The 72089-nt window shown below is 40.9% G+C and overlaps 1 protein-coding gene across 1 annotated transcript; it reads right to left on the reverse strand.

The window, feature by feature from the left end:
- Nucleotides 1-6922: 6922 nt before the first annotated feature.
- KL (klotho) lies at nucleotides 6923-55360 on the reverse strand. The gene is made up of 5 exons (XM_041416082.1): nucleotides 54554-55360; nucleotides 22592-23102; nucleotides 17706-17974; nucleotides 14138-15254; nucleotides 6923-10489 (listed from the first exon to the last, which is right to left on the reverse strand). Exons 1-5 carry the CDS (start codon nucleotides 55358-55360, stop codon nucleotides 10152-10154), a joined length of 3042 nt encoding a protein of 1013 aa, XP_041272016.1. The 3' UTR covers nucleotides 6923-10151.
- Between the last annotated feature and the right edge of the window lie 16729 nt (nucleotides 55361-72089).

The following is a 72089-nucleotide window of genomic DNA, read 5'->3' on the forward strand; positions in this document are numbered from 1 at the left end:
AAAGAAGCAGAGTCTCAGAAAACAGGGTGCTGAGCAGTCAACTATGAGAGACCATCTAGGAGGGGATAAGCCTTTATGTCCCATCATTCAGAGAAAGCTCTGTATTAAAATTTGGATTGAAAGGAAGCATTTTTTTCCAAGTGTCTGCCATGGCAGAGATGGTCAGCTGTGTAAGTCCGTCCTTTCTTGCAAAAAACCACTGTATGCCATGCACTCTCATTCCATTTCTCCCTCCCAACCCACTGCAGCAATGTCAGGGCAATGAGGTTGTCTTAAACTTAGCAGCACTGATGTTTCAGCTCCTGGTATGCACAGACTTTGTAGCATTGAATTCTTGGGCTCCTGTCCTCCCTACAACACCTTGCAGGAGTCACCAGCAGGGCAATCTCTCTGCTTGATGCATTTACACTGCAGAATCAGGGCCACCCTCAGAGGATTTTGGCAGGCCTCAGAGGTGCTGCTCTCTGAAGTGGCTGGTAGGTGTTAGGTGAGAGCACAGGCTGAGCACCCTGAGATGACTGTGAGGTGAAAATATTGGAATAAATATCCAAAAGACTGCTGGAGCCTGCCAATCAGATAAGAAAGGATGAAAACACATACTGCTGCTCCAGCTCAGTTGCGATGTGAAAATGCTGGGGAGTGAACACAGACCTTGCCAGACAGAAATCAGCATGACCCACTCACAATCCCATGGGAATTCAGCATGATCATGTCACGGTCTCCTTGCCAGATAGGTGTCAGCCACAGCTGCACCTGGGCTTCAATTGGATGGGTGCTAGGCCAGGCAGACTATTTTTACAATGCAGTTACACATCAGGGTGGACAGGACCAGGAATACAAGGCATCAAGCCACAGATTTGAAACAATTGTAACAATGAGATTTTCCTAAAATGTACATTTTAAATTGTGACCCTCAGTTTGAGGGGCCACCCCTGGGCCACTCAGCAATACAGTGTAGAAAGACAAGTCCCCCAGAGCAGCAATGGATGCAGAGCAGAAACCACTGTGCAACTGCAGACTGCCCTGCTCCATTGTGCAAGACTCTGCTCAGCAAACACAAGGACGTGTGGAACGCAAGGGCAAACACAGGCCAGAGCAGTGGGTCCAGGTTAATGAGTAAATGAGCGAAAATGTCACAACACTGCAACACAGCACTATTTGCCTGTCGTACATAGGCTGATGTTGGGGAGGTCTCATGCACCTGAGATACCCTCCCTAACCCCACAGCAGGTCCCAGACACTAAAGCCTCTATGCCTCTAACAGAGGTCAGCATCTCTTGCACAAAAAGTAACCTGGACACTTAGCTGCCTCCATGCCTTCAACTCTGAAACGAGGATCTCTATCCTGATACCTTAGTTCTGACCACAGGTAGTTATTTTTCACTGCTCTTTTCCGCTGCCTGAGCACAGCAAGCCCTCTGTCCCACTCAGTCCTTGCATACCTGCCTTCTAACCCAGCCCAGGATGCACAGGAGGACACAGCCTTTAAAGCAGGGTAACCATGGCCAGGTGGTCCCAGCTTCAGCTGCAACGGGGAGTCAGTAATGGCCAGCCTGCCAGGGCTTGAGTACAGAATGTCCTGTGTCCCACAGTAGAGACAAAATACACTAGGGTGAGGAGTCTTTCTCTTCAGGAAGGCCAGAGCACTAAAATAACCATAAGGCTCTGTCCCATTTCAGTGACAAGCTGGGGCTTTTGATCCACTCCCAGGGATGAGTATCCTGCAAGACGGAGAGGCTAAAGGCAGTGAACTGCTCTCTGCCTTGAGCAGAGCCTTGAACTGCAGTGTGCAGGTCCTTAGCAGCAGTTTGCAAGGAGACAGGATGAGCTCCTGGCTGTGCTGGAGCTTCAGCAAGAGAATACCTGGTTCTGCTGCAAGAGCTGTTGCATGGAGCTCTGCTGGCAGCCAGCTACAGGATTACAGCTTGTTTCTTAACCAAAATGCTAAATTCTGCAAAAGACACAAGGAAAAGACAGCCTAAAACTACGTATTCTGCTCTATCTCCTGCTCACAGCAGCTCCAAGATAGACACATGGCCACAAACACAGAGCCAGCATTTACTGCAGGGAGGATTTGCAACAGCTTGCAATTTATGGGAGCAAATTAGCTGCAGGGCCATCTGTCCTTCCCCAGACCACTGGCCTGCTCCTTGCTGGAATGACTGCTGTTCCTTGAGAGGATGTGTATCAAATTACTCACTTTTTTTTTCTTTTTCTTTCTTTTTTTTAATTAAATAAACATGGTAACCACAGGTGGTGGAGCAGAGGACAGTAACCCTCTCAGCAGCAGCATCTGCAGGCCAGCAGTGCCCCACCACGTGTGTGGGACAGATGCTGGCTGAGGGTAGCCTGACCCCCAGAGCCCCCCAGGGCCTGCCAGCCCACGTGGCCACCCCACCGCTCCCTGCTAATACCAGCCAGGCTCGCTCTTCATGGCAGGAGGACATGGAACACCACAACTGGTCTGGTTTGACAACAAACAGTGAGTCCTTCTTTTGCCCTGAGACTCTTTCATTTTAGAGGTAGTCCAAAGCAGGAAGTTTTCATCAACACCAAAACCCCACGTCTGTGCCTCACTGCTGGCCAGCCAGGATGAGAAAGGACCCCACCATGGCCAAAGTGTAGAGTGGGTTCATGGCTGCTCTGGGGTTTTGCCCAGTGTTGTCTGGTGCCCAGCAGGACAGGACAGGAACTCAGAACTGGACCTATGAAGAGAAAGTACAGGATTTTAACTCTTTACCCTGGATTTGTCTTTCCCTGAAGAATCATGGGAATCCCTGGGCCAGGGAGGAGTGACTACACTAGGGCCTTAGCCAGGATCCCAGAACTGGGCTCAACCCCATCTGTTGCTTTGCAAAAGAGGCAAAAAAAAAATGTTTAGGAAAAACTTCCCATTGTTCAGTGGCTGTACTTGGGGATACTCAGTGAGCAATGGGGCTGCTGGTCAGGAAGGATAAACTCAGCTGCTGCAGATGCATTGATGCAGTATTGGCAGCAATGCTGACATGCAGCACACATCAACACTTCCCTCTGTGGCCGTGGGACACCCAGAACACCATCTCAGAGCCAGTTCTTGTCCCTCTTTCCTGTTTCCTACAAGGCTGGAGAGCCCAAGCCCACCTGCCCACTAGCACAGCATGGATGCTCACCTTTGCCAACCGGGAACCCATCCACCTCATCATGGAGAGAGCCACCACCTTGGGGATGCGTTTGAATTACATCCCTTTCCCAAACACTGAACCATCCCCTATGCACAAACATCACCTTGGATGGGGTTCACCACCTGGCCATGCTGATGCCCTGCTTTTTTAACCTATGATTGTCCTAATGTCCTTCTCTCCACAGCCAAGGAGCTGCCAGAACACTTGTAAAGTGTTGGGCAGCGACATTCATTGCACTGCTGAAACCACCAGGACAGCAATGGAAAAGTTTGTGGTTATTATCAATACAAATAAAAATAAAGGTTGCAAATGATGAAAATTAAAAGGGTATCACTGGGTTAAGACAAAATGTTACAATATGGCCTCCTTGGCCTCCCAATATGTTTTGCCTTGGGCAACCTTTTCCAGCAATGGCTGGTATTTATCAGAAAAAAGATACAGTTATTGCATTTGGGTTTTTCAAATAATTGAGTAATTTAATCTTTTAAGTACCGCTGAGATCACTTGCTGTAATTAAAGACAGAAGATGAATGACTGCAGTACAAGAGCATTGGAGGACTTTAAAAATGAACATGTCCTTGACTGCATCTCCTGCTCATTTATGTAACAATGATCCCACACTAATATGACTAAACAGATAAAAGGAGAAAATAATAAGAGCTTGGTTGCATTATTTTTCTTCCAGCCCAATAATAATATATCATCAGCCAGAGGAATGTGCCCATGAATACCAAGCAAGAGCAACCACGTGCTGCCAAGAGCAGGACCCCACCGCCTCCTGCTGTGAGGTGTAAGGAAAGGCAATATCCGCTCAAGGATCCAGCAGCAATGTGGCAGATAAATGAGTTACAAATGTCTATAAAATTCACAAACTTGCATCAGAATTGGACTTAAAAGCTCAGCAAGTGCTGGGAGAGGCGGCAGTACCACTGGCAGTTTCCTTTACGAGCACTTATTTTCTTAGCTTTTGGAAATAAAACCCATCTAACCCTAGTGGAGAGGGGCCGGCAGAAGGGTTGCTGCAAAGTGAAAACTATCAACAAAAAATCTGTAAGGCCTGTAAATGGCATTTTGCCTTCTAAGTAAGCAATACACCTTGACATACCTCTGTCATACCTTGGTATCTAGCTCCCTATTTCATAGCCCAAGTGTATGTAAGTGTGTGCCCAAAGGGAAAAGAAGGGGTGATGAGAGAGCCGGAGCTTGTTCTGCCCCATTCTTCACACAGCACTAAGCGCCTGGCCATGCATGTCCCAGACTGAAGCAGCAGCAGCCTTGCACCTCTCAAGGCATCCTCCAGGCTGCCCAGAGAGGCTGCAGCCTGCTGGGAAGCCCTCCTCACCTTCTTGCTCCCCTCCCTTTCCTGGCAGGACACCCTACGGCCTCCAGCTCAACTGCACTATTGCCAGACTACAAAACTTTGTCACCTCGTAAAACTTTACAGTGCAGGTAGTTTATACCATTACACCTCTTGAACTGAACACTCAGCCAATTCACAGTTTCCTCTGGCAGAAGGAAAACCAGATTTCTTGGTGCTGTGTTTGTGCAGCCCTGCTGGTTTACAGAGCTGCCGAGGGCCTTTTATAGAACACTGAAGGCAGAAGGCAGCGAGGCGCTGGCCAGCTCAGTGCCCAGAGCCAAACCACCATTTCAGTCAGGATCTCACCAGGACATGCCCTTGGCCCCACCTTTCCTCCAGGTCCCAGCACATGTCCCACTTGGGAGGTGTTGCTCCAGCTTGGAAATGCACCTCATAAGGCAAAGCCCCAAGGGAAGCTCTGGCTTGGAAGCTCCTGAGAACCAAACAGGTGGGACTGAGAAGTCACTACCAAGGTGCTCTCCTTCCCTGCAAGGACTGATGCCAAAAATAAACATCAAGGAGAAGTCCATCATACATCCCAGATTACAGGGGAGATGTTAAAACTCACCCCTTCCCATAAAAAAAACCAAAAAAACAGATGAACATAAATACAAACAAACCAACCAAAAACCCCCAAACTCCTAAAGTTTCATGTGATACTCTTAGTAAGGAAGAAACTCTTTCCACTAACAGAAAAGAACTAAAGCAGAAACTAACCCCACTCGCTGTGAACTTGCAGCATTTAGAAAACATCACTGCTGTAATTCCCACTGCTTTGCTCAGTGCTGGTGACTGACCACCCCTCCTGCACCTCAGACTCCCATGGGTCTCCTAGGACTTGGGCCAGATTTGGATGACCTCAGGAGAGCTGGGATTAGTTAATGAGGCTTCACCATATTGTGAGTAATTCTTTTGACAAGAAAAAGGCTTTTGACAGCTAAATTCCTCACATAGGAGGTATATCATTGAAGGAAGTATATCACTGAGGGAGAAATATGGGAAATACAGAAAAAAAAATTTTTAACAAAGAATATTCAAAGTCCCATTGTCCATCCCCACAGCAGGGGACTGCTCACTCAGCTCCCAGGATGAGGAACTTGCACATCTGCTTGTGCCTGTGGCTTTTCTGCCCTATTTCATTAGTATTTTCCCCGGCTTCTCTCTGCCTCACTGGTGCTTTTGCTACTCCTTCAGAAACACAGAAAGCATCACAAAATAATAGCCAGAGAAATGTCAGCACCCACAAGCATCCTGGCTGCAGGCTGCTGTTATTTCAACTTTCTGATTTCTTAAAAATCTTAATTTTTCTCAGAACTGCTTGACAGTGGTGTTTCTGTTCAACTCATGAAGCAAAGTAAAAGGCTCTGATACACTGGACCCTGACACTTTCTTCTCACCTCATTATTCCTTTTTTCCAATCTCTTATAAAGGGAGGGCTTAACAAGAAGGGTGGGCTTGACAAGCCTGCACCAGCAATAGCTTTGAGAGGGCTAAGGAACGGTGGTTTGGCAATTAATGACTGGCACATCAAAGACAGGAAGAGCTTTCTCTTTTCTTTTCCATGCCTCTTTTTCTTGGCTTTCCTTGAGCAAAAAAGGAACAGGATCGAACTTTCCTTGCCAAAGCTAAAGTCTAACACCTAGAATTGACTTCTTCACCCTGAATAAGGAAATTTTCACCTCAGCGGCTTCTGGAAGCAGAATGAACACATCGAGTTTTCTAAGCAACACATATAATGCAAGGAGAAAAGGGCAAATTGTGTGTTTAAACATGCTGAGGCTTGTATGGTCCCTCTTCCCTTCACTGGGTTTGCTCCGTTCTGCTCCCACTTCCCTTAATCTTGACATTTACTTTCCTTAGGATGTTTAACAACAATGCCACAAACAGACTGCTTAGTGCTGAACTATGCTGACAGAATCCCTGAAGCCTGGGAGTAACTCTACTGGAATGGGAGAGTTTTCCAATTTACTGCAGCGTTACTATGGAATAAGATATTGCACCAAAGCACTCTTAAACTGGTATGGTTACTTCCCAGATTTTCTAAATAGCAACAGTCACTTTAAAAAATAATAATTAAAAAACCCCACTCAAATAACAAAAACCCTCTAAACTCCTAGATCTGTTGGAAAAACATCTGTTTAGCCACAGGCCCCAGCAATCTCCCACAAAAGTTAGTTATTTCTGTGTCACTGGAAAAACAAACAACACAAACTCCTTGCAGAGTTATCACAATAGCCTCTCCTGAGATGTTCTGTACTTCACGCTGCAGGCGAAGAAACTGGACAGATTAAACAGTAAGATCATGTTACAATTTGTTACATTCAGTATCTTTATTTCACTTCAGCAATTGTTATAAAAACAATGTAACATTTATCCTGTCATTTAGCAAAGACATCCCTCCCACAGTCACTCTGCACAATCTTTTCAAGAAATAAACCAGAAGCTTTGCACACATGTCATAAAAATATTTTGAGCAGATATAATGTTTAATCTGGAGCACTGAGTAAACTGGCAACAACATTTCATTCTATAAACACAGTCAAAAATCAAGAAAGCAGTCTACCTAAAAAACTGCAAGTTGAACATGCCGAGCCTTGTTTCTCTTGAGAAAACAAACCACCCGCCACCACCAAGCTGTCTCTGCAGCCTGAGCAGGGAGCCCCCTCTGCTCCAAGTCCTTGCTGCTGCCTGCTTTTCTGCTCAGGATGCACAGATGGGGCTGGGAGCGCCAGATCACTGCTCTCAGCTCTCATGTGGGCATGGAAGGCAGCAAGTGCCCCACAGCAGGACCAAAGGAGGTGATTGCCACAGGTACCTAATCTTTGCCTATTCAAGGGCTTCTTTGTTATTACTGAAGAGTGATTTTTTTTCAAGACAATTGACAGGAAACTTGCACTGTCCCTGATTACATAAAATAAAGCAGATTCCAGAGGCAAAACCATACCATTATCTCCACCAGAACAGCCCATCGTTGTGCAATTCACTGGCCCAGGCAGCTCCACAGGCAGGACACTTGGGAGAAGGCTTTGGCAACCACTGTGTCCTGCTCAAGCCAGCTGTGCCCTGCAGTGATGTTTAAAACCTCTTCTGAAGGCAGCTATGCCAAAGGCTGTGTTAGCTCCATGGGTCATGGCTCCATGAGTGGATACGATCACACAGCAACAAATCCCACTTTACCTACAAATTAGCTATCCAGCTGGTGCCATCTGCCTGTCAGTGGTTACATATCACCCAGCCTCTCTGGGAAGAGCCTGCCGTGTCTCCTCCGTGCTGGGACTGCTGTTTCACACATTGTGCCGCGCCTGGGCCATTCCACAGCTCCCAGCAGCAGCTGGATGAACGGGAACTGCTTGTGAAGCATCAGGTCGGGCCAGTGTCCATCAGCACCGTGCCCATGGCACCTGTGCTCTACCAGATTTCCCCCCTGAGCCCCCTCAAACCCAGGGGTGCAGATACAACCCAGGTACACCTGGCTCCCCAGAAACATCAGGCCCTGAAATTTGACCAACAGCAAAATACCACACACATACCACACACACACACAGAGGCATACACAACCCACAAGCTGGGCATGACCTGAGTGCAGCTTGTGCTAAATGAATGTCACTTTTTGTTACGTGCTGCAAAGGCATCTGGCAGCTGGCATAACGCATTGCACGGTGATTCACTGCTGCACCAGGGAAAAGCCATTCCACATTTCATACACTCAGGGAGAGCTATTTCTTCATAATCCTCAGTGCACCAGGCACCAACCATAAATATATAGCCGTTTGAAATGTTCTCTTCTACAGCAAGTCCTATTAGTCTATAAATAATTTTTATACGTATTTTTAATACGTCATCACTTACCCTGAAATGTGCACCTTAATCTCAATATCAAAATATACATAATTGCAAAGAGAGACCTATTAAAGACTAGAACTGGAAGAAAAATATATTAATCATTATAAGAAGATACTATTTTTTCTATACATCATTTAAGAAAAATAGAATCTTAAATTACAAATTAAAATCATATTTCATATGTAAGTTTTAATATACAGTATAGAATCATAGAGTGTTCAGGCAGAAAAGAGCTCTGGGAGGTTATTTAGTCATCTTCTAGTAATCTAGTAGATAAACATGACATTTAATACAACACAATCAGCTTTAGTAGATAAATAATTCTTGATTAACACAGAGCACATTTCTTTTAAAATGTTCTTTCCAGTGAGTGACATTGTTCACATAACAATAAAAATACAATTACAGCTGAAGGCAATGCAGGCCTAGAGTTAGAGAGCAGACAAAAATGACCGTACTGCTTTATATTGAGGGCACTCCGAATGCAGCAATTCACAAGGCAGACAAAATGACATAGGTTTCTTTCCCATTCTCTCTCTATTTCTACTAATAAACAATGGTGCTAACTTTCTGCTATTTTATCTTGTTGAGAGAATAACAAGAGGCCCTCAGATATCCAATAATACTTTGGGATAAAATGCTGCCAGGTCAAGTTGCTCAAAGGAGAACCTCCAGCCAACCTGTGAGAGGTTTGGCCCAACAGCTCCACAGTCTCCGACCCTAGCAGCAATAAAGTGCTGCACTATTACACCAGTATGCTGGCTTTTAGTCTCTGCACTCAACACAAATAGCAGAGGTCATCCCTGCTAAGTTACCACAAGTTTCCAGCAGGCAGGCAGGTAGCCAGGCAGCAGCAGTGGCAGCTGAATTCAACTGGCTGTGAGAAGTGCAGAAACGGGGTGACCCTGGTGTGCCATGTCCCTGGGTTCAGGGCAAGAGGTACGGGGTCAGGCACACAGCTTTCTGCCAACTGAGACTGTGAAGACATCACAGTTCCTGCTCTTTGCCTTTTTTTTTCCTGAGCAAAACAAAGGGAAGCCCTTTCATCCTTCCTGTCTCTTCCCAGTAGATGGCATGACCCCTGCAATCCCTGAATATATCTCTGCTTCTCACCCCCCGAGAATGACTCAGTTCCTTTAACTGAAGTTCCCCAATGGCATCCTGAACTCAGATGTAGTCACAGTACCAGTTACTGATTTACCAAGACCTCCCAGCAGTACAAACTCATTTCCCCCTGTTCTTCCTCCTGCATCTGCTTTAGGACAGGGGTTAATCTTTCCCCTGGCACTGCTTTTGCAGTTCTCCTCCATCTTTCTTCTCAGTCATGATCCCTGCTCCAGTTAGGTTCTAGCTCTGGTTAAGAAACATCAGTGTTAAACCCTAATTTGGAAAAGTAAATTCTTGTTTCACCACAGTCTTGGAGAATTTGACATTTAGGCTCTTCCATCACACTATGTTTTCAAAACCTACTTTCACCTGTACAGTTCAGCAAGGGAAATCCAAGAGGGGGAAAGCATCTGCTTAACAAAAGGTCCCAGGGAATGTTGTGAGACAATTCCAACCACAGGAATCAAGGACTGGTTATAAACCAAAGATACTATAACAGAGAAAATTATTTCTGGAAGCCATATGCAAGCAATAGCTTCTCAATGTCAATATCCTGCAGTATCGAACAGTGTAAATGCCTTCCTAATGCTGAAGCAATCACAGCATTGTGCATTTTTATTTCAGATTTCCCAAGGGGTTGCAAGAAAAACAACATGAGTGATGCATTCAAAGGAGAAGCTCTATTTATACCGTCTTTCTACCCTCTTGGAGTAGTAAGTAATGAAGAATATAGTAACAATAAACGCAACAAATACGAAAGAGATAAAGGCTAATAATGATTTTCTTGTTCGGAAGAAGTGGCAATCGGGACATGAGGCAACCTCTTCTGGACACAGTAACTCGGGAGTTTCAGGACCAGGAAAACCATTATTGCCAATTATTTCTCTGTAATGTTTCAGAGAAGGCTTTGGTTCATATTGATTTGCAACGTAGCTGTACAGACCATACTTAGGAGCAGTCTTGTCATTAAAAGAATAGACAAAATATCCTTGAAGGTTGACATCATCCAAGGTATAAGCTGCAAAAGAAGACAAAGTGTTGAAGAAATGAATCAATGTCACTTTGCATTCAAGAGCAGTACCATATGTCCATACGTAAAGGAGGGGCAAGGGAATGTCAAATCCATATCTGCACTTCTCTCCAAAATTAGGTAAGGTATATGTACATCTGTGAAGTGTTTCTCATAAGAAATAAGAATCTGTCAGCCACTGCCAGACAGCGTGATCTGTGAGTATCCTGCAATTTATTTCCTTATGTTTGGCAAACACAGCTGTGAGTGCCTGACAGTGTTTAACGATCAGCATAGATCTTACCATGAAAAGATGGCTTTCTTTGTTACCTATGAAAGAATACAGGTTTTGGGTTTCCTGCCCCTAGTTTTCTGCAGCCTGTTTCTCTGATTGCTCCTTCTCCCTTGCAGGGCACATCCTGATGGGCACGTCAAGAAACACAGGATGCCTCACTTCTCACTAGCAAAGGCACAGTGATACCAAGAAAAATCACACAGCCATGCTGAGGTTGTGTTCTGGGATATCATCGGTGCAACGGGAAAGTTTATGCAAATCACAGCTCACTCCTGTTATTAACCCAAGTTTCTGATCCAAGATGACCTATTCTGAGAATGTGTCCACAATCCATACTGCTAACTCAGCTACTGGAAGAGGCCCAGCAGCTGCAGTGTTAACCTTGAGCCATCCATCCCACTTGACAAAAAAAATCAATCCAAGGTAGTAAACACAAACTGTAATAGCTTATCTCTCAAAACCACTGTTTTAGCAAATTAAAGCAGATGAACACAGGATGGAATTTTTATATGCTTCTGGAAACAATTCTTTCTGAAGCCACATGCAAGACTTTAGCACTTCTAACCTACTTTTCATGTGTAAAATGAAATAATATTCACCTGGCCTTTTACAGAACTGCTGCCCAGGATAATTAGTTGTGTTTGCAGAACTGCAGGTGGATTTAATGGTGTTACATAAATGGTTACTGCTGTTCTTTGTTTTCAAATAGCAAAGATGTACTTAAAGAGAGTACAAAGCACTTCAAAATACAGCCTCAGTCCAAAAGGTCCTGTACTGTATCCTGGAATCATTTATCTGCACAAACCTGCTGGCTCCCCTGGAACAATGCAGGTGAGCAATACTACAAACACAAAAATTTCCACATGCAGTTCCTGAAATCAGCTGGAGGAAGAAGGCAGAATAGGGACTTTAAGGCCAGGGCATACACATCCCAATCCCCCTCTACACTGTGACAATGAGGTAAGGATACAAGATTTCTATTTCATCTTAGTTACTGCACAAGGTCTTGCAAAAAGACTTGGAGAAACCTGAATCAGTCATGATGCCAAGGTTATGCAACAACAAGATGGATAAAAGTGCAATACTAGAGAAGGAGAAGAAAAAAATGGAAAAGCTGATGGATCAAACACTATGGAGGAGTGTATGGTGTCTGAAGGGGGAGATGAAGCTTTTGGAAAGGTATTACTGCTAGTTAGCAAAGACATATTTATCTATCACAAAGAAGGTGAAAAGGTAAGAAAATAGGTTAAACTGAAAAACACAGGAGCTATTTACAGGCTGGAGAGAAGAGGGAGAAAGAAGTGACTGGGGGACAGTGGTACCAGAACAGTACAAAGGGCAAAGTTCTGTAAAAAACAGAGGCATGTAGGTGTTCTTGCTAATGGGAATTGGGAGAAAAGTCCATATCCACAGAAACTTTGAAAACAGAAGCGCCAAGGAGACAAGCAATACAGAAAAAAAACCCCAGTTTGAAACTACAAGCCCAAATACAGCCAAAACATTTTTTAAACTATAGAATTATAAAATATGCATCCAGTGCTACAAAATGCTGGAGAATGAACTCTTGAGCACTTAATATTGATGTTCAGTAATCAGCAAAAGAGGTGGAAATTACAGAGGAGGAAGTTAAAGCCAATAGCTAATAAAGTGGACAGGAGCTGTCAGCCATCCTTCACTACCTATTAAAAGAGTGGAACAGATTAAATAAAGCTTGATAAATATAAAATTTAGGAGATAATACATAATTAATGCAAATCAACTTGGCTTTATGAAAAATAAATCTTATCAAAATAACTTGACGTTTTTGTTTTCTGAGACCAGCAGATCAATAAAAGTAATGATGTTTGATGTTAAATACTTAGAGCTTCACAAGGCAAATTACTTGATATTATATGGCATTTGGAACAAGAAAATAGAATGTTATGAGGTCAAGGGAAGCCCATAATAAATTTCAACTAGTCTCAAGTAGAATTAAGAAGTAATAGAACTAGAAGTCTAGAAATGTAATTGAAGGTAAGTGTCACAGTGTGCATATTTCTACCATGGTCATGGAGCTCGGCTTTTAGCACTAAGTTATTTAATGGTCTTAAATATATCAGCAACCTGAAATAAATGCAAAACTTTTTTCTCACAGTGTGCAAGTCACAAAGATTAGAGACATAACTTAGCTCGTGTAGCAAGGTTTGCACAAACAAGCAGCAGGCATTTGAACATGACCAAATGTGAAGGGCAAGCAGACCTAGTTTAGAAGAGGCAGTCCCACTTCAAACAGGGGGAAGGAATCTGTAACTGAGTTTAAAATGCCAGTAAATCACCACAGAACCTGTGTAACCAACCTGCTGCTATGGCCAAGAAGGCCAACATGCTTGCATGTAGAAATGAGAAGGGTAAGAGGTTATGTTATACCTCCCTAAGTGTGGCTGTGACAGGAACAGTGTGTCCAGGTGTGGGTTTACACCTCTCATGAGGAATATCAGCATATAGGGGAAAACTTAATAGCTTAGAGCTTTGAAATGATTCTTTATAGCAAGGGACACAAAGAGCTTTGTTTGTATTATCTATCAAAGAGATAAATGAGAGATAGCTTGTCTTGTGTCTGCAAATACCTACACAGGTAAAATACATGTGGAAATGCACAACAAAATTGCTTAAATCTGAAGCTAGAGCAATTAGTAGTAGAAATGAGATTCATATATATATCTATACACACACTGTGAGGTGCCAAAGATTCTTCATCAGTAAAAATTATCTCATTTGGGTCTTGTGCTTTTCTGAAAAAACAGTATGTGCTGTATGAAAGGATGACTCAAAATGCTTTTTGCCTTATAATTCATGAATCTTTGATACAGAGAAAAGGACTGACTGGTATGTGTTCTGAATAGCAGGAAACAGTCCAGGAAATGGCATAATGAGGTAGACAGCTGAATTATTATGAAGATCACTGTTGGATAAGATCACTGTTGGATAAGATACAGAGACAACAGAGGAACAGAACTCATACCCAGCCCTGAGGCACATCAGTGGAGAGAAGCAACAAAGCAAAACAACAGTAGAAGTGCAATAAGATGAAAATCTGACTAAATACATGTGGAGCTACTCACGCAACTTCTATTTAAATTTAGTGAATCCATAAAAATCTTCTTCTGCTATCTTATGCAGAATATAAGCAAGGTCAGGCCTCCTGACGTTTAGTAATACCAATCAATCATAAATCAAGGGAAAAATTACCTGTTACACTGTAGTAGCATCTCATTTATGGAGTATTCTACAGAGAACATGTATTATAAAGCTAAGCATACTTTATCACACACTGTATACTAATAGTGGGATTTGGTACATATAAACCGTCTGTGGTTCCTTACCTTTTAAAGCTTCATTGATGTAATTCTGTATGTAATACACTCTGAGCTTATCATGCACCATATTCTGGTCATCATCAATCCCATTAGCCATAACATAAATTGGGACATTGCCATACTTTGATTTCACCCACTTGAGCAATTTACGCAGTCCCCAGGGCACTACTGCAACTCTGCTGGGAGAGTGAAGCCACGTGATGTCACTGATCATTTGAACTTCAAGGTAGTGGTCATATTTTACTGCATCTTCTTTCTCTGAGCCCACAAGGGTAGTGGTGTAGTGACTCAAGGCAAAAAAATCAAATGAGCCCTGTATTAACTTCTTTTCATCTTCTGAGAAGTAAGGCAAGTGGAAATTATACAGGTCAATACTGTTTATTCGGTGAAGCCATGCTCTCATCACCTCTGGGTAGTCTCCATTCCCAAAGATGGGCTCTGCAAGCCAGCCAATGTCAAACTCTAAAATTCTGTCAGCAACTTCTTGGTCATTCCTGGAAAAGGGACAAGCTGGTTCTACCCAGTCAGCTTGCAAAGCTATAGATATTTTGCCCTTTTGAGATCTCCTGAATTCTTTGTCATAAAGATGCCAGACTTTTGCATGGGCTTTCAACAGGTTGTGCCCTGCTGTGTATGTCAGGTTTTTCACAGACGGTTCATTCATGGTTATCCAAAATTTGACATGGTCCCCAAGACTTGTAAAGCAGAATCTGGCATACTCAACAAAAGCCTGAACAGTTTCTGTGTTTTCCCAAGCTCCATATTTGGCAAGAGAAACTGGAAGCTCTTGATTCTCAATCATAGGTTGCCATAAAGCAACAACAGGAGTTATGTTAACCCTGAGAAGTTCACTAGCAAAACACTGATAGTAATGTACAAGTGTGTGGTTGATTAGAGAAAGGTTACCTAAAGGAAGGATTGAGGACCATTTCAGTGAAAAATGGAAGTGTGTGACATGCATTTCTTGCAGAAGGGAGACCTGGAGCCTGATAGCAGCAAAGTCAACACAGTGACGCTGGCGCTTCGAGGCATAAACTCCATCCACTTTAATGAGCTTCTTCGTCTGGTGAACATCCCACACATAAACACTGGAGTCAAGGAACTGGGCAGGTGTCGTGTCTACCTAGGAGGAACAGGAAACACACCAGATTCAAGCTGTTTGTTCCAGGTAGGTGGGAACTTCATAACCATCAGACACAGCCTAATGAAAGAATATCCTGAATCAAAACATTGCATTCAGCATCTCTGATACTGGTATCTTGGGCTCATATGAATGAATGACTTTTCTGTTAACAAGTGATGTCAGAAAAGTACCAAATCTACATATTCTTTTCACCCTACTTTCCAAACAAGCTCATGCTAATGGTCATCATGTTTATGTCTTCTCTAAGATGTTCCAGTTTCCAAAAGAAACAAGGGATTGCTCAGGTATAAGGCACAAAGTCTGCAACAGATATGCAGAGAAGAAGATATTCAGTGAAGACTACAGTAATTTTTAAAATGTTTTTCTTCGAAAATTAAGGCAGGTATACAGAGAGACTGTCTGCTGTGAATTACCCAGTACAGTCAATTTAAAGACCTCTCCCTAAACGCATGAGAAGAAATAATGAATACAACATTATTTCTGTGTTCTCTTCTTTCCCTGACTATGATGAAAAATGAGTAATGCTCTGCACTTGATTTTTAGCAAAAATTCAGTGGACAAGCAAATTTTTTCCTTCTTGCTGAAGACATCCTTTTTTATTTAATTCATACTGAAGTAATTTCCAAGTTATTTCACCAGGCTATTGATGTCTGAGTCAGTTTTTTTGGGCCTCTAAGTAAACCCACTGTGTGTTACTCCAACAGAAAATGCATTTCCCAGAAGGCTTTAGGGTTTCAGATGTCACAACTGCCTGTATAATACACAGTAACACAGGACAAGATGAGTTTCTCAGGGTCACTCAGAATTATACTTTCACTTTGTAATGAAAATCACCAACACAGTAAGGACTAGAAAATGAAAAACTGAACTACTTATAATAATGCACATTACAAAATTTCCTCATTTATACTCTGTGTAATTCTTTCTAGATCCAAACCACAGGATGGTGGTACCATGGCCTTTATTTGTCCTTTTCTCTTTCTTTTTAATCTCTGGTGTGTGGCTTCCCCGTGAGTTCAGATTCCTTGTCTTGCCCTCTGTTTGAAAAGCAGGTGTCAGCCTACAACCAGTGTTCAACTTGTAGCTGAGGCTCTGCAGACTGTATAAAAGAAGCTGCTGAAAATCAGTTGCTATTTTCTCCGGAGAGGTCAGTACTGTGCTTGTAGAAGAAAGTAATAAAAAACAGCATGTCTGAGGGAAATTGCTTTTCTGGAGAATTGTCCCTTGTAGATTACTAAAGCATGCATTGCCACTAATACTGTGGGAATGCTGTCAAAACAGTTTTTCCACCGTGATGCATCTACAAATCAAACAACCTAAGCCATATAGTACAAAATGTTTTAATGGCCTTTTGAAACGAAAATATTCAGCTTTGAAGGTTTTGGGGATGGGAGGGATTTTTTAGTTGTTGCAGGTTACTGACTCCGCAACTTTATAGTTGTTACTGACTCCAAAAGCAGCAATCCCATTTCCAATTCTTAATCTATCTGAGAGCTAGGAGGATGACTTGAATTTTCTTGGAAATCGGTACATGAGGTAAGAAGGCTGCAGTATTTCTCAAGAGAACAAAGCCAAATCTTACATTTGGAGTGAGAAAAAACAAAAAGCTCCTCATATTCAAGCCTTAAGAAAGATTCTGCCTTTGTAGAAAATATAAATTAAAAATTCTGTTTTTGGATGAAGCCTTGGCTTTGAATTTACACCTCTTTACTGTGGTTAGAGAAGCTCTGTAACCCAAAATAGCATCTGAAAATTATAGAGCCCAACAGTTAAAGCAATCATAACTACAGTAGAATTTTTACTCATGTTATAAGGTATTATAATTTGAAAAATTCTCCCAAAGTATCAAATCAGTTGAAATAAAGACTGAGGGCCATGAGCTAGCTAGGTTCTATGCAGGGGCACTGCAGGCCCTCATCAGACACAGTGTAACATAAAATGAAATAGAAGGAATATAGAAATTTCATTTAAATCTACTATCATTCACTTCCTTTTATATAAAATCTCTCTAAGAACAGTACCAGGATGTATATGCATAAGCTACAGAAACATGCCACTGGAGTTTTAGGAGTTGTCAGGAAGTTTTCTAAAACATGCATTTTACAGTTTAGCAGATTTAATTGACTTCCCTTTGAAAAGAGCTGACTTCCCATAACTGATCACATTTGCCCAGGAAAGACAAGCATCAGACTCCTTTCCATTTCCACACATTTTTCTATAATGTTATTTACAGTGTCTCAGTCTGACTGGTTTGCCTTGGTCACACACTGCAAGTCTGGTGAAGAATGATAGACACACTGTTTGGCTCAAAAGCCTTGTACCCATCTCCTTTCAGCACTGTGGCAAAGACACTCTATTCAGCAAATATGTCACTGTGAACTTGTGCACTGATCTGGCTGGACAGCCTGTCGGGTTTATTATCAGACTCACCTGAATGTAGTTGTCAACAATTCCCCAAGCAAAGCCACAGGGAAAAATACCTTCTATGGGCTGGTTTTCAGGCAAAGGTGGGAAGCCATTTTTTTCTATCAGCTTTTGATAGAACAAGACAGAAGATTTGGGCATCAACTTCTTGTCATGGCTTTGAAAATCAACATAAAACAGTCCACGTCGAATGCTGTACCCCCTATGCCACTCAAAGCCATCCAGGAGGGACCAGACTGTGTAGCCAAACACGTTAACTCCATCATACCGGATAGCTGAGGAAAGAACAAATCCAAACTTAGCACAGTGCTCATTTTTCCTCTGTAGATCACCCCCTATCAGCAATGCTTGCAGCATTAGTGTGTAAGAACAATGCAACAGTCAGATAAGTATCTCAGGGCCTTCCTCAAAGCCTATTCAGGGAACATGTTTCACCTGCACTCAGGGAGCTGCCAGATTATGGCAGGAGGCAGCAGAGGTAGCTGGCTTGGCTTAAAAGCAGTGAGATTTAGAAAGAGAAGCTGTGCAGCAGTGGTTTGAGCAGTGCTGCTCATCAGACGTGCCAAACCTCAGTGTCAAGAGTAGAGCCTGAGCCATCTGCAGCCCTGGAGCCGGTGACTGCCCTGCACTGCCCTCTGCTCTGTTCATGCTGCAGCTCACTCTGGGGTAGCTGTTACTGCAGCACCACCCTGTATGCAAATAAAAGCTGTGCTCCTTTTCATCTCCTCCCCCTCCACTCCAAACACATATTGGGAAAAACCTGACAGTATGTTTGGTGTGCGCATGAATTTTTATTACCACAGATTCCAAGTAGAAGTGATAATACAGAAAGATTCTGTTTATTTTGAAATCCTGTCTCTTTACATCTTTTATGGCACAACATTTTCCAGCTCAAACATTTAAGGGTTTCTAAACATATGTGCATGTTCTAGGTCAACTGTTGGACTTCTAAAATCACCACATGCTTTAAAGGTTAATGTCAGGATCTACTGGCATCTGTTAGTTTTACCAGCATTATTATAAGATTCCAAATGATACTCACTTTTAACTGTATTAAACACTGAGATTCAGCAAAATGTTCCTGGGCAAGGCTCAGCTCCAGGAAAGCACAAAAGAGTGTTCTAATTCTAATTACATAATTAGACACACCCTTATTCAGCAATGCATTTAAGCACATTCTTAAGCATTCTTTTGAACTGGTTTTTGACTCTGTAGCCAGCAAAGTTTATCTTTATTACTCACCATTTTCTGTCAGACCAAACTGGATACTGACTGAAGATAATATTTACCAGCCTAGTAACACTGAAAGCATTATTTCAGGCAAGCAGACCAGCAAGATCCTAATTTCCTGAGGTACGTTTACTAACGTACCTCATTACAATCAGTTTTGAGGCACCACATGGATTCTTGATTGTAACCCTGTTTGAATCAATTAAAGGAACAATGCAGTTAAACAAGGAACAAATTTGGCCCAGCCTTTGTCAGAGGTCATGAGAAAATGTCTAAGGAAATGGAATATTTCTCCTCCTAAAGGCATCATTCTTTTATGTTTGGCAAATGTCACTATTTTTCTAACCTCTGCATGCACCCATGATGACATCTGCCATACAGCAGAGTAAAAGCCAGTACAGGTCCACTGTGTGCACTGTGTGAACCAATCTCAGTGAAAACTTCTTTGAACAGCATCTCACCCTTCTGTAAGTCATCACTTCACACAGCCTTCCCACACTTCCTGAGCATCTTGTAAAAATTCTCCTCAGGTCCTTTTTAAAAAATGTATTAAGTGTCACCTAGGAAAGAAGGAACCTGAAAAATGTTTGGAAGTTCCAAGAAGTCTGGAAGTCTCAAACACCATATCCCACACAGATTGCATATTACCACAATGAAAACTAATGTATTGCTCTGTTTCTTTTCTTTTCTTTTCTTTTCTTTTCTTTTCTTTTCTTTTCTTTTCTTTTCTTTTTTATTTTCTTTTCTTTTCTTATGTCCCTCTATTCTCCTTTATGTCTGTTGGTGACCAAACGAGGGTGACTGAAATCTAGACTGTCTTTTCTTATGAAACTCAGTGGCCTTGTCCATACTACCACTGCAAGTGACCCCTGATCTGAGCAATCCCCCAGAACATGCCTACAAGTGTAATACTGCACAGACCAAAACTCTGCCAGAGCTGGGTTAAAAATTAAACAGCAGTTCAGCTCATGTCCTGTTTGGCTCAATAGTATAGAAGTAATGAAAGGAAATGTGGCAGACCCATAAGTATCAAATACAGATCTTTAAAACCCTCTGCTTAGCTGCTCTCCAAGCCCAGTGCCTGAAGGGGAGGTGTGTGAAGCCCTCAGCCTACGCTTCCATCTGGAAGGTGCCCAAGATCTATATTTTGCCTCTGGACATACTTGAGAATAGCTTGGTCCTACCTGCCATGGGTCTGGCTATTCCTTTTCTGCCTAAGACTCTGAATTCAGACCTGGTAACTCCCCAGACAATGACCTGACCTCCACCAGTCAACATGACCCAGAGGAGCCCTTCCAGGCAACATGCTCTGCTTTACAAGGCACAATGCATTTGTTTGTTGCACCAGAGACAGAGAAGTGAATATGACCCCAGAGTAAGATCCCCACACACGGGAGAAGATATCTCCGACCAATTAATGGCTCTAATTAATATTTAACAACTTTATATTACAGCTCTATTTACTCTAATCAACCTAAATGGTGCCTGAAAAAAAAAAATACCAAAAATAGCAAACAGGGCTGTGAATCCCAAATAAATATCCTTTCCCAAAGGAAAATTAAAAAAATTAATTTAAAAAATGTACAGAGGTTGTCTACAGCATGCAGTATCAGAATGGACACCTACATCAGCACCTCAAGGGAAATCAGGAGCACACTTTTTGAGCAAATCTCCCTCATCATGCTTCAGTTCACATCACACAGTGGACTCAGAATGCATGGCCAGGGTTCCTTTGGGGTAAAATTAATCCAGAAATGGGCTTCAGGAATACATGCAATGTGGACACCTGGCCCTCAACACCAATTCTTTTTCACTCTACAGGTTTGCTCCAACTGGGCTGCACTTACATCTTAAAGCAAATGCAGAAATAAGCAGTTCTGTCTGAACCAGTGCATACACACAACCAGGCACAGATACTGGCAAGATCTAGCAAGGAGCAAAATCCCAGTTATGCGGCCCCATGTCTAAATTAGTCATCCTTGCTTCTCAGTGCTACAGTTCCTGTGTCATTTTACTGTCCCTTCACTGGAGTGAATTTCATGGTAAATACCTCAAAAATCTTCATATTACAGTGTTTGATTGCACTGGATAGGCATATATACATCTCTCTGAGAGAAAGCTTGTGTCTTTATGTTAGCTTTTTAATGCTGTCCACCAACTCTGCTCACAGCCAGCACAATGCCTTTTTTGGATATTTCTCAACTAAATTCCCCAAAGTATTGCATACAGAACTTTGGTGTTTATATTGGATTTTACAGATTCTAACAACAGAAGATTTGGGTGCAATACTTTCCATTTTAATGATACCAAAGTCCCTCCTGCAGACCCAGAGTGTCTCTGCTTTCCTTGTTGTTTTTTTTTTTTTTTTTTCTATAAAAGGTTTAGGCAAGTGCCAGTGTCTTCTGACAAGTTTTTAATACTGTTGTTGCTGTTATTATTATTTATTGAGTGATACAATAAATGTAAAGACACTTTGTAAATTGAGATTGCTTCCAGCCAGCCGTGATTAAAAGACAGATCCATATATGTATTTATAATAATTTAAAATCTAAGCAGAAATAGGGGTAACTGGACTACGACCCCTTCATGAAGATGAGCTCTTCATCTGACTTTATGCAAACTAGTGATACCATACTTGCAACAGTTTTGCTCAGGTATTTATTCACCTTTTAATTTACTTGCAATAATTAGGTTTCTGGAACAGCAGATGAAACCAATTTGGGAGTCCTCTGCATCTTCATTACTGCTGAGAACAAAATGAAACCAATTTTTTCTCATTCACCATATGAAAATGGCAATGTAACACAATGTCTATTTCATCTGAACTAATAGATACAATAATACTCTTTAAACCAAGAACCGTAAACTGTAGACAAGCAAATCACTTGATAAATTGTAAATTTAAAAATTAAAAGACAATGAAAGTGGAAATGGGAACCCCAACAGTAGTAGTTATTAGCAACTACTAGGATTGAAAAAATGTTTTTCCAGCAGGAAACAGGAAAACAGCAAATAAGTCTCATCTACGGTGGTATATTTTCCTTACTGTTTGGAAAAAATAATAGGTTAACAAATTAAATTATTTTGATTATATATCCTCAACCATTCAGTTCTCCTTTAACTGATGGAAATTCAAATTCCTATGATTGATGCCCACAGCTGTACAAATGTAAAATTTGGGCAAGGGCAAGATGCAGAATGAAAAGGTTCCAATATTTAATTTTAAAATGTACTATTTCAGCCTTATGGTTTTTTTCAGGGGAATTTCTATTGCATAGTATTTACCTTTCCATATATATACTCTTATGTTTTGTACTATGCATTCAGATAAGGAAAGCAGCTATTAACATATGACACAGCAAATTCTCCTAAGGCCACTGAGAATGTAGTTTACATGTCTTGCACTTCCTCCTACCAAAGACAGTAGAAATTTTCCTACTGTCTTCAAGGACAGCAGCATCAAGCTCACCAAATTCTATGTGCAGATATGAGAGTTCTTCAAGGAAAGAATAAACCCAGGAAAGGGATTTGAACTCTCACTTCATACTTGCTAAGATGAATGCTAAAGACTGAAATCAGTTTTCAGCCTGGTACCTTAACACACCTCTGTGGGCTACACTGCATTATGATTTTTTCAAGCATGTTTTAATACAAAGTCCTACCTTTTAAAGTTTCCATAATGAACTTTTTGAGATAGTAAATATATTTGGCGTCATCTTTCTTGGTGGTACCAGAAACAAACCAGCTGTTCTCCACAATGAATATTTGGGGGTTGTTATATTCACTGTTTATCCAGTAAAGGAGCTGCCTCAGGCTTATTGATTCCAACTGCTGGAATTTCATGTGGGAGTCCAAAAGCTGGAAACTCAGGGTAGCTCCAAAAGAAAGAGCAAAAAAGTCTGCTGTTCCCTTGATATACTTCTTCTCAGCCTCACTGAATTCAGGCAACAGAGATGACAGGTTGCTCCTCATGCTTTCTGGATAGTCACCATCAATAAATATGGGCTTAGCAAACCAGCCAAGCACAAAATCAAGGGATTTTTGGCATTCTCTTATGTTCTTTTCAGTCATACGCTGGGGTTTTATCCAGTGGGAGCTAAGGGCAATGGACACTTTTCCTCTTTGAGCTGGACGGAAATGGTCATTGTAGAGATGCCAGACCTTAGCATGGGCCTGTTGAAAAGAAAGGCTGTAATTAACGGACCCAAAAATCCATTTTAAGTAATACAATTATTCTCAAGTACTGGTGCTCAGTCTTATTAATTCATCAATAGTTTACAATACCTAAATTACCTCTTAATACCATATTAATACCTTGTATCAACCAGAAATTGCTAGTTGGTTGGGGAAAAGAGCATCCCAGTTTTCCATAAGATAGTATTACAGGCATTAAACACACTTCTGGCTTTATTAACTTATATTATTGACTTCAGACACACTGCAAGTATTTACAAAAATGAAAATGCATTTAACCAAACGTTTCAAAAAAGGTTTTCATTACAGGAATATCACTTTATCTTCAGATTCATGAATATATAAAAAAGAGCCTTAAAATACTGCCCAAAACTCTGAAACAATACAAAACAAAGAAATACCTTTGAACTTAATACTCTTTGAATCAGAACACACAATACAGGAATATAGAACTACCTATATCAGGACTTTAGAAAGTCTGGTGGAAATAAAATTGCCACAGGTCCTGCAAAATTGTTCCAATAATTCTATTTAATCTATTAAAATATACTATTTATACCTAGCATTAGAATTTAAGCACTTGTCTTGGTACAATTTTATCTTTTATTGCAAGAATATTTTGTACCAAATTTCTTTCCTGAGATCTTAAAGAGTCAGTTATAACAGTCTTTTGATGTTCCTTTTAAAAGCTAAACATTAAGTTCCTGACACCTTGCATTATCTTCAGGCGTTACCTTCAAGCTCTTTAACCACTCTCACTGATCTCCTCTGATTCTCTTCCAATTTGTCATCATCTGCTTTTCAACTGCAGAAGCAGAATTGGACATTATATGCCAGTGGCAGTCTTGCCAGCAGTAAAACCAGAGACAATTTACCATACTATTTCTGCTCATGTGGCCACAGAATTACAGTGTGAGCATATGCACATCTAAACGACCATCTCTCCAGAGTCCTTCACCATCTAAAACATATATTTTCTTTGAACCTAGCTTATCAAAGAATGCTGACTGTTCTGTGAATCCATAGTCAATCTTTTGTAATCTATACATTAGTAGAAATTATCTTTTTTTTTTCTATGTCATTGTTAAAAAGGTAAAAATATAAGATTTGACAACACAAAGGTGGGAGAGTGGCCAATACAACAAGAGTTCTGTGCAATCCTCCAGAAGGACCTCAAGAGGCTGGAGAGCTGCAGAGAAGAACTGCCTGAAGTTCCAGAAAAGCAAATACAGGGTCCTGCACCAAATAACTCTATGTCCCAGGACATGCTGGGGGAAATCTGCTGGAAAGCAGCTCTGCAGAGAAGAACCTGGGGGTCCTGGTGGAAAACAAGGTGCTCCTGAGCCAGCAGTGCTCTTGTGGCCAAGAAGGACATTGGTGTCCTGGGGTGGATTAGGATAGAAGAGTAGCGCCAGCAGATCAGGGGAGCTGATCCTGCCCCTCTACTCTGCCCTGGTGAGGCACATATGGAGTGCTGTGTCCAGTTCTGGGCTCCTCAGGACAGACAGACATGGAGCTCCTGGAGCAGGTCCAGTGGAGAAGAATAGGGATGCCTGAGGGACTGGAGCATCTCTCTTACAAGGAAAGGCTGACAGAGCTGAGCCTGTTCAGCCACGAGAAGAGATGACTGAGATGGGACCTCATCAGTGTCTTTAAGTATCTAAAGAAGAGTGCCAAGAGAATGGATACAGGCTCTGCTCAGCTGTGCTGAGCTATAGGAGAAGAGGCAATGGGCAGAAACTGATGCACAGGAAGTTCCACCTGAATATAAAGAAGAACTTTTTTACTGTACAGATCACCAAACACTGGAATAAGCTGCCCAAAGGGGTTGTGGAGTTTCTCTCACTGGAGATACTCAAGAACTGTCTGGTTTCAATTCTGTGTAATGTGATCCATCATGACCTTGCTTGAGCAGGGAGGCTGGACCAGATGAACCACTGTGGTCCTTTCTTGCCTGACACATCCTGTGATTCTGTAATTCTGAGATCCACTCATTAGAATAAAAAGCTACCTAATAACTCTACTAACAGTTTACATTTGTATTTTAAGACTCATCATTCAATATTTGTTCAGATGTGCTGTGATGACACGAACCTCCACTCTGACCATACAGAGTCACCAATCAAACGAACATATATCAAAATGTCACATGCATTTTTAGCCTTCCCTGAAATATCAGTCATATAGAAAGCCTTAGAATTCCACTCCATGCAGTTGGCATGTTGGCAAATTTTACCATTAATTTATTGATAGCTGCTGTTTAGAGTTTTACTTTCATATACTCTTACCATTTAAGCTTTGAAGTACAATCACTTCCAGTTGCCAGCATTGTTAGGGATATAATTTTTTACATCAACATTGTTAACTACCCAGGAAAATAGCAAATTCTACCATATTACTACTCTAGCAGAATTTTAATTATCATTGCTGAGAGAAAAACCACTGGAAGTAAAGAACAACTAAAGGCAAGATCAATAAGCAAGGTTCAATTCAGCAGCCCCCATACCTGCTTCCTTTGAGTCATTGTGGGGTATATAAAACAACTGCACAGATCTGACACAGGCCCTGCAGGAGACTAGACCCACACCTTTTCAGAGTGGGCACCAAAAGCCAAAGAGAACAATCTCAGAAGCTGTGAATCACAGTCCACACCTATGTGCATGTGTCTGAATCAAGCTCTGAGTTGAAGACTTCCGTGTCGATGCTCTCATTTATAATACATCAATAGCTCCAATAAACACGATGCAGCCTGACCATATGTCCCTATTAATACGCTTTTGATGCTCATGAGAAACTATAGTAACCACTTGAAAATCTCATGTCAAAAATGAGAGCTGACCTAAGGACAGACTTTATTTTACTTCACACTGAAGCTCTGTTACTTTCAGGAAAGAACAAAAGACATCACACATCAGGATCAACACCCAACACTTAAAATATGATTTTTTAAATGCCATTGGGAACAAATTTGTCACCACTTGCAACTCAAATTTCCACACCCAAATTTTCTCTTATAAAGGGGTCATATATTTTTCCTCTGTTGGACGTGACTCATCTCCAGTCTACCGTCTCAAATGTTAAGATACCACCACGCACACTCTAAAATATGTAATTTCACCTATGTCATCTTCATTTGCAAGTATGCTGCCCAGAGACAGAACACCTTGAGGACTGTGGTTACCAGAACTCTCGTTTCCTATCAGTAGAGAGAGATCTTCCAGCATTTTAGTAGCTTTGGATCTACCATGAAGAAAGGAGAAAGAGAATTCTACAGATTATTCCTCTACAAGCATAACGAAGTCCTGTTTACTCTCTCACTGCAATGAAAAAAGATGAAGTGTAGCAATGTGGGATCATCTCACTCAACTTTACTTTCTAAGTCCCCTGGTCTGCCTCTACAGAAAATGATAAGACCGTTGTCTAAGATATGAAGTCTGAGTCACTCTTTGCGAGTCCATCTCTCTCCACTGATGACAGAAAAAACCTGTTACTCAGTTTAGACATGACATATTCTACAGGCAGATGAAAAGTGGCAAGAAGAAGTTCACTTAAATGTCTGCCCTCTGGAGTGTGCATGAAGTGGAATTATATTATTTCCATTTTAAAAATGCTAAACTTAGAAAACAGTGCAATATAGTTCCCTGTGGATGTAGATTAATGAAGCATTCCAAAACAGCATAGAAATAAAGCTGGAAGAAGCCAGTGACAAAGCAGAGAGCTTATATGGAAATTTGGAACAGAATTCATTTGTCTAAAATTAGGTGGTTAATATAGTTTTAGAGACTTCAGAGCAAACTGGACTTCCAGCCCAAATTCCAGCCAGTTTCAGAAAGCTGTGAGTCTCTCAATAAACCCTAAATTGCATCCCTTAGTTCCACAGAGACACCTGAGGTACTACAGAACACATCAAATGATAATTTGCACCCATAGCTATCTTCAGGCAAATGAATCCTATTTCTAGGGTAGGATTCCTTTTGAGCTGAAGACACCTTATATTTCACTGTTCACACGTGAGCCCAAGCTCTCACTACAGCCAGTGGAAATCTCTGGCTCCACCAGCTGCCTTAACACAGGCAACCATTCCAGAATAGTAAAGACTCAGGTCACACCTGCTATTTCCATGCAGGAGACCTGAATAGCCTGGGAAGAGTCAAACACATTTCCAAGGCAGAAAAAAAACCCTGCAATGTCATAGTGTGGGCTAGGTCCTACCAAAGTCCTGCAGTGATAGCAGAAGTAATTCAACACAGACACACAAGCTTCATAATCTGACAAAGCCCTACTGTGTCAGAGATTGTCCACTCTATGGCAGGACAGACCTGTGCAGTCTGAATCACTACAGGAAGACAATGCAGTAATACTAAGATATTTGTTTGCCTGACTACTCCTCTAAATTCCATTATCATTAAGATCTTCCTGAATCTGGCACTGATATGGATTATTCTGCAAGTTCTCAGAATTTATATCTATCATGATGCACAGCCTTCACAAGAGCAAATTAAGAATTTTAATTGGAAAAATCACAATTCCATGATTTGTGTTCATTCTTCCAGAACAAGTTTTCTCAATTTTAAGTTCTCTGTCTTCTGAACCAGTAATAACACCATTCATTTCACAAATAAATTGTACTAATACCTTGCTCTTCATGCTCAGATGAATTATTTTAACTGTCTATTTGTGTATTAATGAAACTGAATTGGAAAGTGTTACTGTACTTGGCACTGGTGAGGTGACACCTCAAATCCTGTGTAACAGTTCTGGGCCCCTCACTACAAGAAAGACACTGAGGTGTTGGAGCATGTCCACAGAAGGGCAATGGAGCTCAAGTCTGGAGGGTCTGGAGCTCAAGAAGGGTCTGAAGCCCAGGTCTGATGAGGAGTAACTGAGGGAGCTGTTTAACCTGGAGAAACTGAGGGACAGGGAGAAACTGAGGAACAGGGAGAATCTTATCATTCATTACAACCGAGGGTGTAGCCAGGTGGGGGTCGGTCTCTTCTCCCATGTAACAAGTCACAGGACAAGAGGAAATGGTCTCAAGTTGCAGCAGGGGAAGTTTAAATCAAATAGCAGGAAAAATTTAATCACTGAAAGAAAGGGTTGTCAAGTCCTGCCAAAGGCTGCCCAGAGAAGATGATTTTTCCCAAGTTAAATATTCTACGATGCTATGACTTAGCAATACAAAGAGAAGAGTTAATTGGAAAAGGTATATAAAAAAGGGTTGTGATCGGTAGAAACTGGGATGATATACTTCCAACAAGATATACTTCCAACAAAACATCATTATTCAATTCCACATCAAAAGCCCTTCCAAAATGGAAACAAATATTTGAATGACATGGGGATACTTAGTATGTATTAGTCACAATGGGCCTTGTACCTGGAAGGGGAAAATGTGTTTTTTCACCCGTATCATCAAGAATAAGTATTTTAATCAAAAGCTACAACAAAAGGATGACACATTAAATGTAAGTTTCACCCTTAGATCCTAAGTCAGGCTTACCCACACAGTCTTTGGGCAAACATTCTCTTTCACAATCAAGATGTATTCTTAATACTAAGTAACAGATACAGGTATGTAAAAATTGCTTACGGTTCTTCCCATATTTCAAAACTAGTTAAATAACATCATCATATATAAAGCACGGGACTTCTATATTAGTTATATAGTTACTCTGTTTTTCCCCAATTATTCCCTCCCAAATATGTAGTGTTCCAGTTTTACTTTTACAATCTGTCAGCCAACATTACCGCAGATGATAATTTCAATTAATTTAGTATTTTTGACCAGTCTCAACAACCTTGCAATAGAATTAGGCTATGTCAATGGTACACAGAACACCAAGTGAACTTTTTTCAGTCCACAACCACTCCATGTAACAATTGCTAGAATTACAACTCTAAGTATTGATCACACATCTGAACTACACCCTTCATTCCAGTCCTTTCTCAATAATCATTAGCCACTGTTTTTCACACTATGCTGGTCATTGGAACATGAACATGAATGAATTTACAGCAGCCACACATTAGGCACAAAACAGTATCATTCCTATTTTAAGAATTGGAAACAGAGATATTACAATATGCACAGAAAAAGACAAATTAAACCAGATAACCCAAGTTCTAGACCAGTGTATTAACTCCAGAATAAGTGCCTCTGTTTAATGTGATACTCACCTCTACAGAAAAAAAATACCCAAAAAAGCATTAAGTGTTTGTCTGGAGGCACAGTGGCTAGAGAGAAGATCATTTTTCCTCATCCTAGGCAAAATAGAGCTTTGCTACCATAAGAATGAAAGGGAGAAGGCAGCCTGAAAGCATGAAACTAAGCCACAGGCATCAGGATGCATTGCAGGTACTCCAAAAATATTAGCAGAAGGGGAAAAAAACAAACCTGAAAGATAAGAAGGCAGGTAAGAGTTATTTTTACACTTTGCTATTGAATTTTAGAGCAAATGAAAGTCTTGGAGGTTTTTACTTTCACACACTGTATGCACAGGCATAATAAACATTATCAGAGTTAGATATGCAGCAGGGAGACACAGTGACCACAGTGTGATGGAAAGAAACAAAAACCCCTTGATCCCACTGTGTCAGGGGGCTGCTGCAGGAAACTTCTCCTTTGAAGTCCAGCCGAGGTGTCATGGCACAAGGCCCGATTTAAACCCCCCTCAGGCCCACCTTGCTTTGAAAGGCCACCAACTGGGCCAGCACCCTGCAGCACAGCAGCCAGAGACAAGGCAGTTGGACTGCACAGAGCACTCTGCAAACCCCACCAGCACCATCAGAGGCTGTGCAAACACAGGACACACCCTTTGGCAGGGACTCGTCTCACCCCATTTTTGCCATCACTTGCATCTGAAGCACTCCTCATGCAGTGCAGGCAGAGACACCTCAGGGCCACAACTCACTCAAGCCATTTTTAATGCCCAGATGAGCAAGCGAGATAAAAAAGTGCCTGTTCCATTCCACTCGCCACACAGACAGGCTGGCACGACCACTGGAGTCGACAACCTGTCCCAATAAACTAAAGCACCGAGAGACAAGTGGGCCGGGAAAGCAGCTTCAAGTCTCATGAGATGCAAACAGTCTTTGAAAATATAAAGGTCATCTGGAAAAAAATTAAGCAGCATTTGACTTTGTGAAGCAATGGGAGATGAGATAAAAATAGCTTTATTTCTGACAACAAGAGCTTCTGAGACACTTGATGTGTTTAATCATTTTCCTTTACCTCTGACAGAAAAGATTAATTACGGAACTGCACCAAAATAGTTCAAGGAATGTTGTGACCCATGTGAATATTAAAGATATGAGAGATTCTTAAACAGAGTACAAAAAGAAGATAAAAGTACAAAGCAGTACTCTTGAGTGATTTAGAGACAATCTTGCAGTACTGGAGTGAACTAAAATAGTCACTGATAAAAGACTTGAAATCTGGGACACAATACTCAGGCAGTATTTAGGGGAAGACCAAAATAAAATCATTGCCATCAAAATTGCTTTGGGCGTGCTGGAGATACATAAACATATAAAAGCTCCAGTACTGAGAATGACCTGCAAATTCCTCTGCCAAAACATGAACCTCCTGGAAGACACGCCAGGCTCCAATCATCATGATCATACCCAAGTACACAAAATATAGATACAAGGCAAAACACATGAAGAACTTAGTTGTAATCCAGAAAAGCAAGCACACAGAACTGCCCAAGCTGTAGTGAACAGCACAAACCAAGCCAACATCACTTTGAAGGAGCTGATATTTGTCAGACACGTGAACAAGGAGGATAAAAAAAGTATCATGACTTTGGAGAAACTCATAATAGGAATGATGGTAACAGTTATGACAACTGAATACAACATTAGCCAGGAAAACAAATGGAACATTAGTGGATTTTAAGCCACATTCTGGTTGAAAAGAATGATGCTAGAATCAGCAGTGAGCAAAAATGTTAAGCATATAAAAACCCTCATAAACCCACATAAAACTGATATATCAAAAACATACAAAGAATATATAAAAGTGATAAAGCAATGCCCAGTGAGAGCACTGAGAGTAAATGAATGCTAAAAACCGAAACTCCCAGTCTTTTTAACAGTACTGTCAAGGAGAAGGCATCCATTAAGACTTCAAACCTGTGGTTTCACAAAGGTTTGTACAAACTGGATGGAAAGAGAAAAAACGAGCAGAGGAGGAAGAAGAGGACTGCCCACAGAAGCTGTCAAACTACAGAACACAGCTTTAGAAAGCCAAGCCCCAGAACTCATGACTCTTCCTTGTGCTAAGGCAGAAGCCAAATGAGAAGATTACTGCCCTCCAAAGCAATAGTGGGGAGGACAACCAAAGTAGCACACATAATCTTTAGTAACATCAGTCTTAAAAAAAGGAAACTACTTTTGGTTAAGTGCAGAATCAAAATAACTAAATAAACATAAAAGGCAAATGTCTCCAACACCTTTAAGGGTAAAAATTCTGGAAGAGGTGCCTAACATCAAGCATGTTTTCTTTTTTTGATGCACCTGGTTTTCTGGTAGATGCATACAGGGAAGCCAAATATTCATCTGTTCATATTCAGCCCCACAATATACCTCTCTAAATTTGCTAAGCCAGGTGTTTCACAGGGGAAAATAACATACTTCTGATGGTTTAGTGGAAGCACATGAAGAAAATTGCTTTGAAAAGTCTGAGCAGCTAGCAGAAGCTAAACAAACAAGATAGTGTGCTAGAAAGAAAAATTTTCTTAGCAAGAGATAGAGGTAAACACAAATATGACTAAAGTCCATCATCAATATGTGTACCCGGCAGATAAGGAAGTGACAAAAAGATTTCAGCTTGCTGGACCTAATCTAACTAGCTAAACCAAAAACCCAGCTTGGAAGAAAGCCTATAGCTTGGTAGGAATATTATAGGGTACAGAAATCAGGTTACTCATTACCACCATCCTTGCATTTAAAGAACCCAGAATAGATGCTCTGATGCTCTGGTGTTAATAATTAACCCTGAATCTTATCCTGGGCACACCACTAGATTAAAAATAAATTGACCCAACTGCTCCTGAAGAGGTACTGGAACATTTTGAGTGCAACTTAATGCTCCCAAAAGACAGACAAAAAGAAATCCCTGTCATGCTATTATTACAAGAACATCAAATGATATTTGATTTGGAAAATTCATGTTTGCAGAGTTGGGAAAGTCAGACTGGAAGTCAGAAACTATTCCTGAGGTGCATGAATGTCCTGCCCTAAAAGTTCCATAAGTTCAACTAGACATGAATGGGTAGAGGCTTTTCCCTAAACAGAGTCTCAAAATTAGAAATTAGACTGCAAGAGTATGGCAAAGTGTTTGAGTCCAGACCATCAACCGCAGAAGCAGTAAAAATATCCCCAAACCACAGAAAAAAGCTTACTGGAGTAACAAATAATTGCATGAAGATGAGGCATTTCTGATGATCCAATCTGGCCTATCATAAAAGCAGACAGCAGGATTTACTGGGTAATGGTTAGATTTTGAGCAATTAATTCTGTTACACCATAAACCACACCTGTTGTAGGAAAAAATGCCAGTCTGGTAGAACAGATTTAGCATATGCTGTCTTTGAGATTTTGTTATGAGGGCAAGGATGGGAAGAATTTCCCCCTATATTTGCAGGGCAGCAATACTATTTTAGAAGCATCTACTGCCCCAGGATTTCACTGTGCTCTAGCTTTATGCAATATTCATATCAACCAAACAGGAAAAAATTTATCAGAGGCTGATCAAATCCATGTAATTTCAAGAACAGATGATGCATTAACCTACAGTCAGATTCAACTACTGAAAGTGTGAATTATACAAATATAAGCTGTAACTCTGGGAGATGTTCACTTCCAAGTGAACTGACGAACAGGTCAAGTGGCACATGAAAGAAAAATATTTAGGAATAGACTAATGACCTTAGAAAAATGAATGAGAAAAATTAATAAGAAGCTTCTTGCTCTACAAGTTCACATAAGCTGCGATCTTTTCCAAGTTTTATTCTTCCCCAGCATTCTGTATCAGTGTTTGCAGGTAAGATTAAGCTTTTAACCAATTTTTTAAAGAAGGTGAAGGAATAGGAGTGGAGATCAGAACAAAACCTGACCTCAGCAGCATTCAAAAAGGCTGGCATAGGTAGCCACACTGGGGATGCTGTTCCAGCAGGGCCACTTCATTTGCACTTTGTTACCCGCTCCAGAAGCAGTAGAGGTTATGTTATTGCAAACCAAAGGAAGTCAGTCAGTTCACTGTACAAAATGAGCACATGGTGCTCCTGGGAGACTTAACACAGTGATTCAGAAACTACAGAGTGGGTGAAAGGTGCAATTACCAAGCTTGGCACATTTAAGTGCATGAGCAGTGTAGGCTCAGAAGAAGAGTGAACTACAAGAATAGGTGGTCTCCAGAGCATATCATGGGGATCTCATCCAATTTATTCACAAGAAGAGTCACTTCAAAGAGGCTAGAGCAGGAGAAAGGTAGCTCCCTCTGGGAGACGATTTTAAGCAACTGCTACAGAATTATTTAATGTGTATTACAAGAAATGCTTCTGCAAGGTAAACTAGATCCTCTTTCTTTTCAGCACTCAAAGACATCAGTTCCATGGTTGCAAATGTAAAATGAAAGATCCTTAATCAGTTTCACGACAGGCCGATACTGCAGTGCCCAGATACATCAAGTGGCTTCAGAAGGTATTTCCGGATACATGTGATGGTGGATAGCTTTTCCTATTGTGAGCTCCTCTGTGAGAAAAAAACAACCAGTGGATATCAACAGTAAAGGAAGTGGAAGATTTTACATCAGTACCAATGAGTAATATGAAGGCATTCAGCTCAACATAGTTGTTATAGGAATTGCAAATTTAGTATCATATATGGAACCAATATACTAGAACAGAGCTCTGTGCTATAATATAGGCAAATGAAAATCAAAATGAAGATGACTTGCCAGAAGCAATTGCTGCAAAATTCTTTTTAAACCAAACATTTGGATTGTTCATGCCCAAATCTAGTTCAGTCACTTTCAGGATAACCTGTGTTTACTCTGCTATAAGCTTGGCACTAAATATAACCATTCTGAGATTAGAACTATGCATCAATGACAATAGGCTATGGAATAAAATGGAATGTCCTATTCAGCCCTCTAGATGGATGCAGAAAGCAGCACATCAGGATAAGCAACATAAAATTGAAGGTACCAGTTTTCAATTTTCAGACAACTGTTTAGATTACAATTTGACTAGATGTGAATATGCAATTCTTCCTTCTTTTTCCAGTCAGTCTGCAACTGTTTGTGTCAGATTCAGCTGTGTTTCTATGCATACTTGATAAAAAGCAACCACTACAGGCTTATCTCATTGTGTGTAACCTGCCCGAAATGTTCTGGCTTGGGCACATATAATAGAAATGACTGAAACGTGTGATTTCAATCACACACTTTTAAAAGGAATGCTCAATTGTAAACTTACTGAAACTGTACAGTAAATTAATTCAGCAACTTTTGGAGTAGCTGTTGTGTCAAATCACTTCCCACAGAGAACCTGCCAAACAAGGACCTGCTGCCTCAAAAGAATATGGGTCACCTGCAGATCTCTGTCAAACTTGTGAGCAGTGCAAATGTCATGGGAATTCCGCAACACAAACGGCAGCAGGTACCTGTCCTCCAGCCACTGAACCCCACCCCTATGAAGAAGAAAGCAGCTCCCGACCCTGACACATGGCATTAGTAGCCAGAAGGGTTAAAGTCCATGTGTGACCTAAGATTCAGTTGCTCAAACAGAGCCATCCCAGCACCATTTGGGATGGTGAGGACTATCAAGATATCTGCACAACACATGACCTCTGGAAAACCTAGTCTTTTGGACCGGCAACTGGAGGCAATATAGGATACTCTAGGCTTCTCAAATGGTACACATTTATTATGTGCCCCACTTCTTTCACCCTAGTGGCTTCTTAACAGGTAGCTTTGTGAATGCATGAAGTTCTGACTGTGTGTTTTGAACAATATATAAGAATGAATCGAAATTCTGAAAGGATTCAGGAAAACCAAGAGGATCTACGGGACACTTTTTCACTCCAGAAGTTTTACCCCAGCACCAACCCCTGGAAGGCTGACAAGATTAATCATAGGACCCTGCAGATGAATGACTCATAATCAGTGGTCTGGATGTCTCAGCGGTCTGTCCATCTTTGCACCAGCACAGGGAACCACAGGGCTAACTGACAAGCTTTAATTAATACAGTGGTTATTACTAGCTATAATTCTTCCTTAATATTACTGCTTCCACTAAGCTAGGCTATGAAAGGAGGATCTGGGAAACTATAGGAGGAATTCAAGCTGAATTCAAGTTACTCAGCATACTCACATCTCGTCAGTGAGGATACAGTCACTGGAGGAGGCAGAATTTAGTCAGACAAATTTATTTTGAGGAATCACTACACTCCTCAGCAGCCACCAAGAAGATAAAGAGCAGCTATTCAAATCAAAATTCAGAAGAGGAAAAATAAATTCCAGTGCAAGGAAAGGTGGGAAAAACGAATCATTAGGAGAAGTGAAACTCTTGGGGTACCAGTTTTTTAAATTAGAGCAACAACATGAAAGGCAAAATGGGGCATTCAGTTTTAGACTGGAAATAAATTTTGAATCTTTGCATTTCTTCAGCAGCAAGGATGATTTATGTGTATTTATCCAGTTTTTTCAACAAGCTTTTGACTATACTGCAGTCACAGATTAAACTAGATTCAATTTATACCTACTTTGATTTAGGAAATACATTTAGAATCACATCCAAAGCATGCTGAAACCAGGAAAATACACTTTTGAGGTATGAGTAAGTCCCTTTATGTCTGTTTCTAAATGCATGTTTAATGGTAGATATAAAATTGCTTTACTGCAGAGATGAATGTTAACTGAAAAGTGTACACATAAAAGTTTTCCTGCTTTACTCTTGTAGTCAGCAAACAGAATAAGAATCACCATTTCTAGTAAAAGCTGGACTCCTGTAGAACAGACAACTGCATCAAACTAAAAGTATTTAAAATTAAATATTTAATTCTTACTTTATAAACAAAATCTTCATATTGTTGATTACCTGTTGAAATTAAACTGTTTCACCTGTTTGTAAAGAAAGAATCCAACTTGTCTGGATGACATAATAGTGAGTAAATGTTTAAATGTTGTTGATAAGAAGCTGAATGTTAAAAATTGATATTTTATATCTATTTTTAACATTCAGCTTCTTATAAACAACATTTAAAATACGACCTACAGTTGTTTCCTTTTTCAAACCATATTGCATACTTTTATATGAAGCAATATAGGATAAGGAGGTTTACTACATCAATGTACTGCAATCTCAGCAATTGCCAATGAAGAAAAAAATTAGGTGAAATACCTAAAGCTGCTTTCATCCAGTCCTTAGAGGAATAAAATAAATTTTAAAAGAAACTAGAACACGGCAAAGAAAAGGAGGGGTGTTGTTAGAGTGATTGCTTAGTCTAAGCCACACAGAAAAGGGTGTATACTGGTTCATACATAGTTGAAAATGCTAATTAGCTGCTATTCTTTCAGCAATCCTTGTTTCAGCCTCTGCGCTTTCACCACCACAGTACTACACACTTGCTACCTAGAATTAACATCACTTTAACAAACTGAGGTATTCACAAATATTCTGTCAACTCAATAAATTTTAAACATACTTAGCACATTTAAAGTTTAGACTTTACTCTATGAGCAGCACAATGAGCTCTCCTGGGGGCCTAGCACGTGTTCTTTTTTAAACTGGAACTTAACATTGCTCTCTGACAGTGCACTGTTCTCATTGTCTTTTGGAGATAAAGCAGTTGTCTTTTTTTGATACTGGGGTTTCTTTACATAAGAAATGTACAAAATACTATTTTCCCTTTGGCTAACACTGACACTGTTAAAAAAATTACTCAGTTGAAGGAACGGGCACAAGGGGAAACCAACAAATTTAATCTTTTGTCTACTACATCAAAGTGCAATACTAAACTTCAAATTGCTCTAGAACAAAGTATAAAGCCAGTGATGAAAGACACTTGTATACATGAATGAGAATCATCACTGGGCTATGAATATAAAAAATGGAATGCATGCATATCTACCTATTTCATTCCTACTGATTTCAGATATGACTAAATACTCTTTCACTCCTGAACTATTTTAAATATAGATACAAAATATAAGGACACATTGAAACATTAACTTACCAATTAACGCAGAGCTTCAGGTACACTTTTTAAGCAATTTGCATAAGGTTGGCCTTTATTTCTGTATAACCATGGAAATTCTGCTAGTATACTGCAGTGTGGAAATATACTATATCAAAATAAAATAATATTCTCAGTTATTTAAAGAAAACATATTTTGGGAGAAAACCCAGTTTTAATATCGAACTGCACTAGAACAATAGAAATGCGAGTTCACATAATCTTGTGGCATCTTCATTCATCCTCCTTTGCCGAGGTATAGATCTTCCAGAAAGTAGCACTGCTCTGCTTCACAGTTACCATGAGGGCAGGTATCTCAGCAGTTTTCAGGAGGCCATGTAGGATGTGGTAATTAGGTCAATATCTTATCTTGAGACAGATGCCTGTCATTTAAATATTGCCTGTTTTAAAGGAAAGCAGTTCAAAGGAAAGAATTTGTATAGATGCCTTGTTTCTAAGTTAACTGACCAAAGAGTTATGCAGGTAGAACAAAAACTTCCAACAGATTTCTATGAAGATATCCATTGAAACACTTCCAGAGCCACAGAGGGTTTTGTAAAAGAGGTCAGTGTTTGTTACAGCCCCACTCTCAGACAACCGAATGAACAGCAACATCTCAGCCTAAAATACAGAGGGACAGGAGGAGACATAATTCCAATGCCTTAATTTTTTTTAATACTCTCTTTAATTTTTAGACCAGTCCAAGCTCCTGTAAGCAACCAGATGACTTACAGATACTCCAGGCTAGTTAGATGAAAAAGGAGATTAAGTGTACCACTAATACAATATGTAGCTGGTGAATTTCCAGACACAGTACCTACATGTACTTTTGCAAACAGCAGATCTGAGGTCCCAATACAGTAACCCATGGACCAGAAGGTGATCAACAGCTAGATTATGCCAGGTGTGCTCCTGCAGAGCAGCTTCCAGGTTAACTTTATCTAATACCAACCCAAACTCTTTCAGGCTATGAACCATAGTACAGAAATTTGTATTTTTTGCCGAAATCAAATAGGAAAATAATCTTCGACTTGGAGAGATCCCATACAGTGCAGCGAGAGCTGGCCAGCCATTTTATCCTAGAGGCAAAGACTTTCAATAGCCACAGCTATGCCAACACACCCTTCAACAAGTATGCAGTACAAAGGATATTGGAAAAATGGGTCTAAGACAGCATACATTAAATCAGCATTAAATCAGGATGACACTCCATATATTAAGAAATTCACAGATTATACAGTTTATGTGGAATCATGATTCAATCAATGATGTTAGAGAAAGCATCATTGATGATGCAATGATCAGAGCAGGGGGCAGTGCAGTAATTAACTAGTTGCCCAAACAGTAATGAAAAACAAATTGTTGGCCTGAATTAGGGTGTGAAGGGCTTGAAGAGCCAGGCATTTTTGCTGAGACAAAGGGAGAAAGGCAGAGAGGGAGTACGAAAGGCAGGAAGGAAGGAGAGGAGTAATTCAAAGAAATTGCATTAACTGAACTTTTCACAGGAACACTCATAGAAAAGAGCTAAGATACTCTGCAGGAGGCACATACACAAGTCCTTACTGCCTTACTGGAAGGAAAAATAATCTCTGTAGAAATGAGCACGTCGGAAAAAAGGAAGGCTCCATCTATTACAGTCAAAATCCACTTTCCTCATAGTACTGAGATGGAAGAAAGCAGAGATATTGGAAATACTCAAGAAACATCAGGGATTTTATGTATACAACATAAACATAAAATAAGAATACTAGGATACGATTTATAGACAAGTACATAAGATGCATTAGATGTTTATTATCAAATGAGCCACTGGACATATTTGGTATAGTTTATATATATGTATATACTTTATATATAGATATATATATATATAAAGGTTATTGCTAATCTGAGAGTACTGCCTCCATAATCCCTCCTTTCAGGGATAACTGTGCTGCAGGAGACAAGCAGGAATGAAAGCAGAGGCCTTTCACAAGCTCAGTCTACTGCAGACCAGGAGTTAGTCTTGTTAATTGTCAATCTTCCTAAGTTCCTACAAGATGATATTTTCATTGTGGACCCAATAAAGGATGCCACATAAAAGCATGAAACATTCTGAGTAAGACATTGCAAATGCTTTTTTAAATGATACAGTAAAGAGGAGGCAATGATAAGTGATATTACCATAACAGAAAAATTCAGAGTTGCAGGGAATTTTAACAGAAATACAAAAAAAAATCTCACTGAAAAAAAAAATCATTACCATATTTATCATCCTGTGTCTACTATCTGCCAGGAATTAGGAAAACTGGATTATAAAATTAGGAAGAGCCCCAAATGTATCAGATTCAATCCAGTGCTTCTATGGGCAATATATGACATAAACCTATTTATAACCTGATCCAGATTTACTTTAACATAGGCTAAGTATTTTGTTCATACTATTCTCTCTGGAAGATAACTAGAGAATCACACTTCACAAATGGTTTTCTTTTTCTCCCGACTTTCAGGCTGAATTTATTCATGCTCAGTCCAAACACTTGTTCTTGCAGCAAAACTTTCCCTGCACTTAGTTATTTTCCTTCACTTGTTTTACCACTGATCTATTTACAGACATGAAGTATATCCTCTCCTAGTGTTCTTGGTCAGATAAATAAACCATATTCTAGTTAGGTAATTCCTCATCTCTGCTGGAAAAATCACCTGATACAGACTAGAAACAAATGTGTCTTTGTCACAGTTGGATTATATTCACATCTGATGGTCATGCTGTGATCAGCAAGTTCTCTTCTTACAGAAAAAAAAAAATTGAGTCTTTCTGTTCCATCTGTTTATTATTTTGATTATCCTTTGCACTGGCACTGTTTCCTCAATTTTAGTGCAATGCTCTTAGTGCAATCCTAGCCTGTGCCAAAGCATGGGAGTTAAAATACATTAAGAAGTTCAGCTGTGAACTGCCCTTTGAGACTGATGCTTCTACTTTCAGCAAACTCACTATGACATTTGCTTTAGCAATTTCCTAGCGACTGCTGAACATTCTCCTCTCCTCCTTCTCCACTGAAACAGTAACTCTCCATGTGCCACCATTTCAAGGGTCTTACTGAAAATAGAGATTGATTACTTTTACCATATTTTCTTTTTCTAGACAATCAGTTATCAGAGAAAGCTATCAGATGGGCCTGGCTTGACTTCAATACTGTAAATTCATAGCATTTGATGTTCATTGCACCTGCAGTTACCAACATTTATCTAATCCTCACCCTCATTAACCTTTCCTGTCTATGAATCCCAGTGCTCAACATGATCACTTTTCTTGACAGAGCTGACAAAAAGCATTTTGGAAATACAATTTTTTTTTTAACTCTCTTTTTCCCCACTACCTGATGGTTGTATATCTTTCCTTGTGCTACTTTTTCTTAGGTGACTGGATGATATCTGCGTTTTGGTTTAAAATAATGAGCTTTTATTTATTTTTAAGACCGGATGCACATTTTTAAATTTTCTCCTTAGCATAGCTAGTAAATGCATATTCCATTACTTGATGTGGGGTTCAGTAAAGTCCTTGCAGAAAATAATGGGGCTCCTAAAGGTAAAGGAGAGACATATTCTGTTTCCAGACAGAAGGAGACTGTGGCATCTAGTATATGTTTGCATTTGCATATCAGTTCCAACTACTGGTAAAAAGACTGTGTAATTTTAAAGGGTTTTTTAATTGCTTGTTTGTTTGAGGGGTTTTTTATGTTTTAAACATATTTTGGAAAAGAAACATGAAATGTCTCCAGCAGCCACAGTGGGTCAGCAGTAGATGACTAGGAAAAAGGAATGAAGAGCTGCAGGACAGGGCTACTCAATGTCCATGGCTCTTTTCCTGCTCTGGCTTTACAGGACCAAACAGGTGCTACTGACCACCCTTGCAGGGGGGAACATCAGCTGCCTTCCTGGGTCAGAAGAAAGACTCGGCCCCCTGCCCAGGAAAACCAGACCTGATACAGGTCTTCCCCACAGACATGCAGGAGATACCACATGCCTGAAATAGGAGAGACTTGGGCAAAATTTGCATTTGATGCAGACTATAGGTCAGAGCTCTCCCTCTGAGAAGTCACAGGAACTGAAAGCACCTCAAGCAAATTCTTGAAACAGCCCCTTAGTACTCGCCTCCTCTGTCATGTACTGAACCTCTCCACACTCTAATTAGACTAAAGGTGAAAGTCTGTCTACAAAAAGTCTGGGCTTGAGTTTGTCACCACGGTTTTACCTATACCCCACAGATAGAAATGGGACAATTAGGTCTTTCACCAGGTTTCTCGGGTGAACACATGCTAAAATTAGCTCAAGAAGTGCAATTGCTATTCCCTGCATTTACTTCCACAGTCTTCAAGGGAGATGGCTCTACTGCATCTAATAGCAAAGCCCAAGCATTGCACTCCTCCCTCTCCACCAGCCATCACAAGCCCTCACTCAGAGCCGCTGCACAACCCTGGAGCTGCTGGCCCATCACTTCACATTATGTAGTCCTATGCAAAAGGATTGCGGGCAGCCAAGGACAACCTAGTCCATGACTTTACTCGCTAGCTGTGGTGCAGAGCCAAAGCACATACAGCTCCACCCTGGTCAGCCCAGTGGACAGCTGCCTCAGAGCTGGAGAACAAGTCCTAGATGCTCTTCCCTCTGGGATCACTGGGAATGTTGCCAAACCACTTTAAAAGAAGTATCTTTATACTAAACAACATTTCATAATGGTTACTGGAAAGCCAGCTATTGCAAGGCCAAGCAGATGCCAAACTGTGTCTCAGAGCTGATGCAAACACTGCCTGGAAGACCAGCACAATGATGACGCTTCTAAACTGTGGGGCAGGAGTAATTTTCCATACTACAGCCTCACTCAAAGTAGCAAAATGTCCTGCTGCTGACAACAGTAGCTGGGGGTGGTGAGCTCCGGGTACTTTAACATTGTTTTTTCAGCCACTGGTTAAGTACCATTTGCTACTGATAAGCTTAGCAGGTTGAAGACTGTTCCAACAAATTATTTCCATGCTGTACAGGATACATGAAGATGAGTGCGGGGAATCTGCAGGCTCTGATCTCCACCCAGCTCTCCTATGAGTCCCATGAAACCCGGCTTGAGAGCTGGTGGCCAAGTAACACCAAAACAGATCCATCTGTATGGGCCATATCTAGCCTTGGTTAGGCAGACTGGTTTTCCTTGCATATTCTCCTCTGTTCTCAATCTGAATGACACAAGCTGATTAAAAAATTACTTGCATATCTGCCAGACTACTCCTCAGTTAAACCATCCACTTCATAGTCAGCAAAACAAAAGACAATTTTTCCACTTAGAACGGTATTTAGCTGTATCTGAACTACCATATTATGCTACGGTTGCAATAATGTACAACATTATTTTTTCAGCATTTACATCAGCAGTGTCATTCCTCCAGTGCAGAAATGCAGTGCTTTCATTGGCCACACTCCAGAATGACACTCACTGCCTATATATATATATATATATACACATATATAAATACACATATATATATATGTGTGTGTGTGTGTGTATAGTCTTCTTTACATATTCTAGTCTTTGAAGATTTTGAGACACAAAATGCTCTGGGATGGTGCTTCCAAACCTTCTGCAGTTATTGCACAAAACAATAGTGAATTATTCAGGAGTGGGGTCGATTATTAATCTTACCAGAAATATAACATGGGGACTGAAAATGTACTATTTTCTTACACTTGTACAAGCAGAATAGAAGAGTATCTACAGTGGGTGTCCAGCCCATCTCATTATCATTGAAGCAGTTACAGAACAAGGTGCTTCAGAGAAAAATCTTCAGCTGCTTGCACCAGTCACTCAAAAATCTGGAACTGCTTTACTATGCAACAAAAAAACTGACTCTGCCTGGCAGCTTGTCATTGCTACTGTTTCTATTTTATGTCCAACTTCAGTGTTTATGTCACAGCAAGCCTCCCTCTCTGACAGTTAACAGTTTATTTTGGTAAATTACTCCATGTTTTTCACACACCAATTAACTGCCATGTCTCTGTATACCTCCCAGTATAAATTTTTGCCCCTAGACACTCAAACAGCTCACTCAGGCATTTCTATGTGATCTTGGGTCTACAAAATGCTAGTGTCCCACAGGTCTTTCCAGACCCTCCAGGTCGTTTCCCATATTGGGAAGGTGCTGCTTCAATGTACATTTGACCCTTTCTTAATCCTTGCATTCTTTGTAGTTCAATCTTCCATACTCACTTCATCCCTACACACATATTTCTCAGGATCACTCACTCAAACTGAATACTTCCAAAGCAAAAAAAAAGAGATACAGGAATCACCAAGTTTAGTTGTCTGCAATATTGTAGCAAGCCTCTAGCCCCAGACACTACACAATAATGGCTATGATATGCTCCCTCCTGGAGAAGTGAAGGCTCCCTTTAGAGCACCTTCCAGCGCTTAAAGGAGGCCTACAGGAAAGCTGGCGAGGGACTTTTCACAAGGGCATTAGACAAGGGGGAATGGCTTTAACCTGAAAAAGGGAACATGTAGATTAGATATTCAGGAGAAATTTGAAGGTGGTGAGGCAGTGGAACAGGCTGCCCAGAAAAGCTGTGGATGTGCGATTCCTTTGATCAAGGTCAGGCTGGGCAGGGCTTTGAGCAACCTGATCTGGCAGAAGGTCTCCCTCCCCATGTGCACAAGTCTAGAAGATAAGCTGTGGACCCTCTGATTTTCATCATTCCTTTTCAGCCATGAGCACCCATAACTCTCGGGTGTTCCCTCCCCCTTGAGGGTGGGATGTTACATCATGGCAGGGCATTTGGAACTAGATGATCTTTACACCTCCTTCCAACACAAACCATCCCATGACTCAGTTATTCTACGTTCCTAGCATTATGAGCCAAAAAGCCAATTCTAAGATACTTAACACAAAAACACCACACCAAATGCTCCAGATGTCATAGCAAGCCACAGGAATAAATCAGGAAAAACAAAGATATCATCACAATCCTAAACCCATGCAACAGAAGGCAAATTATTTAGGTAAAATAATTTTTTTAGTGGAAGCCTGGCCACAGCACAGAAAAAGGGAAAAAAGAGGCCTAAGAATAAACAACACTGTTCCTTGACAATTTAAATTCCTTCCTGACCACGAGTCAACAAAAGCAGCTCCCAGAGGCCAGCATGAGTATCTAATCCAGACCAATGCCCACCCCCTCTGGTTTCTACAAATCTATTCCAAGTTACCAGTAACACAGGAAACATTACTCTCCAGAAGAGTCCAGTTTGGGTAAAGTGAGATCTGACTGGTGTGATTTAGGGTTCCTGCCTTTCACGGCTTACTCCTACAATGCTCCTGCTATAACCATTTCACCACCAACCAATTTTGAAGTGGTCTCCATTTCATTATCCTAAGCTGAGCTATGGAAAAAGGCTGTTTCTGAACTTCCCTGTGCTACACTTTGCTGGTTCTAATACTCAGAATCAGAATGACTGTGCCAAATTGATGCTGCTTTTATTAGAATTTTTCCCCCTTTTAAGCAACTGCCACCTTCAAGTACCACTTTTCTTTTTACCAGAAATAGGAAAGAGGAGCTGAATAAATGACTGAATAATTACAGTTTCACACAAAAGTGGCACAAGCAGCCCAGCTACAAATATGAGACACAGAGTAACATCTACAGTGCAAGAATTCTGTCCTGACAGCTCCATTTTATTTCTTTCATCAAAGAATAAAAAGCATCAATCTCCAGCTTCAATAAGTCAGTCATACTGCAGCAGGTTAAACAGCAATTTCACAAGGGTAAACTGACCCAATCCAAAGCAGTGGGCACTCATCCAGTGAAAGAATACAGAAGGCAGAGTGTGAAATGACTGACTGACTCACTACATCAAAATGAATTTTTTCAGTATCATAATAAAATGGAAAACCAAAAATTTCTACAGCAAAATAAAATTATTGATATTTATTTCTCCTAGTTTGCAACTTTTTCTGGAAAACTGAAATCTCTCAAATATTTTCGTTTAAATGAATCAGCAAATTCTAGTTTCAAATGTTTTAGATCTTTCTGGCTTGCTCTAATGACATTATATTACTTTGTGAATTTGGGAGGTATTAGGAAGATTAGAATGAGCTAGCTGATATGACAGGGGGCATGAAGAAAAAGGGATTATTTTTTCCACCAAGCATATAATTAAGATGCAAAACTGCAGCTGAATCATATTTCTGCAGCTCTGTTCCCTGCGTGATATACCCCAATATTCTCTTCTCCCAAAACAAGAGACATGTTCATAGCTGGCAAGGGAAGTATAACGATAAACTGAGTTCAAGAGCTCCTTCAGTGTATTTCCAAGATCTTGCATTTCATATACAGAGATGCTGTTTGAATATGGGAATGCACATTTTCCTCAGGATTAGAGGAATGCATCTATTCAATTTGCTAATTTACTTAACTGCTTAAAAGCGACAGGGTTCCCCAAAAAGCTAAAGGGAAACTTGTATTCCTTAAGCTGCTTTGAGAAATCCAGATCTTATGCATCATCCCTCCTTTCTTTAGCAGGCTATTCATGGTGTTCCCCATTCCCAGTGCTCATGGCAACATGGGGACAGCAAGTGGACACCATAAGCCACAACAGACTTTGAAGCAGGCCCCATCCTTGTGAAGCATGTTCTGTGATTTCTGTAAACCACCAGTCAGCTTCCTCAAAATAATTCATATGACATTTATTAAAAAAAACTAAACAGGGAAAAAACAACTCACCTTTGACAACTCCAGACCATCTCATTTCATGCTGATTTTAATTTTTAAAGCTAAATACACACATGAAAATGGAGTGTTGCCCCCTAAACCCAGCTCCTGCTTTCCCACTCTTGACCAGTCATCCCCACATCTCACCAGATCCTCATACACTCTCTGTTTTCCCAGTAATCCTCCTTCCTATCACCCCATGTTTTGTTACAACTCTTTTTGGCCTGGATTTTCCCTCCTGAGGGCATATGTAACTGGTCATGGACATGCTGGTGTGGTGATTGTTCTCTCTGCAAGTATCATTTGTACCCAAGTTAACACTATACTGTCACATAAAAACAAATGAAGAATTAAATAAGTGTGTTACAAAAAGCATGTCAAGCATGACATGAACTTTCTTTTCAACCATAAGGTCAGATTTGTTCAATTGATTTTTAAGCAATATGTTCTTACTTATAAAATAAATTTTCATAAAAAAATCACCAAGCTGACAATGCAATATTTTTCCAACCTACTTTCTCAAACAAAAAGACATGCTGCATGATTCTACTGTTTCCATATATATCTAAGGAACTAGATATAATTAGACTAATTAATCAATAACTATGTTCAACGGTTCCATGCCTGCAGCAAAAAAATTATTTCATTTCTTACAATGCTGGAAGTTAAACAAACAAACTGAGTAAACTTTGCCCTCAGCTCTGAAAAACAACTGATCCAGTGGAGCTACTACATATTCAAGAGAACAAGAAAAAAGCTGACTGAGAACAGGCATTGGAAAATCACTGTGAACTCTTACCAGAATGTGTGACCAGCAGCTACAAGTCTGTCCCCTTCCCCCATGCGACCATTTGAAGTCTTTCATAGGACCAGGATCAAAACAGATACTACTGTCTTCCCAACTGTAAAGCAAGTATCTTGTAAAATATAATCCCAGTGGTAAAAACATTTTCTAGCCCTTAGTAAGAGCATTAAACTGATAAACCTACAAAACGATACCTGGGTTGACTTTTGGACTCACAAAATTGCAAGGCATTTCCATAGTCTCTCCCAGCCAATTTTTAACCATTCAGCTGTCTTTAGAGTTGTGATTGAAAACAAAATTCAAATCTTAGCTGCCAGCATGAGAGCTAACGCGCAAGTGACAAACTGATCATGTGCAGACTGAAGTGACAGTCCCCTGGCAGTGTGCATGGCCCCCTATCAGCTCCCCCCACTGCTGAAGATTGTGTTGCAGGGTGTCTGGCAGCACTCCCCAGGCTGGCCAGATCCTGAGATGGGTGAAAGCCCCTGTGCTTTCCATCATGCAGATGTCACAGAGATCCAGCTGTCAGGTGGCACTGGAACCACCTGTGGCCCCAGTCCCTATATCAACTGTTCCTATATCAACTGTTGTAAACAGGATCTGTAAAGATGTCAATAACTAGGAGAATTTAGAATATGCGTTGGTGTTTTTTTAGAATCAAAACAAAATTAAACTTTAAACTTTAGCAATTTTTCATAATACAGAAGTCCACCTCTTCTCAAACTAAACATAGATCAAGATGAAGCAACACAAATGGGCTTCAATATGGCCAAATCCAGATATTCTCAAGGTCCTTTTTCTTATTCCAGTGTGCAATCTCAAAGGATCCTCCCTGACAAATCTCTAGGGATGCACACCACAAACTTAACAGGCCAGGCTTCTTATGAGAGTTTTGTGCTCTCAGATTAGAGCTGAAGCTACAGCAAGCCAAAAACTGCCATCACTGACAGACTAAACAAAGTGTTTACTGTTAATATAGACTGTATTTTGTTCTTTACATTGAATGATGTTCTCAGATTTAGAACATGCTTTATATCATTCTGTTAAGAATTCTACAATGAAAAGAGGAAGATTTCACAATTACTACTACTGTCACCTCCACTGCCACCAAATGCATCAAGCCTATTTTCCCAAACTGCTCTAGCTGTCTTATAAGATTTTTGTTCCTACCATTAATACTGAAAGGCCATTCCAGCAGCTTTCTTCCAAAGCTATCCATGACTTCTAAGAGTCAATCTAACTGTATTTATATCCTTTTGTGTGTGTATACACATGGTTTTTAATTCTCCGTTTTCTTCCTGTCATTAATCTTTATGTCCAGGAGTATTTACAGAGAGCAACAGCGTGAGTCTAATTCCTTCCCTTCTTTAGTATCATTATCTTCTACTCATCCCATTTTACCAAAGGCTCCAGCCTCTTGCGATGGCTAATTAGCCCCTTCTCCTTTTGTACTTAGTTATTCTTCCTTCTTGACAACTCACCTTCTCCTTCTGCTGACACATCTTCTCTCATGTGAAATAATTCAGCTGCACTCCAGAAGCCAGTCTCTTCTTTCATGGTCATATTCAATGAGTCACCTTTTCCTTCAGAGATCTGTCCAATGTTCATTTCAGTAATTTCCTAAAGACACTAAGACTTCGTTTACAACCATATTCTTCTGTTCCATTCTTCTGATCTAAAATCACAGATTTGATGATGATATTTTTCTATATACTTTGGCAGGCATATAAGCAAGCATGAGTAGTTTTTATTTAGTATTTAAAACTGGTAACACACATCCTTTAATTGCTAAAACCTGCCATAGAATATCTTGGGTTGGAAGGGACCTTAAAAGGCATCCAGTTCCAACCCCAATGCCATGGGCAGGAGGGACACTTTATAGTACACCAGGTTGCCCAAAGCCCCATTCAACCAGGCCTCATCCTTGTATGCGCAGGTCACCCCCTCTACTTCTTCAGAAACATGTCTTTGTAATTTCCTCTTCTTTATTTTTACCATCTTAGGGAAAAAAAAAAATAGAAGAAATTCTCCTGTGGACATTTCTATACCTACAAGTCTGTACAAGCAGACTCCTTTGATTGCTGGCTTCTTAGCTTTTTTAAAACTTTGCCAACATTGACCTTGAAATTAAGTTCAGCATTTCATCTGTTCATCAGCAACAACCAAACACACAAATCACACACTCATTTGCAAGGATTATCAAACTGCCTTTGAACTCTGCCAATTACTAACTGAAAGCCACAGGACTCTTCAGCTGGAGTTAAGCAAATTACAGATGTGTCTGCATACACATCCGCTCTTTCCTGTTTCTCCCAAAGTTAGAAGGATATGCATCACAGTAACCAAAATAATTAAAACAAAATGCCTCTAAACGCCTACATCCTGTCCTAATGGTCACTGCTTGCAGACATTGCCATCAGCTGTATTGACATATACACTGCTTCTAACTGGTTGAAGAAATAATGAAAGATGGAGGAAAAATATTTTGCTCCCCAGAGCACACTGGGAAGAAGAAGCTGTTAGTTAATAAGTGAGAGGAACAAACCTAAGCTAAGCACAATTTCAACCACAGCAAGAGAAATCAGAATTTGACCTTTTAGAAGATGGGTACGTTATGAGCAAAACAACCTCCCCTTACATGACACAGCATTTCTTCCTTACAGAAGACAACATTTTCAAAAGGACAATCTATGCACTTCCAACCTGCTGATGATTGCAGAACAGAGGTTTCTAGTGGACCTATCACAAGGAAAAAGCTCTAAGAGCTCCTAGCTTTCAGCCAAAAGGGAAATGCAGGCACTAAAAAATGGTGAACTACAACAGATGTTCCACTAGCTTTTTTTCCCAGGTCCCAAGTACAGCTAGGAATTATGTCCAGCAACCACTTTTAAGTACTGGAAACCAACCATAGAAACAAGGTGAAATGAAAACTGGAAAAGCTTGTAATATAAATGAATACAGAGTGACATGAGTTCTACCACACACTTCATTCAGGAATCCCCAAAACTACAACAAATACAGAATCTCTTCTGCTTGAGGAGAGAGGTTGAAGGGAAGAACGAAGAATACCTCACACCTTACGAGGCTTTATTAATGCAAAATAGAACAGTATTAAGGAGCTTTAAACTCATGCACTCAGCGAGATTTTACCAGATATGAATTCTATGTTGCCAATCTAAACACCCTTATCTGCATCAAACTGCTGTTAACCAGCAGTCATTATCTTCCCAGCACTGAGCAGAGCCCTGCCCAACATGAACAACTGCTATTTAAAAAGGAAGCACACTAGACTGCCTTGGACAGGAAAAAGAAATATCACCTAGGTGCCTCCAGCAATCGCTACAATGGCAATTAGAAATCACGCAGGTGGCACTTAAAATGAGACATGAAAACCCAGATTTGGAGCTGCCAATTGAATTTACCGAGATTCACAGCTCTACAGCCACAACTGCCAAGCACTAAAAAACCTCACAATAAACAGACTCTCAAGAAATCCCCATCCTCATAATGAACTGCAAAAGAGCTGAGGTGGGACTTAACATACCTACAAGGCTTGACCTGGTTTTCTTCCACACAGAGAACAAACAAATTCTGCTTCCATTCCATTTCAGTCACTTCAGTGTGATCTTTCCAGGTCCTGCCTGTTGAGTTTTTGTAATAATCTCTAAAAATTTTTTACAATGGATTTTTGTTTTTCTTACAATGTTTATTACAACAGAATATTTGAAAACAACAATCGTTTTGTAAACATATATGTAATCAGGTAGGAGTGGCAAAAGCAAAGGTACATAATCTATCTTTGGAGCTAATGTTAATAAAACGAATATTCTTGAAACCCAAACTCCTCTGTTTATCAGATTTTAAAATGAAACTCACTGCATTTTTTTTCTTTTCATGATTAAAACTTAAAAACAACTTACTATAGCTTTTAACATAATTTGAGAAGATAGCCTAACTTTTGCCAGCTACTGGCACAGAAAATTGCAGCATCAGACCTGAACTTGCACCCAGTTTGACTGCACTTCTTTGTCAAATCTGGTATTTGAAAGAAACCTGATTCAAATGATTAATGAGTAGAATAATCACTAGTGCAAACATCTACCACCCAACTAATACTCAAACTCAGGTAGGAATCAATTCCTTCTTTGTTCTTCTTTGAATTATGCCTTAAGAAAGCAAGAATAGGAAAAAAATACTATTACTTAGCAGTATTCCTCCTTTTTTCTAAAAATTAGGTATGCCTTCACAACTGTGATGAGCTACATTACTTTCAAGAAAATCCCAAATCATTCCATTTGCACTGCGTGGAAGTTTGAGTGCTGTCTTAATTTTGAAAGAAACAATACACAACAAGAAAAGACCACTCTCCTGTGCTGAAATTACTGATACTTTATTAGGTTTAGCACTGAAGGTCAACAAAAGAGTACTTACCTTCTGTTTTGGAAAGAGTTTTGGAATAGAAATCAGTCTGTTGCTATGTGACTGGTTTCCAGGCAGCAGTTCCACTCACTTCTTCAGGGAAACGACGTGTTCTTCTGTTTCTGCAAATGCTGTTTATATTGAGTAAATCCAAGTATGTTCAACTCAGACAACATACTGTGAACCATTAATGAAAAAATGCATTTGCAAAAACCAGAACAAAATACACTGACCTCTCTCAACTCCTATTTGGAGAAAAGAGATGCATCATATACATGACAGATTGCTGGCATTACATTTTCTGGCTGTTGACTTGAGAGATTGCCAACTTTTATGAAATACACTTGATCCATTCCATTTATTTTGTGAATAAACATGAACAGCTTCCTCCATTTATTACCACATCTGAAGGGCTTAGACATCTGAAAAGCGACAAGCGTCAGTGGAAATACTATAGAAGGGTGAAATTTTCACTGAATACTGATGAACATCCTCAAGAACACACCAAGGATGCATTAATAAAATAATTTTTCCTTACAAGTTTTTTACACTATTTTTATTTGGTCCTGTCTATAAAAAAGTGTCTCTGTCAATTTAGCATCTGTTATGACTCACTTAAGGAAGTTCAGAAAAATGAGAGGTAATTAAAAAATTCAGTACAATATGATGAAACCCATTCAAGCCGAATTCAAACATCATTACTTAAATCAAACTTCATTGCCCTGTTTTCACCATCTCTGAATTGAACAAGCTAAATTGAATCAAACTCTTATTGATTATTTCTTCAGATAATAAATAAGTCGCTCAGAAAAACAAAGCCCCAAATCCACATTTGTATCTGCTGAATTTTAAAAAACTTACAGGAAATTATTTTGCTTTTTAACATAATTAGAATCCAGTAAAATAAATTAGGAGGCACCAGCTTTACCTGCCTATTGTAAATAAGGGGGAAAATATCAGAAATTATGCATATTAAGAGCTAGCCTGCACATTTTCTGAGAAACAATTATGACAACAAATTCTAACTTCAAAAAAACCAAACTTGTTCTGCAAACTCAATTTCCCTGGAAAAAATAAAATACAAGAATGGCAAAGAGAAGTAAAAAGGATTAAGAAGAAACCGGGGACCAGATCTTATGACATAAGGAGCAAAAGGTTAGACAATGGAAGGGGTTTTTCTTCGCATGAGAAGATTCAGCCACATCTTTTGCAGTGGGTCTAAGAGGACTGTATCTCCCAGCAACACTGTCCAGTGCACACATCCTGCAGCTTATGTGATAAAGCAGTACTGCTGTGCACCCTTCTGATACAAACCAAAGACGTGAAAGCTCCCAAAAAATGACCAAACTCACCTATAAAATTATACAAGCCACAGACACATATTAAAGAACAACATTCAAGCTGCAAAGTCAATCACTCAAGAACTGTGTAAGACAATTTAATTTCCACAGGAAATGTAATTCTCTCTTTACCATCTATGGTAGAACTTTAATTTTTTCTTACACAAATGCACATACTTCCTCTATGGATGTCAGGCTGTGGAAGCCACACTATGTAGCTTCCTCCTGCTTCACTGAAAGGTCTAATATTAATATGCTACAGAGAAGTAAAAAGGAGAAGAAGAAACAGATGAAAGCTGTTCACTTCTCTGGGCTGAAAAGCTAGGCTCTGCCTGTATGATGACTCTTACCTGGAGAAGTCAGGGATGTGAGCTCCTCTACACATAGTGTATGTCCCTGATTTTCTCTGCAGGTGATTTGAGATCTGGGAATAAGACTTGTAGAAGAACTGGAAGTATAATGTAACTGACCAATACGCTACAAAGATCACACGGGAGGAAAAGGGCACCGAAAACCAGTGGCCACTGTGGCTCTTAACTGCATCTGTATTTCAGCTCCTCTTCCATAAAATGGGGGGGAGGGGAAAGTGGTATCTTGATGCCTTCCACTGCATGTTAAAGAAATGTTCACTCATGCAAATCCTGACTGACAGTCACTGGGACAACACTAAACACTATGGTTCTGTCACTAAAGCAGGTACTGGTAGACCTTCCTGGTTTAATTACACTTTTGATGTGGTGTGGCCAAGACTGTGCCTCAGTTTCTCATTTATTAAATAGAAAAGTATCTTCCTTCACAGAGCTTTTATGAGAAGAAGCACATGCTTGAGATGATGAGGGAGTCTGACACTATGGTGATGCAGGATATACTCAAGCACGAAACATGGCCAAGTACACACCATGGTAACTACAGGAAGAGCTTAAAGTTTTCAGGACGAGGAAATTAACCTGAAATTTTACCCACATTTTCTCAATCTCTATTTTCCCTTTGACTTATTTGTAACATTAAAGAATGCAGAAGTAACACTTCTGTGAAAGTGGAAATTAGAAAAAAGTCAAATAAAGCGTGCATTGGATGTTTTCTTCATGCCCACATCTAATACATAATGTTCATTAGGGTAGAACTCCTGCCAGCAAGTGCGTGCTGAGCAGACAGACATCAGCAGAAATGTAAATGCATATTAAAGCACAAGAGATCATGCCTAAATGACCACCCGATTCCAGTTAGGAATCCCTTCTCCTATCATTGGAAGGGTTTGTACACACTTCTGCATAATTCTCTCTGCAAATCCCTACAAGTTGCTCCCAGCAAATATTACAACGACACCATACAGATACATAGAACAGAAATTAAGTATAGCAAACTACCTGTGCCACTTACAAGACTAACTGGGGAATTGGGGTCTCTTTCCCCAGAAAGTGCTCACACTCAAGACTTTGTCAAGTAAATGTCTCTATATGACATACTGGCCACCTCTAACATCTCCATTAACTCAGTAAGCCTATTTTATCAAACATGCAAATTCCCTTTACAGTCATATTAAGTATTTCCACCTTAGAAAGGCAGCACTGGAGTGGCACAGTCCAGGGACTGCAGACCCTCACCCACCCAGAATGGCAACTGAACTGCTGCGGGCAGAAGCGGGCATTTCTGCAAAACAGAGCTCTTTAACTCTCCACCAGCTCGGTCGCAAAGCTCCTGCCTTACACTATGAGTTTAGTCTCTTTGCCTACAGATCTGGCGCTCGCACTGTGTCGGGCACATGGATTTGTGCTCCATGCCAGTGTCGGAGCAGGGGACAGGTGTGCCAGTGGGGCGGGCTGAGCTCGGCCTGCGCCCCGGCACCTTGGCACAGGCGAGGAGCCGCCGGGCCCTTCGCGCAGGCCGCCATTTACCTGGAGCAGGTGGTGGGCCGCCAGGTAGCCCAGGCGCGGGCCTCCGCGCACGCCGGGCGGCAGCCGCCCCGTGCCGTAGCCGTGCCAGGCCACCACGTAGGGGTTGTCCATGGTCAGCCAGTAGCGCACCTGCCCGCCGAAGTGCCGGAAGCACAGCTCGGCGTAGTCGCGGAAGAGCCGGGGCAGGACGGGGCTGGCCCAGCCGCCGAAGGCGTCCTGCAGGGCCTGCGGCAGGTCCCAGTGGTACAGGGTGACCACGGGCTCGACGCCCAGCTCCCGCAGGCGGGCCAGCAGCCCCCCGTAGTGCGCCAGCCCGGCGGGGTTGGGCGGCGCGGTCCCGTTGGGCAGCAGCCGGGCCCAGGACAGCGAGAAGCGGTAGTGCGAGACCCCCAGCCGCCGCAGCCCCTCGACGTCGCGGAACAGGTTGTTGTAGCTGTCGCTGGCCACGTCGCCGCCCACGGGCCCCGGCGGGGCGGCCCCCGACGGCGTGGCCGGGCGGTGGGCGAAGGTGTCCCAGACGGAGGCGCCCTTGCCGCCCTGGCGCCAGCCGCCCTCCGTCTGGTAGGCGGCGCTGCCCGCGCCCCAAAGGAAGCCGTCGGGGAAGGTGTCGTGAAGGAAGAGCTGGTCCTGCGGGTAGGGCAGCCGGGCGAAGCGGGACCAGGTGCCCGCGCCTTGCCCCGGCGCCGCCAGCCCCGGCCGCCCCAGCAGCAGCAGCAGCAGCGGTGGCAGAAGCGACACGGCGAGGGCCATGCTCCCGGCGGGGCTCCGCGACGGCAGCTCCCGCCTCCCAGCTCCCCGCCGCCCCATTTTATCTCACCTTGCGCCCCCCCCCTTCCCGCCCCGGTGGGCACGGCCATTAATAATTACCTCGGAGCTGCCGCCTGCATCCTTCCCAGCCGGTTCCATCGGGGAGAGCTGCCGCGGGGGCGGGAGTCAGGGCGTGAGACGGGGCGGGCGGGGAGGAAAGGGGAGAAGTGGGGCGTGGGCTCCTCGGGGAGAGGTGGACGCTGTCGCCCCCTCAGAGTGCCCATGGGTACCCCCCGCGGCCCCTCAAAGTGAAAGATCCCGGTCCGCGGGCGGCAGGCGGGGTGCCGCAGCCCTTCGCCCGCCCCGCCGGGCTCCCGCACCTCGCTGCGACTGCGATGTCCCCTCGGAACCGGGACCCTGCCCTGCCGCCTTTCTTCCCATCGGAAGAGACCGCGGAGAGACTCGACGGCCGGATCCGTCCCCTCTGAGGGATGAGCGTAGCCGACTCCCGTGCCCCTGCAGTGCCGCCGTCGGGGAGTCTGTGGGGCAGCGGCCCCTGCGCCGGACCGAGAGGGGGGAGCGATCACGGCGCTGGGCTGGGGGAAAGGCGAGAAAACAAAAACGCTTTTCCCTTTCCTCAGTGTTTCCGTAGTGGTACTTTAGCAAGACACATCGCACCTGCGATCTCTCATGTAGCAGCAATTGCAGAGAACTCGTTGTCCAAGGACATCATACAATCACTCCTCCCCGCCTGCTCCCCGGGAATTCATGGGCTGTCACCTACCAGTAACAACTCTTTTCTTTCCCGGAGTAGGAGGTTGTTATATTTGGTTACTTGCTGCACAAAAAACAAGTTCCACTTAGAAATGCCTCACGGATCTTTACGGAGAGAAAACAAATCGAGTTAAGTTTGATTACTGAGTTACATTTAGTAACCAACTGAGCAGGCGTGAGGCATAGACTGCTCTGGAAAGGCAGGTCTCAAGCTGCCCTTTGCGTCTCGTTTGAACAGAACAATTCAACCTTCGGGGAGAGCTGCGTCGGGGGCGGGAGCCAGGGCGAAGCCAGAAACAGCCAACACGTTGCAGAGCCTGGTATTGAGTGCTGTGAACTCTTAACAGGATTTGGGACACCTAAGAATAAAACACGTCCGCTAGACAAGCTGTTAGGCACAGAGAGATGTTCCCAGGAGATAAGGCTGTTGTTTAACTACTGAATGAAGGCCTTTAGATAATTTCATTTTATTTTTAGAAAATAAACGTCCTCAGGGAAAAATTACAGATAATCGCTAATAATGACTCAATGGATTTAAATGCCAGTTGTGAACTAATGAAGGTTTCCTCTTGTGCACAGGATAGGCTCTCACCTTTCCCAAAGGCAGGCAGGGTATTTGCTGTGCCTGTGCCCGTTTCTAGAACTTCCAACTTCCACATTTTCTGCGCTGATCCAGATCAGTTTGGAGATTGATATGTGCTGTTTTTAAAGAGACCATAGATGTAGGGGATACGATTTGAATTAGTCTTTCACTGTGTCAATTAATTAATTGCCATATTAGGGGGATAGAGGTCAAACCAGTCCAGGGGACCATTGACAGCCCTTCGCTAAAGGAGGAGGTTTGTAGGGCAGGAACAGGAGGTGGCAGGCCCAGAACCAAAGCTGCTTCCAGGTGTGACTTTGGGATACAGTCTGAGAAGGTGCTGACATTTAATTACAGTGTGAGTAAATGACAACTTCAGATACAATAACAGAAAAAGGTGTTGGCATCACCTGCAAGTTACTTGCAGAAACCGGGGATTAATTTTTAAGTGCACTGGGACATTGCTGCAATTGTGCAAGGAGTGGAGAGCTAGCCTCCAGTTCAGCTGCAGACCTGAATTCAAGGGAAGCATAATGTCTTCACTGGATTTTGCTGACAAAGTGTTTTAAAAATGGGCATGTCTCAGAAACACCATCACCTAAATCGGGTATTAGTGATGGTAAGTCTATTGCTAATATTTAAGGAAAAAAATATCATTGAGTATATAGGGACACAAAAGATTTTGAAATACATCATGGTATATTCTTTTTTCATGTGGTAATTATTAATTAAAACCTAGATCAATCCTATTTATACTTTGGCAGCACCAATAAGTAGACACTGAACTGAAGCTCCTTCACTTGTTTCTTCCAGAGCCTGTCAACAGTCAAGGAAAATAAATGGCCTCATGATGTTACTCTAAGTTAGTCTAGACAACTTGTGAAGAAGGCTACATTATCCAAAACCTGTCAGGATACAGTGGACTGTACTCTTGAAGCAAGAAGCTCTTTTTTTTTGGGGACAAAATCTCACCATAAGCTGGTGGGACAAAGCTGTCACTTCAGCTGTCACTTTACCTGCATGTCTGCGAAATGAAAGCTTTATTCTTTTGTGTGTGTGTGTGTGTGTGGGTATGTGTGTAAATATGCAGTGTGGCCTCCAGTTCCATGTGTTGTTTTTGGTTTTTTCTTAGAAAGGTTGTTTTCATGTCTTAGGACAGCACAATTACCAACTGCTCTGAGCCAATATATTTTTTTTTCCTAGCAGACAGCTTAACAAACTCTGTGCAATATTAACCATGCAGAAAGGTCAGCCAAGCACTTGCAGACGTCCAGATCTCCCTTGTTGCTCCTTGAGTTCAAAGTGTGGCTCCATTGTGTCCATGTTGCTGAGCAAGCACACTTTCAATTCTGCCCCAGGTAAGCAGATCAGGATCTGACTTTCAACCTCTTGTATTGGTGATTACTGAAAGTTCAACTTTTGATAATATGTATAATGTATAGTACTGTGTCATTATAATCTTCCTTCAGGCTGTGCTGAGATTTTTTTGCTAGGTATAGAGTCAGTGCATGCAATCAAACTCGACAGTGTTCTGACTGAGTAGAACACTTATATCCCAAAGGGGCTGAATCTTCTGGGATACTTAATTTTGGGTAAAATAACTCTATTACTGCTTTAGATTCATTTAACTGTTTCCCCTGAGGTAATACCATGCTTCAATGCAGCAAACCCCTTTGTCATTTTAAGATCTCCAGTGAAGAGCTAGAAGCTGTATACCAGTAGCATCTGTGGTAGAACAAGTGAGCTCAGTGCCTAAAACGACCTTCTCCTGTATAATGCCCCTTCTCTGTTCACAAACATACTTCCAACTGCATACAGCCATACAGCCAGTTGAAAATAGCCTTATGTAATAGATTTTGTAGTCTCAGCATTTCCTCTCGGGACACAAAAGTATTTGCTAACACTTGGAAAAACTGCTTTAAAAAATCACCACCTGATTTAGATTTGAGAGTTTTCTCTGCTTCTGCCATCGCTGCATAAAAGTACTACTTCTTTGTTCTGTCTGTTAAATGCAAACTGATAAGCTGTGAAATTTTACTTCCACTTCCTCATCAATAGCCGTTTCCAGTGGAAAGATGTCCAACAGCATTCTAGATTTACTTTCTTCATTCCTGCCCGAACACCACAGACTACAAGGCAAATAAGCTCTTTCTCTTGCAAGTCCAGTTTACTTGAAAAAATGAGCCTTCCATACCTGTTCCTTCTTTCTCACATGATCACACTACTTAAACGCATTCACTGTACATTCAGAATTACTTAGAGACAGCTAGTGACAGGGTGTTGTCAGGTTCAAAATAAATCTGCTGATGAAATAAATGCAGTACTGTGGAATGTGCTTGGGAAGATGTTGAAAGCTCCTTTCTCTTATCTATAAGTACCAAGTCTCTCTCAACTCCACTTTTTTCCAATGCCTTATTCTGAGTCATGGTCACTTATTCTGAGTCTAGTTTGTCGATGAATGGGTGAAAGAAGGGATGGCAAAGACACAAGGGAAAAGAAGCTGCCTCTCTCCTAAGAAGGGGGGGTGTTGAAGAGGTGGATACAGCCTTGATCTTCCAGTCCTGGAGATACGGATTTGTCTGGCAAGAGGAGTTCAGAGCTGAGGGAGAAGAGAAAGGACAGAAGTGCCCCTTGCTGACTCCAGCCATGCATCTCATGAGACACAGGCTTCAGCTGGTTTTTAGATAGCAGTGGAACCCTGATTGCAGTGGCTGAAGAAATAGGTGCATTTCCATGGGGTCTATTGTCACAAGTGACAGGTGCCCAGAAAAATTACAGGCCAAAAAGAGAGCTGCCTAATGAATTTTGGCTCTTTTAGGGTAGAATATCCTGGGAAGCAGAGTGACTGAATCACTCACAAGGGTAAAATAGATTTAACAATTTAGATGAGAGATCTGGAGGAAATGGATCTCAACCCTAACAACTGCACACCTATGAAAATTCCAGTCTGCAGTCTCTGATGCAGTATAAAAAGGACCAGAAAAATAATTTCATTCTTCTCACTTCTGTTTTAATTTCTGTTCGTGATACACTGTTATCATTTTGGAACCAATTTCATCCAGTCTCCACAGGATGGCTCAAAAACTTGAATCCTGTGTCTTAGTCTAGAGCTAATAGAACTCTGGAGATGTATATGGTGATTTTTCATATACAGTCATCCTATCTCTTCAGTTCAGGCAGAGCTGAAGCATTTCTCTTCACTCTTCAAATTCCCAGTATTTTAAAACTTCTGCCAAAATGCCACATCTTCTATGAAAAGAAAGATCCACGGGGACTTAAATGAAGAAATAAAAAGCACTACTATTCAAAAAATGAAAATGCAATGCTGAGTTTTATGTACATGAAAGTTGAAATTTTTATGCATTAAATTCAATGAGGGAAGAATGTGTGGCAAAATTGCTTCTATCATCATATTTTTAGATCACTTTCTGTAGGTAAATTGATAAGAATTACTCCTGTACTAGCTAAGTCTGTATTTCAATAAGCACTTGAATGACAACACAGTTCAGATACTTATTTCTTGTTGGTTTCAGCTCATTAAAATATTGGTCTCATTTACTACAAGGCAAAGACTGGCTCACAAAGAAATAGGATTGGTTTAGAAAACTACTGCAGTGTGTTATTTCTTTGTAAGTTTTTTCTGCCTATATGACTATTTTGCAGTTAAGGGTTATATCACATTAAACTGAACTGAGATGAAACTTTGTAAACTAGTAATTTAAAATATATTACACTAAGCTGCTGCATCACTAAAGGCACAGGCAACCCTGGCTGCAAATGCATAAACATTTTTCAGGGCGACAGTTATATGATGTTCTTTAATAAACACAACTATTATGTTACACAAAATCAACTTCCACTGAAGAGCAAAAACTTAGTTTGGTGTGAAGTGTGTAGTACTGAAATGTGACTTATAGTCAACTGAGAAGCCGTTTAGTCTTTTAGTGCTGCTGTCTACTAACACAAATGTACTTGGGAGCCATTTCCAGTTACTCTACCAAGGGTTTACTCCTGTGTTTCCAAGATTGGCTCAAAATCACCAGGAAGTCGAGACATTTATTACCAAGACAGTAGGTATGCACAGTTACACAGAGTCTGCCTCTTCAAATGTGGTTGGGGAGCTGAACCAGATTAGGCCAACCAAGACAGAGTGTGCTGCAACAGTTCAGACTTGCAAAGTGGACCCTTCTAATAAAAGAAAAAAAAAGAAAAAAAAACCAAACGAAAATAAACAACAAACCTTGACAATTATTGCAATTAATTTCACCTCTGAGATATGAAAGCACAGATGCATGGCCAGTAGCCATTTTGCATTGAGCATTTCTTCACAGCTGCTACCTAAGGCACTGCTTCAATAACTGAAGGTCTGATAATTGCCATAGTAAGTAGGCTTGCAGCAATGAAATTTAAGGTTTTTACCTTACTTTGCAGCCAAGTAATGAGAAGTTCATGGTCAGTTCATCACACATTGTCTCTGCTGATTCTTCTTTCTGAGGGAGAGGATTCCTCACTCAGTTACCCTGGATTATACCCAGTTATAATCCAATGTGGGGCCCTGCCTATGGGAGATAGTCCTTCATGAACTTCTCCAATGTGAATCCTTCCCATGGACTGTAGTTCTGCATGAATTGCTCCAACATGGGTTCCTTCCATGGGGTGCAATCCTCCAGGAACAGGTTGCTCTAGCATAGGTCTCCTGTGGGGATCTGCCAAGATACTTGCTCTGGATGGGCTCCTCCATGGGCTGCAGGTGGATCTCTGCTTCCCCGTGGACCTCCGTGGGCTGCAGGGCACAGCTGGCCCTCTGCATGGTCTTTACCACAGGCTGCTGGGGAATTTCAGTTCCAATGCCTGGAGGACATCCTTCCTCTCCTTCTCCACTGACTCTGGTGTCTGCCAGGCTGTTCCTCTCACATATTCTTACTCCTCTCCACAGCTGCAATTGCTCCTCCACATTAACTTTTCTCCTTCTTAAATCTGTTATCCCAGGAGCCCTACATACATCACTGATGGGCTTGGCTCAGTCAGTGCCAAGCCCATCTTGGAGCCATCTGCATTTGCTCTGTTGAACATATGGGAAGCTTCTGGTAGTTTTCACAGAAACCACCCCTGCTACCAAACCATTGCCACAAAAACCCAGTACTTTGGTAATTCCATGCTAATGTCCTGGGGGCCTCAAGGCATCTCAAAAGATGTCTGTGTTCAGGCAACTGAATTGAGCCCTTGGCAGTTCAAGGAGATCAAAGCAATGTAATATATGCAACACAGAGAGTGATTCAGCTCAGCCTAAAGTAAGCACCAAGGAAATTCACCTGACCAAATATGTATGCCTGGTCCCATCTCCAGCAGCCAGCCTATGGCATCTGGAACATCTGCACTGGAGTTGCTGATATTGCACAGAGGGCTGTTTTCATCTGCCTACTATGGTTGAAAATACTTCTGGCTAGGAATCCCACCTGTCTTCCACTTAATACTCCAAAACAATAAAAATCACATGCAGATCTTGTATCATATCCATCAGCTTTGGGTAAACAATATGGTGACTCTATGGCTGTCAAACAACACCATCTACTCTCCTGTGGTCAGCCAAATGTGGGAGATCCATGTCCAGTCATAATGGCCACTGCAAGTCAAGCATAATACCCTCATACATTCAGAATGGTACCCAGTGTAATGTGTAAAGATGGGAGCCTTGACCATAGTGGTTGTTTGCCAGTTACACAATCTGCTACTGCCAGATTTCTGTGAGTTCTGCATCATCCAGCTCTTTTTGAAGGCATGTGGCTGTCTGAATCTCAAATAGTCTCACTCTACCGGTACTTTGAGATAAATTTTTATCTTAACACCATTTATAATCTTATACATCATACATCTACTTCTACCATTAATATATGGATTGCTTTAGCCTCATCTGAAATCCAAGGAGATCTATTCTTTTGAGCAGTAAGATGTCCATCTATTTCTTAGAAATTAGACAGAGGATAATATTTAACAGTGTCAGGATCTTAACACTTCTCCCTGAGCAGGAGCCAGTCTGTTTAGGTTGTTGTCCCCCTTAAGTGATGGACTTACAACCCCTTCTTTAGACCAAACCATCAAGAGCAAAACAGGAAGCTATGTGTGCTACTACTGCCTTCAGTTTTCTGAGATTGTTTATGAAACTATTTTGAATATTCTCAAGGTCAGTGATTAGATTTCTACCAGCCTCTCTGATTCACCCCTACGGTGCATATCTGCTGCAAATCAAAGAAGGATGAGCAGTCTAATAAGGAGGGACAAGCTATGCCGCAATTATACTGTGGGTACCTGAAGGCATAAGTAACAAAAGTGCCACAGCAATGAAGTAAAATGTTGGCACATCAGTGTTTCAGTCCTCCTCATCTATCAGGTAACTCCAGAAAATATTAGCATCTGAGGGATTCTAAAGCAAAAAGTGTTTTGTATTTCTGCTTATTGGCTATGAGGAAACTCCCAAATTGTAGCTGAAGGAGGTATTGAATAAGCTTTGATATATGTATATTTGAGCTATATTTAAGGAAGTTAAGTAAGCTTGTTCTCTAGAATTGTTGGGCTACTAGGAAGATTATCTACTGTTTGGAGCTGCATCTAAAGCAAGCATTTTCCAAGTGTAAATCTTTGATTTACAATGTTCATTCACATGTGCACAGAATGTGCAAATGCAAAAACTCAGCTTGAAAAAAAATGGTTTGCAGCCCCTGTAACTATATTCAAATGCATTCTTTGCTGGAAGAATGTACACCCTTACCAGTATGGTGCATGTATTCTTCATCCAAACAATTTTTTGTTTTTAAATTACAAAAAAAATTTCCTTGTAGCTAAAAGTCATTTATATATACACAGTGAGGCAGTCCACCCCTAGAGAGAAAAGCAGACCCCTGCCATTGTGAAAAAAGCTTCGTAGGAGGCAGCAGTGACTTTTAAATTATTCGATTTTTTTTTAAATATACTGCAGTTAGACATCATCAAGCAATTCTTTCTTTAGACTGAAATAGAGAAAGGACTCTTTGCAAGGAAAGTGGGGGAGAAAGTATTTTCCAGACTGATTTCTCTGTTAGGTACCAAGGAGCAGCTATTGAGTGAGCTACAATTTTTGGGGCATGCTGTCAGATCAGGAGTCATTAGGGTAATGTGTAGTTACAAAGACTGATATGGCACTTTTCTCTCTGATTTATGTCACTTAGCCATAGATACAAAGAAAAGTTAATTTGGTCTTTTTTAAATTAACTTAGCATTTAAGCCCCTCTAGCCTGGCTTTCAGCTGACAAATACATGTTCACTGAAAGGAAGGTATCTGTGTCTATTTTTCTTTATTATTTCTATCTTCAGTTCAAATCAGTTTTTAACTTAAAAAACTGAAAAATTTGAGGAAGGTGATCTGCTAAATACATCCACTTATTTTTCATGCCTATTTTTCATTGCTGCCTGAGAGTCCCTCTTGTGTATGCAAGGGCTTTTCTGGATGTTCCCTTACAGTGGATATGCTGTGAGGGCAGAGCATCAATGCCTGCAGTGTGCAAGGCTTGTCTTAGCATGTTTGCTGTTATTATTTCAGCAGTCCAGGAGCAGTTTGCTGAGGATCACAAATGAAAGCCAGAAAATGTGATTTTTCAAAGTGAGGAAGGTGTCTCCAAAAAAAGCTCAGCAAAATTTCACACCATGGGGAGAGCATGATTCGCAAAGCTACGGGCATCCTCCAGATCCATCTCACAGCCATCAGTGCAGTCAGCACTGGAAGACCTCAGGGCCAGTGGATTTGGTCTCCAGAGACTGCAGCACTACTCTTGTCTCTTAAAAATGCTGACAGGCTTGGTTTGGTGGCAGAGCATCTGCCTGGTTTGGCATCTTCAAGCCATGCCCCTTACACACTCATAATCTGCCTGGCAAGGCATTTCATGTTTGCCTGTAACAAGGTGTTCACACGGCCCTCTGTAGCTCCCCAGGACTAACACGATGAGTTTTGATTTCTAACTCCTCTTTTACAGTGTCCAAAACAGATCAGATGTCTCATTTCACACATATGCTCAGCTGCATCCTGTGCTGTTCCCATTCTCCACCTAAGCCCAGACCATACCATATATAATACAGTCACTTCTACTCCTACTGTGAAAGGACATCATACTTCACAGCAGCATCTTGACTATACTTTCACATTTCTGTTTTAGATTAGGTTAAGGATTTCCATTTTTATTCTCAAATCACTCTCCAGGCTTTGTTTGGCCAGCATTGTGTTGGACATGCATTTGAGCAGCATTAAATGGGGCTGCAGAGTGAACTCTCTCAACAGCAAATATCAGCTAAATACCCATGAGGAGGTGGCCACTCCTTAAAGAAGAGCTAGGAAGGCTCTTAACTTTGCAATGTGTAAACTGGAAGGACTGCCTTTCTTTGAGTGTCAGCTTCACCTACAACATGAAATAAGGGAGATGATCTCTAAGGTCCCTTCCAACCCAAACCATTCTATGATTTTGTGATATTAAGGCAGTATAAAAAGAATGAAGCCTTTTAGCAAAATCTTTTTAATATACAGTGGAATAGGGATTTTAGTAAATATTCTACCATGGGCATAACTATGTTAACTGTGGCTTAGTTTGTATCTCTTCTTAATGGGACTTAAGTTCACCAGCCGAACATCTCTTTGCTTCTTTAAAAGGGGGCATGGATGCATGAGAAGGTCTCTGGTTGGTGACAAGTGCTATCTCATCTACAGTAACAGTCTGTCCAGGTGTGTTTGGCACATGCAGCTGTGAAGTTGTCATGCCTTAAATGAAAGGCTTCCCCTCCCTTTCTCCTCCTGCAGCTGCTTGACCCCAGTAGTCAGTACTGCAGCGACTCCAGGGACCAGGGAGGTCACACATAAGGGCTTGTGGAGCAAATTCCTAGCTCCGAAGTCTGGGACTTGCACTCAACAGGGAGAAGGCTAGGGAGAAGCTGTTGCATTGTACATCTACAGCAAACTCTTCCCCATCAACACCCAGCCATTCTGCTTCAGCAGAGCAGCCTGCTTCCTTCAATGATAAGAAATAAAAATTATGTGACTAATAATCCAACCACTTCTGTCCTTCCTCACATGCACCCTCTTTTTCCAGTAACCCCTCCTCTGATGCACTGAAATGGAGCCAGGGAGTGGCACACGAAGGACAGGGCAACACACAACTCATAAGCAGGAGACAAACTTATTTTTGCATAGGATTTTAATTTCTATTCCTATTTGGACATAGGAAATGTTTTGGTCACCCACATGCCCACTGTTTGAGTAAAGTAGTCCAGCAGCCATATAGGGCATGAAACAAGGGTGGTCCTTCCAGAGCTACAGTGTCCTAAACTAACCTACAGGTCCAACTGTACTGATGAATAAAAGAGAACTGTGATGTACATGTACACTCATCCCCTAATCTGTTTTATTGCTGTTCTGTCTGCTTTTGCACAACTCTCTGCAAGACAAATCTGCTACAAAGGGGAGCAGCCATAACCACTGCAGACCTGAGCCAAATGGTGCTGCCTAGCCCTAGGCACAGGAATCCATCTCTTTTATTCACTTTTTTTCAGCAGTATGAAAATGGCTAAAACTGCAATTAGCCCTTTCTGTTTGGTACAAGGATTTTCTTTTTTTCTTTAAATCTACGCATGCAGCAATAACCGGCAAAACATCTCTGTAGCTTATCCAGCCTGCTTCCCTACCAGCTCCTATTCAGAGGACACATCTGTATGTGCACAAAATTCTGTGCAGAAATCGGAAAGTTGGTATAAACATCTATGCAAGTCCTTACAAACATCTGTCTCCAGCTTTTAACCAGCTGTTGTACTTTGTTTTACCAGTTGAAATGGCCTCAGATTGCATTGGGGAGGTTTAGGTTGGATATTAGGAAAAATTTCTTTACTGAAGGGGTTGTTAAGCAGTGGAACAGGCTTCCCAGGGAAATGGTTGAGTTACCATCCCTGGAGCTATTCAAAAAACATGCAGATGTGGCACTGAGGGATATGGCTTAGTGGTGGACTTGGCAGTGCTCATTAATGGCCCCACACACAGACGTACCATTGTTATTGCTGTGGTGTGAAACCCTTTACTCTTCTCTGTTCTGCTCCACTTTGACACTTTGTGTGATGCCAATTTGCACAGAGTGACTGAATTTCCCAAATTCAGAAATATCAAGGATGAAATCTTGAGTGCTTCTTGTCAGGTGGGGTAGGATTGGTCTAGGTAAGGCTATGGGCATTCATGGTACCAGGAGCAGTGAGGGAAGGAAGGTATAAGAAAAGTTATTGTCAGGCCAGCTGGGCAACTGCACATTGTTGATTCCATGAAATGTTTGCTGGTGGGCTCTGGAGTGTAAGCAAGAGCTCTGTTTCACATATGTTAAGTGAAGGAGAAAAATTTATAGCAGTTAATGTATTTTATATTCATGATCTAAATGAATAGTGTAGTTACCAGTCTCAGACAAGTTTACAAACATTCCTAATCCTCTCACTTCTGAGAAAGTTACATGACCGTCAATGAGATAGGAAAGAAATTCAGTGTGTACACACATGCATGACACATTTGTAAACACTGGTGATAAAACTGGTGCTAAATGATGGTAACTTTAGATCACAATTATACAGTACAACATTGCTTCTTTTATTCCCATGCCTTAGATTTGCAAAATTTGTTTACCTTCCTTTCTCACAAAAAAGAATTTATTTTTGAGCTCCCAAAACTTGACAGTACTTGAGCTGCTAGCATGTAGTATACTGACTGTCATTAATACTATTAACTTGCTTCTTTAAAATCCCTAATCTATAATAATTTTGACTTTTACCTAAAGTTTTTCTTGGCACTCAGGGGGAAGAAGGGAAAGTAAAGATGTCATCAATGTGAATGTGAAAGCTTTGGAAAGGGATGAAAGGCACTACAATAATACAAGTTGTTGCAGTGGTTATCAGTAGCTTCCAACAGAGATTTGTCTCCAGAGGGCAAGACCCTAATGATGCTACAGAAAGGATCTCATTAAATATCCAAGTTAAGAAGACTAGTTCAAAAACAAGTCAGATGGATAAGGCACAGTGTTCTTTAAATGACTGCTGAATATTTTTGAGGATTAGCCTTCCTTGCTAGTAAATGTATATTAAACCCCAAGTTATTATTAAGGTGATTTTATCTTAGTGAGTTTGTCATCCAAATGGGATTTTATAGCATATGTTGGGAATTTTCCAACAGAAACTATTTTTGGAAAATGCAGCTTTATCAAAACCACAGGGTTTTTTTATGGAAATGTACATGCCAGCTTTGACCCAGATGGAATTTTCACATCAGAAAATCAAAGTAGAGAAGCCTAAGTCATAACAGCCTTCTAGCTTGGCTCATTTATCTAGCTACGGGGAAGACTGAGATTTCTGGATGTGCATGACTCTGCCTGAAGATCTGTTTTCTACCCTCAAGGAAAGTACTCCTTTCACCCAGCTGTGCTGGGGTGAGTTGTTTTTCATCTAGAAGCAAGAGAGTGAGAAAATGAGGTTTGCTTTGCAGCCCAGTGGTCATGACTCACATGTGCATTGTCATTGCCAGAGATGCAATGTGACAATAGCACCAACATACAAGAAAAGAAACCAAAGGTCATTCATGTCTCTGGTCAGATAATAGCAAAGATTCAATGATCTGCCTTCCCCAATTTTAGTTCCAATTGCTTCTTGTGACTGCAGCCAGACACAGTATGCATGGAAAATACACTTGGCAGCAGACACCGTCAGAACATGGTATTCCAGTGATATAAAGGACTAAAAATGGAGAAGACACTTAAGAAGGGAAAAGTATTTCATCTTTCCAAGGGAGTGACTGATGATGAAAGCATAGATACATTCTAGAGAAACACTCTGTGATCAGTAAAAATAAGAGGCTTTTGCTTCCACATATCTTATTTCTTGGCAGGAATTCAGCCATTTCAGATTTTCTCCAGGTATCTAGAATTACTAAGTAAGCATGCCATTGCAATAAAAGAACATGTTGTAGCAAGATAATAAATGTGACTTGCTTAACAACCGTGTTATCTTGTATGGCCAGGCACAAGAGTAGATAGCGTAATCTAAGTATACATGTGCCTTTTGCAGAGTATAACAAACTGTAAGTCACGCTCTTTGAATTATCATCCACCCATTTGCAATGTAGCCACCCCCCTTGAAAAATACATATAGACAGAAATTAAATATGAAAATTGTAATGGAATTTATGACAAAACATGAAGCCTCATACCTAGTGGAGAAGAGTCACCTACACGTTCTTTCTGTGCTGCAAAAATACGTTTTGCAATTATACTGCCATGAATGGACTTCTGCCAATTTAATGCTTTGTTTCCCATTACAAGCTGTCATGACAGGTGTGATTTTTGTACCTTGTATTGTGGGAACACCTGACCTTCACATTAATGTCTTCATACCGATAACAGCTGAAAGCCCTTCCCCACTGCAATACTTCAAATTCTTTTGTCTGCTTGGTTTCTGTCTGATTAAAAGTTCAGAGTTCATTTTGAAGCAAAGCAAGAATATTTTTCAAGTCTTTCCAATCAAGCTTTCATTTCCTTATACATGAAAGTGTTTGCAGACATACTATGTTGTTTGTACCAGATATAGCTATAGATAATGATGTTAATCTTTTTTCTGGTCATACTTTATATTTAAAATACAATTACAAATGGCTTTAAGTAGATTAGAATTATTACTTTAGAGTCAAAATCCTACCATGAGACCTGATAGGTTGCTTTGAAAACATTGTTTGCTCTCTTCCGGAATACATACAGTATGCCAATTTTCTGTGGCTATGTAACATGTTTATAGTATTTATTAATCATTAACTATCCTCTTATAATCTTATTTTTATTCTTTATACTAAGCCTTTAAGACTTGGTGTAAAGAATAAGATTTCTCTATTCTTTACCATCCCTTTTTATCAAACAGACACCAGTCTTCTGAGAATTTTTAACTGGTGCATTTTCATTATGAATGGAATGCACACCACCAATTTAAAACACAGATTATGGATTTTTAGTTCTCACTTAAAAGAAGGAGTTAAATGATACTCAAATCTTGAACTGAGCCTTGGCCCAGGACTGTGCTTGACCCCAGAGACTTCATCACTAATGTAAACTCACCAACCAGTTACAGTCAGAGTGGCAGGAGATCACATTAGGGGAAGCCAGCTGGTTTTTAGCTGCCAGGGCTGGAGTGTGGGGACTGGTGGTGTTTTTTGAAACCACTTGTGCTTTGCCTTATCTTATGATTGTAAGGTGTAGATGACCTCTTAGGTGACATTCAGTTCAAACTGGAATTTCATCCCCTGTGTAATTTCCTAGATGGAATGAACTGGAACCAAATCTCAAGATCCATTCACCTGCTGGACCTGTACAGGTGTCCCATAATGTCCTGCTCAGTGTATTGGTGTGGGATGTGTCCAGCAACAACTTTCTCTTGGGCACTTCTGGTCCTCTGCTGAACAATGACTACAACAGTAGTCTAAGATACTGCTTGAACTACTGGAATGAGAATATCAATTTCATTTCTATCTGGGTATTAATCACTGCTGATTAAAATCCTTGTTTTAACAGGAAAGCAAGATTTCTCTGCTTAGAGGGCATGTGTATGCTATATTTCCTTCTCTTTATATTCTATAAGAGTTCCAATGCAATATTTCACCAAAAGGAAGGAGTTGGGATTTTATGTGATCTCATTTGCATGCACAGTGTGCCTTGCCTTGTAAGAATATATATAACTTGCTTCTTTCCTTTGTTAGTATGTTTTACTATTAGAAATGATGGCTCATAAAAAGATTGGGGTTTTGCACTGCAGTCTTCAATATGGACAGCCGGAAAAACATGTTCCTGAAATTTCTTTTTTCACCCTTCAAAAATTGTTTTGGTTTTTATATGTGAGCGTGTCTAGAAGAGTCATGTAACTACCATTGAATGGCACAATTGGGGAAACTATATTCTCCAGATGCAATAAAAGTTACTTTATTTTATTTCCTATTTTCTGGGCAGGAAATGACTTCTAAAAGTTTCCTATGATTTTGCAAGAAATAAAAGAGAAGAAGATAAATTAGTTCCTTCAAATTATACATTTCTACAGCATTCCTTTCAATAAAAATATACCATTTTCAGAAGAAGTAAAAGAGGGATTTTCTAATTGCAATGTTTTCATTTAATTAGATTTAATCAGATATTTTGTAGCACACTGAACGTTTACATATGGGTGTTCAATAAAATTCTTATTACTCTCATATCTCTTAAAGGTACATATAAACACTGAATGACAGACTACATTTCACCAAATTTACTACAATATTTTTAAATTAGAGGCAGATTTCAGTTTAGTCATGACAAAAAGCTCAGTTTTAATTCCATATAACCATTTGGAAAACTTTGGTACTGCTGTAAGAATTTAGAGGAATTTTCAAACTTTTAGTTTGGTTAACTCTACAGTGCATAGTATTGATACCAACAGGAAAAATTTCCTGTGTGCTAAAACTAGACCTAAAGAGATAATGTAATTATTAAATAGCTTCAAATACATTGGAATACATTTGAATTCCTTAATGAAATATTCTGGTACTTTCTAAAAATGTGCCTTGCAATCTGTGGCAATTGCTATTCTTTCAAAATGTTGAAATATATTTTAGAAGATACTTTATCTGAAATACTATTTTGTCTTTTGGCTAGCCTCTTGCCTCTGTTAATTACTTGGACTGTATGAAGAGGAAGAGATTTAGCTTGGATCCATGATAACTCCTCAAAGTCTAGACTCTCTGTAGTACCTTCCACCTTTATGAGAATCTATAAAGCTCTTCTCTTACAGTATTTCACAAATTGTAAAGTCATCCTGTAATTCAAAATAGGTATTAGGTCCCTTGGAAAGATCTGTTTGAAAATCTTGTAAAGGAAAGCCCTTCCCCCCACCCCCAAGCATTCATTTGTTATACTTCTAAGGGGTAGATTTTCAAGGTATTGCTCTCCATCTGTATTTGAAGAATTAATCAACAGCTTTAGATGGATTCCATTTTCTTTGAATCATCAAGGAGAAAGTGTTTAAGGCCAGCTGTCAAATCCATTTTTCTTTTACTTAGGCTGGATAAAGAGAGCTTATGATTTTCTTGCTGGCCTTGCACAAAAGTGAATCTGCATATGAACACACTGAAGTTTTGGAAGAATTAGGCTGATTTCTGCACACTAGGAAATGCAAGTGGCATTTGGAGAGTTGTTGAATTTTTCGCTTGACAATCTGTTGATGAATGAGCTGTCCTAAAGCTGTTTAAGATCAAGCCCCAGAAGAAAATGTCTTGATATTAACATGTTCATTTTTTACAGCACTATTAATGCAGTACAAAAGACAATATGTGTCATGCAATTTATTTTCAAGCTGGCATATCTTTTTTTATAAGAAAATGGTGTC

Source organism: Onychostruthus taczanowskii, unplaced genomic scaffold (assembly GCF_017590055.1).
Source record: "Onychostruthus taczanowskii isolate IOZ18803 unplaced genomic scaffold, ASM1759005v1 scaffold50, whole genome shotgun sequence".
NCBI lineage: Eukaryota > Metazoa > Chordata > Aves > Passeriformes > Passeridae > Onychostruthus > Onychostruthus taczanowskii.

Excerpts from the sequence above, each read along its gene's own strand:
- KL (XM_041416082.1), bottom strand. The coding sequence starts at position 55,360 with ATGGGGCGGCGGGGAGCTGGGAGGCGGGAGCTGCCGTCGCGGAGCCCC. Across the intron at positions 15,255-17,705 it reads TTGTTGACAACTACATTCAG|GTAGACACGACACCTGCCCA; the intron begins GTGAGTCTGATA and ends TGTTCCTCCTAG. Across the intron at positions 10,490-14,137 it reads CATCAATGAAGCTTTAAAAG|CTTATACCTTGGATGATGTC; the intron begins GTAAGGAACCAC and ends CTTCTTTTGCAG.